Genomic DNA, 72,089 nt, shown 5'->3' on the forward strand with positions numbered 1-72,089 from the left:
GTACTCCATGAAGACATTCGCTTGCATGTGTTCCAACTTTGTGTTCATTCTCGTTTGTATTAGTTTTGGGGAACAACTTTGCGCCTGCTCAAATTAATATGGTTCCACAATTACAAGAATGATCCGTTTATCAGAGAACACCGGCAAAAGCGCTTGTCTCCGCATGCCTTTTCACCCTTTGTCTGCTAATCACGCTGTGCACATCCAAAATTTTCGCAAAGGCATACAACTCCTTCACAGCTCGGCACTCTGTTCCTGCTCGAAGAAAAAAGAAGAAAATAAAGGGGGAGGCTCTGCAAGAGGATATGGGAGAAAGCTTGCCATAACTGCAACAAGTGTAATACAGCCAAGGTAAATATGAGGGGCTGGGTATTGAAAGCCGAGTACCGCTCGTTGTTTTTGTTTTGCTGCTGTTGCTGCTACTGTGTAGTGGTCCAACAATGACGTGCCTCACATCGTGAATCATTCAGTTGAATCAGTACGTGCTCACATTAAAAAAAAGAGAACACTGCTGTGAATGAAGCGCCACCAATGTTTCAACGCGAAAGCAACCACTCGTGAAGCTTCAGGAACTAGGGAAGAGATGGCGACACGAGTCCACCCAGCAAGGTCAATACACCCGGCAACGAAGCTTCTATAGAAGCCCATACGTTCAAAACATGGCGGTTCATCGGCAATCCATGGGGCTTAGCGCCATCTGTATGTGGAGGGAGCACTTCTGGCGGAATAAAAAATAATGTGACGCCACATCCGTCAAAACCAGAAGTGACGTCATGTTGTTTTCGAAGGCGCGAAATTTGTTTCGTTGGCCTGCCTTTAGAGATATATACTCAATCGCACCGCCATTCGAGTTGATGGGCGTTTCGAGCTTTCAGCGCGGAAAGCGATTCAAGAAAAGGCCAGCCGTGCGGTTGTCAAAATCGCACCCCTGCAGAGAACATATTTTCTTTGGAGGCTGACGAAAGCTTTAGGTGTAGAGTGCTGGTCCTATCGTCGGACGCCAAGCCCGTCGGCCAGCCCAGGCACACGAAAACAAATAAACAATTATCTGGCGGTCGGAACTTACTATCTTTGACTGAACAGGTTAAGAAGCGATGAAGCTGCCCACGTCTTTATATTCAGACAAACGTTGACAAGCAAAAAAGCACAACGCGTAAGGGGGGCGTATTTCAAGAGGTGAACTTTACGAGAGCGCCTTTCTTGCACATTTCAAGAGCTGCACTGCATTGCGAGCGATGGCGGCGTCAACGCCCCCTGTAACGATGGTCGCTGAAAAGAAAATTATAAATGATTATAATAAATAATAAAGTTAAATAAACCTGTATTTTCTTAACTCGTCACGAATATATAAAATTGACAATATACTTCATTTTCGTTTAATTAAAGAACGCTTTTTTCTTTCCAAATGTTTGTTCTCTTCAAACATAGTCACGCCTCAATCGCTGCTCCCATAACCACCTTTGCTGATGTCGGTGACAATTTGTACTGAACCGCTGTTCGCCCGAAGCTTCGCGACCTACTTGGATCGACCTTGCACCCAGTCTCACGGTTCCCGCGAGTCTCTTTGCTTGTTCTCGAACAAGACGCCGCATGAGCCAGGGATTTAATGAGGATTAAATTTGGACTTACGTCCCGAAACACCGAAGATTTGCGTTCCCAAGAGCATCTATGCATTCAATTTGTCTTAAGTACTCTCACCTTTAAAATTAGCAGTTCCTCTGTCATAACAAACAAAAACGTTCGCGACGTTTCACTTTGTGAACGCGGGTGCCGCGCAAATATATGGGTGCTATAGCACACACGACGCTTTCGGCACTCGGTGCACTGGGACACCTACTCTTTTCGCGTCACAGATTGTACTCAAGACAGGGCTCGAGAGAAGACATATGCAGCAGCCGCCTGAATAGAACGCCCCATTGCAAGCATTCGCTTACCGTCTGAATTACGTAGCGTGGTATCAACGCGTACAGGCAAACATAAACACATTCACTCGATGACCACGGACACTCACTGCCAAAACGCTGGCGTGAGGAATCGCGGCAGCAGCAGCGCATGCAGTGACCTTCGTGCTGTCTGTACCTTCAACGAAAACTGAGCGGTGAGAACAGAGCCCACGCAACGCTACGAGCCGTCAGCGCACCTATAGACTGCTGCCCCAAAGGAGATCGCTTTCAAGGTATACCACGCGTGACCGCCCGCGGCCCAAGTACACTACCCTGCACCTTACCCTTTCCTGGTGCCATGGACGCGAAGTAACACGGCGCGCTTCTTCCCCTTGCGCACGCGAGATTGAGCCGCCATCGTCGGCTCACCGTCGCACGCTTTCACTCGCACACACAGCGTACCGGACGCGAGTACGATGTTATCATCAGACGAACCTGGTACGTATGCATCGCGAAGAAAACGTGTAGCAACAGCCAGAGGAAATCAACCCAGAGCGCCTGCGCCTGCCTTCCTCCTCCGTGACGCTTCACCTCGTTTCACCATCCCCACATCGCTCAAGGTTACATATATTCCTCTAGTTCGCAGTTGCCTCCGTCTTGCGATGCTCTTCAACTCCAGGCACCTTCCTCCTTCGCTTGCGTCGCGGCTTCAGACAGACTCCGCCGATTTCACGAGATGATTAAACACGCTTGCGCGTAAAAACCTAGCGAGTATTCTGGATAAAAAGACGAATTGAATTTATGGTTTTTACATACCAACAACACAATTTCAATGTGAGGCATGCCGTACTGGACGACTCCGGAATAATTTTGACCAACAGGGGACCTTTAATGTGCCCCCAAAGCACGGGACACGGGTGTTCTTGCATTTCGCCCCCATCGAAATGCGGCCACCGCAGCCGGGATACGATTCGGCGACCGCGCATTTAGCAGCACAATATCATATTCGCTAAGCCACCAACCACGACAGGCGATAAGAAGACGTGGACGCAGAGCCCACTAAATACGGCACGCTAAATAATACCTGCCAAGTCGCCTGTCGCAATGGATGTTTCGCCAACAACCCAATGGATTCATCTATAACAATGGTTACAAAGCCCCTAAAGGCGAAGCATCCCTTGCAATAGCAAATTATTAGACAGCCATATGAAGTAAGAATAGTGATGTTGTCAGCCATTCAAATTTTTAGACATTCGCTTAGTAATTAAATTAACAAGCATGGTGTCAGGTGTGCACAGGTAAACATGAACATATATCTGTCGATAACCGCGGACACTCGCTGTAAAAACGCTGGCATGAGGAAGCGCAGCAGCAGCAGCGAGCGCATTGACCTTCGTGCTGTCGGTTGCTTCAACGCGAACTAAGTGGCGACAACACAGCGCACCCGAAGCTATCAGTCCTCGGCGAACCTAGACTCTGCCTCCTCAGCAGATCGCTGTCAAGAAAGGGCAAGCGCGGCCTACCTCAGCCGCGCCATTGCAGCTATCGCCCGAGTTGATCGCCCTCCTCTCCCTTCCTCCTCTTCCTCCACTTCCGCCTTCGGTGTCACTCGCCCGATGGATGACGGCGCACTACCTGTCCACTTTCTTGTCTTGTACGCGTGATATCGAGGGATCGAGCCACCATCCCCACATAACCCTCGCATGCTTTCACTAGCGCACACAGCATACGGCACGGCCTCGATGTTATCGCACTTTCACTTTACCCGGAACATCACGGCGACGTTGACGCCGATGCCAGAAATGCGTCTAGAATGTCCATATATCTTTATAGCAATAATAAGCCTTGACTACGACTTTTTACAATACCTAGTATTCATTCTCAAATTTTATTATCTCAAGAAATCAAGCTATTTGACGAATCATAAATGAACATAGTGTGATGGGCTATTTAGGTTCAAACAAGTTGTCACAAGGTTCGAACAAAGCAACGAAGGCCTTTCCAAGGTATTTCGGCTCACCATGAAGGATTTCGTATGTAAATCGGAGGATTCGCGAGCTTTAATATGGCGTCCTTAGTTTGACGTCCTCGAGGTCATGGTTACAGCCTCATCTGTGTACATCACACAGCTGAGCTACTAGAACATCGTGTCTCGTGTGGCATAATATTGTCAAGTAGCACCGCTCGAAGCCCGTATCCAAACCTGCCCTATATACCGGTACACCGTTCCATGCCAGCTCCTTACTCCTGGGCAGGCACTGAGGCCTGCTTGCTGTGCGCCGAGCGTCTGTGCCTGTTCGCGCTGCCACTCTGGGTAAACCGTCGTCCGCACACGTCGCAGACGTGGGGCTTGAGTCCCGAGTGCGTCCCCAGGTGTCGCAGCAGGACGCACCGCTGGTTGAATCCCCGTAGGCACTCGGGACACACGTAGGGCTTCGCGTCTCGCGTGTGCAATCTCCGGTGGGAGGCCAGCGAGGAGGAGCTGCGATAGCGCTTGTCGCAGACTTCACACGCGTGCTGCTTCTGTTCGCTGTGGGTGTCCATGTGGGTGGCCAGGGTGCACGGCTGCGCGAAGCCTTTCTGGCAGAGCTTGCACACGAACGGTCGCTCGCCCGTGTGCGTCCGCTCGTGAGAAGTCACTCGATGCCTGTGTACGTGTGGACGCAAAAAAAAAATCAACCGACTGAATTTACAAAGCTTTTTTTTCAGGAAGTACTTATTCTTGCCATCGAACTGCTGCTTTTGTACATACCAAGTCAAAGATTACCAATACCTGGCGCCTAATGATGCGAACACTTCTAGTGTGGAAGCCTTGTCTCGAATACCGTTCGATGCCTTATTCGAGAGCGCCGCTAAGGCAGAGGCAATGTATGCTGCAGTATAGCGAGGTTTTTTTGAATTGCAGCAACGGACCTCGCTCTGACATCTCCTGGTGCAGTGATTTGTGAAATTTAATTTTGTACTAAAATGTCAGTTTATTTAGCTGGTGTACTGCCTTTTGCCTCCTGTCACTGAATTTCAAGTAAAGGGCTAAAATATATCTGTTCGTCCGTCTGTCTGTCGGTCGGTCTGTCTGTCGATCTGTGCTTTCGTCTGTCTATCGGTCTGTCTGTCTTAGACTGCGTCGCTGAAAGCGGTAGCGCAAATACACGAATTTCGGAGGCCACAATAGGCCGTACTGAAATGAACGTGTACCTCCTTGGTATACGCCAAAAAGACATTCTTGAAGAGATGGTGGGTTTTCGCTAAAGGAAGCTTCCACTGTCACCGTAAATTACTTGACAGCTGAAACAATCACCGAAGCCTACTGACGGCATATGTCGGCAAAATAAGCGGATGCTCACCCACACTAACTCACTACTCAGTTCAGAGGCATTGTACTAACTAACTCGTGTCGGTACTCACTAAAATTGGCACACGCATTCGCTCATATTCCCAAACACTTACACGTCTCATAGTCGCTTCCATTCACGCCGACGAAGCTCTCGCACTCATCCTCAGTAACCGACCGTCACACTCACCTACTCACAAAATCTCTGTCACTGACTTTCAATTGTGCTCGGGTTATACCCGCTCACTCCCGATCATACATACATTCGCACATTTCGCCACTTGCTAAAGCTAAATCTCATCCCCCTCGAAAAAAGTGAGAAGGGGATATGAGTCAGTGCACTCGTGAGCGAGCATGCCAACCTCTGGCTAACGGGGGGAGAGCATTCTCAAGGTACCATGTTCAGCAGCTTTGTTTATCAGGCCCACTGGTTCTGTAATTTCAGAGCACCAAGTAAACTGTATGTCTGTTGCCAAGTTCATTCCTTCTTTTTCTAGAAGTGTGTTCATCTGCCCCCCAAAAATATGGGGCGGCGGTGAGGCTCACCGGTCATTGCTGGAGTAGGAGCAGAAGGAACACTGATGCTTGCCCGGAACTCTTTCCCGGTGCCTACTGCGTCGATGCCTCACCAGGTAATCGAGGGACGAGAAGCATTCACCGCACTCGTCGCAGAACAGAATCAGACGCGCCTCAGTCGTCAAGCCGTGGGTTTCTGTAATAAACACGACATAAGAATAGCATAAATTCTCCGGTTGGTGGACAAATTAACACCTGAACGACATCACAACCCCGTTCTTCGCTGAAGACAAGCACTTTCTTTATAAGATCACGTAAGGCATGATTAAAAACAAACGCGCATCGAATGTAAACATGCGCACAAGCAGAAGATAAAGAAGCGATCAACAAAGATGTAATCACCAATCAGCGCACCAATCATCTAAACAAACTCTGCTTGCACACGGCTGGTCAAATGAAAAACAAAATGGAAAAGGACTAACGATATTTGTACTTACGGGGATCAGTTGAAGACGATTCGCGGTCCATGCGTTCTCAATGGGCTCACATAGAGCAAATATTCGGAATATCGGAATGCACTCCTGCAAAAGAATCATATTTCATGTAAAACAGTAGATACTTGTAGAAGATAGAACCTAGAGTGAGGTACGGCCAGAAGAAGCGGTACTATTTAGAAATGTTCAAACGCGAAGAGGTCGACAAACGAACGCTTCATTCGAATTTACACGTCCGTCCCCACAAACACATAAGAGAATTGTTATTTTCACACATCACTCGCTGCTTCCCCAGATCCAAAATATCCGTTATGGTGGACTTGCGTTCACTGACCCTAGCCGATAAGATTCCAAGCAGCATCGGGAATATATGAGATACATAACTTTGCGGCCAGTGTTTATGTAGCCGCAAGTATGCCCAGTACAGCTATATCACGTTTCTTTTAACCTACATTGCTCTCGTGAAAGGAAAAGCACGGCTTATACATCAAAAATAAAGACAGCAGTTACCTTGAAATTTCTGCACGTTGGCGCCCTTGGCCAAAACGAAATGGGTGCAATGCTGTATTTACAAACTATCACTAAATCAACTACAAAGAAACTTCATATCCCTTATGTGTTGGAATGCGAAACTGTTATAGAGTCTTCTTGCTGAATTCTTTTTTGTTGCACGGTCCATGTCTGCGCAAGCTCTCGCCTGCGTTTTAACTGCGCCTCGGTAAGGCCAAATGAACAAGCTCAAAGCGTTAAATTAAAATTAAATTATGGAGTTTTACGTACCAAAACCAATTTCTGATTATGAGGAACACCATAGTAGAGGACTCCGGAAATTTAGACTACCTGGGTTACCATAACGTGCACCTAAAACGTAAGTACCCGGGTGTTTTCGCATTTCGCCCCATCGAAATACGGCCACCCAAGCCGGGATTCGATCCCACGACCTCGAGCTCAGCAGCCTAACACCATAGCCACAACAAGCTCAACGCGTCTCAACACGCTCGTTTGCCATAGAGGAGCTCATATTTCGAAGGCCTGTTCAGTGGTCTTGAAGTCGACGTTGATGCTTTTGATTTCTCACACTCATTTTATACAGTCATGACGTGGCGTACCCTCGTACCCATTCGCTGCGCCACCACGTGCCCAACGACGCAGGCTCTTGGCCAAACGTTCAGTAAGCCAGATGGCGACGCCGTGATGTGCGCAACGACGCAGACACTATAGGCGTACATTTAGCCAATCAGAAGCATGCAACCGCCGCAGCTTCTGGGAAGCGAGCTCCTCACGCACCCCCGTGGGCCGTGGCCCGGGTTCGATTCCCACCGAGGCCGAAATTTACCGAATATTCTTTTCGAAGGCGCTGGTTTAATTTGTTTACAGAAACCTATCTGAGAGATTTGACATCAATCCAAGTATTTCTTTACGTGTTCTTACGCTTTGCCGTCGGCCATTTTTGGTGCCGTCATTCGGTCACGCCGCCGATTACAACGTCGGGTTTTCCGCGTGATTTTCGCATGAAAAGCTAGTTCCAATAGCGAGAGTCTGGAGGTGCACACAAGAGAGAACGAGTACAAAGCACGAGAGATCATATTCTATCTGTTTCATTTGTTTTAAGCTACTATGTTGTTTCCCTTGTTTCCTATGCAGTACCCGCAAGCTAACTTGCTTCTGATAAGTACAGCCTCGGTCCCGGTTACAGCTCACCATGGTAAGGCAAAATCGTTTTTCATATTATGCGATGCCCATAATGCTCCAAACGAAAATATGGTTTGCAGGTTCATGTGGCTTTTCTTAACCTCTAGCACTCGGCTGAATCCCTAGACTGGCCCTCGAATGCGCGAGTCTTGGTTCAGCTGCAGAGCGTTACATCGCTCTAGGCGGGGGAAGCGGTTGCACACTGCAAGAGTTCTCTTACGTTCGTCAGCTGACCAGTTGTCGCCACCTTCAGCACGCGGTGTCGTCTTCCTGCTTCCAGACCACGTCGACGCTAGCTTCTGCGGCGATAAGCAGCAGCTGGGGTGAGTTGGCGATCTTCCTCCTCGCCAAAAGACGTATGGGTTATGCCCACTATGAGACAACTGGCAGTGATAGTTGGGTGGATAGCCCGGATTGACAGAAGTAAATAAATAGTTAGGCTTAAGGTTTATATCGTGCTTAACAAAGGACAAACGACAAAAATACCAATCTGGAAGAAATCCCGAAAGAGTGATTATTCGTTTACTTCTTTCTGTCATGTTGTGTACAATGCTATTCTCCCTGTGTCAGTTTCAATTTTGTGTACTGCGAGAAGGAAGCGTGCGTTCGCTTTCTGGTGCTCCAGGATCGTTTTGGATCCCATTTCTAACTACTTTGGTGTCTGGAGATAACGGGTCAGTATATCAAGGCTTGATCTCGAATCATGTTCTTGCCTTTGAAGCCTTGGCTGTTCATCTATTTGTTCTCCCTTTTAATAATAATACTTGGGGTTTTACGTGCCAAAACCACTTCCTGATTATGAGGCACGCCGTAGTGGAAGACTCCGGAAATTTTGACCACCTGGGGTTCTTTAACGTGAACCTAAATCTAAGCACATGGGTGTTTTCGCATTTCGCCCCCATCGAAATGCGGCCGCCGTGGCCGGGATTCGATCCCGCGACCTCGTGCTCAGCAGCCCAACACCATAGCCACTGAGCAACCACGGCGGGTGTTCTCCCTTTTCGTGGTTATGCTACAAATGTATGAATAAACAAATTACTGGCGCTTCTCCTTTGCTATTGCGACAGCGTAGCGAACCCGCCAAGTTGAAACTATATCGGCAACTCTTCAAGCATACACATGAACGTTAGCTTTACAGTTATTACATTAAGTCGCCAACACCTCCCTCACATAAAAGTCTACCAAGCGAGCCCCAGCCTTCACCGGAGATCGTTTTTCGTTTTCAGCATGATAGCAAGCACGCAAGCATGCACGCACACCCAGACAGACCTAGAGAGAGAGAGAGAGAGAATCCTGAAAATTATAATAGGAGTTTTCTTAACCAAACAGCAATGCTAGGATAGGAAATGCTGCTTGCATGTGCTTCGACACTTTGGCGGACACAGTTTCGGTGAACGAGTCGACAAATAGGTAAAATTTGAAAGAACTACGAATTTTTATGTAATATTTGTCAATTATGGCACGTGTTTATGCAAGAACGCTCATCTGCCGCGCATTGCCTTCACGTTTAACAACCTGAGGTGGTAAGTTATTCCGGAATACCCCACTACGGCGTGCCTCATATTCAGGTAGTCATTATGACGCGTAAAACCCCAGATGAAAAAGGGCACGTTATAAGCTGGACGGTGATCATACTTGATGGCAACTCTATTTCATTTTACATTTTAAGGCTTTGATGTTCTAATATATTCATTATCATGTGCACTGCCCATTGTGCTAATTGTGGTCAACAAAACTAGGAAACTCCCATGCGACGAAAGTGATTGCTGGGGAAAGCGCAAAGCCAGTCTTGTTCTCGTCACTAGAGAGCAGTGAGCTCCACCAGATTTATGGGCTAGCACATGACACGGAATAAGCTGCCCCACATGCGAGCCATGAAGTCATCTTGGCGCCATTGACCCCCTCGCTGTGAATGCGAAATGGTGTATTGAGCGTCAAATTATAAGACTAATATCTCGGAGCACACACGCTTTAAATATGTCTGACTAAAATAGAGATGTCTACCTGCACCATCGTCTTCAATGTTGGAAAATAATATATGCACCGTAATCATGAAATCAAAAAAATAAAATTTCACCTGAACAGAGGATATGCGGGCCATTAAGCACGCTGAACAGCTAGACGCATGCGCTCTTCGCGCCAGTGATCATTCGCTATGTGTTGCGGTGCAGCGTGCCTGAGTCGGCGCCGCCCGCGCATGTCAGCGGACTCGTTGCGGCTGCACAACTTCCGCATGTGATTCCATAGGGTTTATAAGCGCTTTTACAGCAAGAAAAATCCATTATATTTAGCGCGCTGTCGACGCAATACTACGACAGTATGGGAGCTTCGCAAATAGGCCGACGATGCTGTTACGCAACCGCTACCAGACCACTTTAGCGATTGGCATGAATGCGTCAATGTCGCAGTATTTCGCATTTACCAAAGTGTCCAAGTGTAAACTGCTATCCACAACTTAACAAAATGTTAACAAACCGAAGCAGAAAAGCACTTCTTGTTTACAAAGGGTTAGCTCCGCTGATGCTGAACGTTGGGCTTCCGATAAACAATGTGAGACAGTTCATTTTTAGTGATAGCCTCAGCGCCAGAAATCGCAACAGCATAGTACATAAGACAACGCCTACTTTATACCTACAAAGTGAAGCTGCACGCAAAATAAAGAAACAAATGAGAATCAGAAAAAAAAAGTTTTAATACATGCGACTGTGCAGATTCTTTCCTTTGAAGAGAAATATAAGCGAGAATTTTCATATAAGCGTTGGTCTTACGGGCATATAAAAAGCTGAAATTAAATCTCGATATATGTGTTGCATGTGCTGGCCATTCTTGGCTTTTGTTCCGGTATGGCAGTGAGCTACAAGTGAAGCTGTTCTGGCGTACATATATGTTTAGTATAGAGTTAGCGTTTAGAGGCACTTCCTCGCACAGTGCCAGGACCAGCATCCCTGGGCGGGGTTTCTTCAGGGCAAATCGCAATTCCAGATGGCTGGTATACGCCTTCAAGCCTCAAACTTTCATCTCGTAGTCGCAGCGCTCTCACCTGACGTCGTTCACGAAGTAGCATATCTGTTGTAACGCCCCACTATCCACCACTGCCTATGACGATCTCAAAGCAGCCCTGCTAAAGCGCACAGGAGCTTCACTGCGTTCTCGTGTCCAGTGACTTTTGTCCGCTGAAGAGCTCGGTGACCAACGCCCTATTCAACTTCACCAAATGAGGCAGCCGCTTGGAGACAGCGCCAGGTCCATCCACGACACGCTGTTGGGAGAATTGTTTTTGCAACCACTCCCGGATAACGTGCAGATGGTCCTGGTGATGGCTTCTACCAAGGGTATTACGAGACTTGCCGCGTTGGCCGACAAAGTCATGCAAGTAGCCACCCCAACCATCGCAGCCACGACATCGTCTTTGTGTGACAATAGGACAGCCCTGCACGCACTTCCTTGCTCTTCAGCAACGCAATCACTACTCGAATCCTTGAGTGAGCGCCTGGAACGCATCAGCTGTGCCGCGGAACTTCTTCACACATCATCTCATTGCCCAAGAAGCATTAGTGCCAGCAAATCAAGACGCACCAGTTACCGCCATGAAAGTTCACCCAGAATGCCTGGCGTTTGCTGCTACGACCTCCGTTGTGGGAAAGACACTCGTCGCTCTCGGCGTTCCTGAGCTTGGCAGGGAAGCCGGCCGGCCGACCTCTAACGACGGCGAGTAGTACGGCCCCAACACACAAGCCATCTTTTCTTGGTGACACACAGAAATACGGAACGACAGTTCTTAGTCGACACAGGAGCTCACGTAAGCATTCTTCCCGCCCAACGCTCCGACTGAAAAGTGACACCTGTGTCGTTTTTGGAAGCTGTCGACGGCACCGGGATTCCAGTTTTATTGCGATAGCAATTATATGAACACCTCAGGTACATTTCTGCCGTCGACGTCGCCGTGAGATTCCGCATGAGCGAAAGCGTGTAAGGGTGAGCCGGCGAACGCGGTTTGATCTCACGTGCCCTCTCCTGTCGTGCGCGAGGCAGGGGGGTCAGGCGATGGAAGAGGGGCGTTTCTCTCCGGCGGCTCCCAGGGTGCCTCGGTGTCCTCCTCGCCCGCCGATCCATGCAGAGTGGAGACAAAGGCGGCATCTACTAAGGCGTTGGCCACGCAAATTGCGTACGCCGTAGTAGACGCCTTTGGCTAACGTCGTAGGGACGTCTTACCGCTGCACGCGTATTTGAAAGCGATCAGCGAGGTGGCCAGTGTGCGCCCGCGCGGGCCTCATCTTCAAAGCGATCTGCCATGTTTGCAGAGTGCGCGTACTGCTGGTAGCTTCAGATACGCTCTGCCTTCGATGTTTTGTTCGCGTTTAAACGAGAGATGCATGAAGGTCAATTCACCTTGCTGCTGCCGCGATTCCTCGGTCCAGAATTTGGCAGCGATTTTTCCCACTCATCGAGCGAGATGTGTTCATGTTTCTGAGTGCGCGCTTGACACCGTGGTGGGCAATTTAGTTGAAACATGTTGGCGGGCTAGTTGGTTTATATCCACAATATAATTGGTTAGCGTGACGGAACTAGGTCGTAGAAAGAAGCACACACACAAAGAGAGCGCTGTCCCTGTGTGTCTGTTTCTTTCTACGTCCGCGGTGAGTCACTCTTACACATTCTATCACTGTTCATTTAGTTAGTAAGCGAATGTGTACAAGTTTATGCGGCCGATAAAACTAATGTCCTTACTTCGTACAGCTAACCACCTTTTGTGCTGAACTGCGAATTTTTGTCCTTAACTCTACGACATGCCAAACCTAGTCCTTCGACGAGCGTACCACTGGATTTTCCAGGTTGCAGATGTTGTCCGGCTGCAGCCGCTGACAGAATTCATTTTTCTGCGGGTATAAGTTGGGTACCGAATTTCTCATGTTAGCTTGTCATTTTTAGCGTCAAGGAAGAGGCACGGCTACAGAAACAGCCAGCTAGGGGCTCTAGACCGAACCCCGAACAAAAGATACGAAACCCACAGTGACAGTCTAGGGTGTCATGAACAGTGCCGAGAGAACGCGAGCAAATAACAGGTATTTCGCGCCCTTTTCATGCTCATTAAAACTGTACTTTTCACGTAGGTCGCGACATTTACTATTGGAAGAGTGACTGTACTGTGCTATGCTCCTACATATGGAAAATAACAAAAATAAAATCATTCTTAACATCTTATTTGGGGTTGATTCAAAGATTACACGGTTTTTACAATACTATGACGCCGACATCATAGTTATTCACTTTAAATAGAACTGAATTAACAGTACCTACGTAGAGAATACGAATCGGTAAATCTTACACCTTATTATCACTGCAACTTGGTGCATTGCAGTCATGTCAGCTATAAAAGATGTTGCATCCCCAGGTATTTTTGTTAAGCTATCCCCGTAACGAGTGATTTTCGCTTTGGGCGGTGCTTCTATTGTGTTTTAACCTATCACGTGCCCATATCAGCTTTGAACCAATAAATATATGTTAAGCCTTTCATGTTTGACGTCATATTATATATTTCCCAAGTTTTTTATGACTTTACAAATGCATGGTTAACAGCTTCAGCAGATGCAGTAAAAAGAAAACAATCTCTTGGAATACTTGTGGATTGTGGAACAAAGGCAACAGCGCCACCACAAGTAATAAGGAGAATCGATGAACTCGCCGCTAACAGAGCATAGAAAACAAGTTGCTGTGGGCGCTCCATACAAGAATAAATGAGTGTCATCTGTTCTGCACGTATTCACAAAAATAATCACAATAGATCAATTGCCAGTATATACTTATATATATATATATATATAAAGTGCGTATGGTGTGTGTGTGCGTGCCTCGTGGCTGGGCAGCCTCAACGGTAGACGTTGAACTTCTATGCAAAGATGATGGTTTTATTTCTATTTGCTTCTGCAGCGTCCCTTCTTGCAGACCTGAAAAATAAATAAGGTGGTAAGCAGAAATGTCCAGGTTAATAAGACCGTGGAATTACTGAAAAAATATTGTAGGGCCGGGAGTGAATATTACCGGGAGTGAATGAAGTAAAACGGCGTTCGTTGAACATAGACAATGCAACAATGTATCTTGCAACACGTTACACCAGCATATGTCCTGAAGTTAAATTAAAATCATGGGGTTTTACGTGCCAAAACTACTTTCTGATTATGAGGCACACCGTAGTGGAGGACTCCGGAAATTTCGACCGCCTGGCGTTCTTTAACATGCACCTAAATGCACCATAGCCACTGAGCAACCACGGCGGGTATGTCCCGAAGTGAAATCACTGTAATGGGACCTGTCGTACTCAGTACGTAAAACAAAATTGTGTGTTTTGCGTTGCAAAACCACAATCTGATCATGGGGCACGCCGTAGTGAGAAACTCTTGATTGAATTTCGACCACCTGGGATTGTTTACCTTAAACTGAATACATGTTTCACGGGCGTTATGGATCTCAGCCCCTCTGTAATGTCGTCGCTGCGGCCGGGATTGGATCCCGCGCCCTCTGAATTATCAGCGCAACGCCAAAACAACTCCACCACCACAGCGGGCAGTAAATAAAAGAAAGTATGCAGCGGGCCATAAACACTAGGTTGAATGAAAGCAAAAAAAACTTCAGCCATAATAAAACAATAGGTATACAAGACGGGAAAAAATTCCAGTAAATGGCAGCACAGAACATTTTCTCAAGTAACAACAAAAATATAAGCGATCAGATGTCGTGCTGTTTATGAACGGATAGGCAAACCATCAGCATGCCGGTTATTCAGAATATAAGAATCGCAGTTGTGCCGGCATAGAAGCTTAACCCCACCTGTTCACGTAATTCTATGCAGCCAACGAAACATTCCCTAGCACACCGCCGCCTTGATTTGCTCCCTGATAGATAAATTGGGGTTAACATACGTACCGTCATAATGATTATTGAAACTGAGTAACACCATGATTGCTTACAGGAGCAGGAAAATCAGATATGGGCACCAGAATACAAAAAAAAATAGAAACAGGAAAAAACGCAAAACGACTCCTAACACGTAAAAATATTTTTTCTCTGGAAAGAAATCTTTAGAGAAAAACAAGAATAATCGTTGTGTTTTGTTTACGCTGCATAGTATGCCGATGTTCACATGTGCGGACTAGAGCCAGGCGCGCGCAGTGGTAAAAGTGTCCTGCGGCACCGTAGTTTTCGCAATGCCGCCACACATGGTTGTTCCCTGATGCACAAGTGGCCTGACGCCAGTCATTCAACAGAAAAGTCGTACAAAAGCACTCATCTACGCGCCACCTAACCATCCTGGCACAAGGCCACCATTTCAGCTTTGTGCACACACCTCTGGGCTGCGTTTCAAACAAAGGATGGGAACACTACGAAGGCGAGAGAGACTCTCTCACTGTTGAAATCGGCGACCAAGGAGGAGTACTTCACTTACAAAGGAAAGGTAGTGGACGCACAAATTAGAAGTAAAATTAGGCCTGGCCTTTCTAGTTCACGAAACCTGACGCATTTATTACATGGATTGCGTCGGAGGGCAATACCTATTTAACACCACACGAGCGAACTGACACGTTTCTACGCCCAATAGTCACATAGCGCCACTTTCGCTGCGACACAGAAACATAGTACGCCGCATTCTAGAAGTATAAATATCCACAAGTATTGTGTGTTTGACGTAAACTTCTGACCGAGGGTAGTAGTTGGTATATATAGAATAGTTATGTTGTAGAAAACGCTGCACATCAAGCACAACTGTGCTTGAAAGCACGTGCAATGAGACCTCGAGACCACACTACTTTCGTAGCTTCTGCAGCGTTGTATAGTGTATATGAACGGGGTTAATGGAACAATAATAAATTCAGCACGACTTAAGGCTTCCACCACAGTGTAAAGTTCGCTTCCTGTGGAATACCTATATTCAATACTTATGAGCCACGTATTAGCCGTCCAACTAAAGAATCTTCATGTACAAGCCGCTCCTCTTAGCATCAGGACAGTGAGCGAATAACCACACGACAATGCAAGACGCACGGGTCTAGTTGCTGGGAATAACCGACCCTGTTTTATCTTTACATTAAATGTCCGTCGGTTTTATTCATCGAAGAGCTGTAACTGTTCTGCTTTCGTCAGAATAACCCTTAACAACAAATAAGCTCGAGCGGCAGGACGATTGTTACCTTAGAAGGGTCCGACTTGCTGCACGGTGTGCCATCCAGCGCAACAATGGCATAAACCCTCTGCAGAGCTGATGACCTTGAGCGAGCCGTGCAGATGACAATACATTTTGCGTAATGCTCATCCCTCTGCTGCATTGCAAATAAAAGTGTTTGTTGGTACTGAAAGAGTTCCATTTGCCAAAATAAAAAATAAACATGTTCAGACCCAACGCAAATTTCCGAATCTATGTGTAGTTGACCTTCCGTCAAACAGTTAAGTGCCATAAGTATGGCCATTTGATTGCTCTGTGACTAAAGAAATCTGACGTGCTCGCATGCGCTCTTGAGTGCATGCGAGCACTCTCACATTCCCTTCTATTTCGTAATTTCTCATCTATTTTTAAAGGTACCACCTCCTTCTTCGCCAGGGATCCATTGTGGGTGAGTGCCATACTAGAATATTCATCGTGATCATCCTTGTATTTTTGATTTCTTCTTAAGAGAAAGCTTTAGCTCGGGCCCAACTCCGAAGCGGTGTATTGAAATACATGTAAAACGCAAAAACGTTTTCCTGAGATAACTCCTGGACTGGTTTTAATAAAATTTGTTGCATTTCAGAGACAAGTTGAAATTCTAGGGACTGCTGGAAGCGGAATTTCGATTTAGTGCTTGAGTTCTTTTTAAAAAATTTTCAAATATTCGACCGTTTGAAAAATATAGAAGCACGAAGTTTACAAATTTATAGCTCTGCATCAAGATCAGATATTGTGGTTCTGTAAACGGTCTCCATTAGATCATTTAAAGAGGACAAATTACATCTGTCATTTTACATCTTACGTGAATTCGTTACGTCGTTCACAAGGTTTCTGCAAAAGCTGTAGTTGCATATTACTAAATTTCTGTATTTTCATGTTTAATAAATCCATTTTTGTCCCCCTTTAGATGTACTATTACATGCAATTCACAGAACCTTTTTATAATTTTCGGTGTTGAGTTGCAGAGTCGTAAACATGATAGTTTTGTTTTTTTGAAAGTTTTGATTTTTGACAATTTTTTATGAAAAATTGACGACCTAACGGAAAAATTCGAAACCAGCAGTCACTAGATTTTAAGATTTTCTTTTAAATGCAACAAATCTCGTCAAGTTTGCTGCCACGGTTGCAGAGAAAAACGAATTATTTTTTACATGTTTTTGGATAGGAGCACCCGAGCTTCCCTGTGCTCTTAAAGGGAGACTAAAGTGAAACACTAAATCAGTTTAGACTAGTGAAGCATTGTTTAAGAGCCCTGCAGGCCGTCATTTAAAAAAATAGTTTGATGATTAGATGAGAAAATGAAAGTCCAAGATTCAGTATTTGAATTTTGCGCCCGAACCCTAGCGCCGGTACGTCAGCGTGACGTCAGGGATTCCAAAGTATGTTTTCGCATTTGGGCCATGTTGGCTCAATAAAGGTTCCCGAAACTTGCCATGTTTATTATGTGGTTCCTTTAGGACACAATGTAGTCAATCTGTACCGTTATATGTAATTAGTCGGCCCTAGAAGATGCCATCGAAATCCAAGACGTCACAGCCCCGAGGTGCGGTAACTTAAGTAGGCGTCGCCACCCGTATTTTGTTCTTGCGCTTTTTTTGGCTTACCAAAAGTCTTATCGTTGTAAGAGTGGTGTTTTGGTGTTGTAGAACGGTAATTTACTGATGCAGAAGAAATCACTTTTCACTTTAGTGTCCAGTTAAGTATCTTGAGCATATCTCCCGCTTTCTGGCCAAGCTATATGCCCTAGTTTGTTGGCGCCATGGTATGAAAAATCATCAACATTGAAGCGGCGATGATCGCAAAGAGGCAGTTGGCGTTGGCACGATAAAAGCATACTTACGATCATCACCTAACAAAGATCGAGAGTTCCGGTCACTAATGCGTGTAATTTGTTTTTCACGACAAATCTCTTCCATATGATCCAAATGCTTCATTGTTTCAGGGTTGACTTTCAGCGATTTCACCGAATCTTTCCAACCTTTGTCTAATCATGAGCCCGTGAGTCAATGAGGCATGACAATGTTTTCAGACCAGTCAGGAAAAGCGGACTTGGATTGGCTCACCTTAATGTTAGACAAATACATTCCTTTATTCTTTTTTCAAGCCTTTTCTCACCCGTTAATTCAGGCGTTCTTGCTACTTTATGTCCGACAACATGATACTGAATGCAGTAATTTCGACAAATATTGCTTCATGTCCACATTTGCAAGGATTCAGACGTGAAATGTACCACTCAGCTTGCTTTCTGGCAAATAGGTTCTGAAATGAATACTTATTCGCCATCTCACGTAAAAATCTGTATTACGATCTAATGGATACGCCTTTCCTACCTACGTGATACCGCTAACTATACATCGGCTTACCTGGACATGGCATGATTCCGACGGTTTGTAAAACGCCTACTTCTCCAACCTTCAAAACACTATTCTACAAAGTGGACACTGAAACACTGCTCCTTCAAGACTGGTTAAATAGGAACGACACTTTTCTATCTGCGTCTAACTACCGTCACTGTGATATACCGGAAATTATACAACACTGCTTCATTAACTATAAGGACGCCGTGTATTCCTGGGGCGTTCTCCAAAGTACTTTTAATAAAAATCTTGATGTAAATGTTTACCCCATGCGATACCTTGTGCCGGCTAAATTGGCAGATGTGCCTTCTGACATGCGGCTACTTATGGGCTTGCACAGTTTACGAAACGCTCCAACGTTAGATTAGAATGCGAACCATTTGTGTCCTAGTAGTCACATTTCATTCAGATGATTTTACAGCTGAAAGTCTTTATTGATCAAAGAGATTTCCAAGCGAACCGGTACCCGTTGCCTTTTTGAAGAGTTTCCTTGTGTTTCCCGCTTAAAGAACTGTCTACAAAAATAATTGCACTGGAAACTGTCTCTACTGTGCTTGTAGACACGGCTGTGACTGTTTTCGGCACTATGTATATAGTTTACGCAAGTAGGTTGTGTATTTGTAATAAACAACATTAAAATCCGATTCTGGCCTGGTAATTCGAACTTCGGGCTTGTGTGCAGGGGGCACCTTATCCATTTTATATAATTATTAGTTGCACGGCAATACAGGCGCAGCACCTAGCCAATGTCACGAAAGTACAAGTACGGGAGGGTTTAAAAAAAGGATTTACTTTGTTATGTACGTGTGCAATACGTACTGCATTGGATGGTAGCTTTCTGCGAAGCGTACGCACAGATACAAAAATTGCGTAACATATAAAGTGACCGCTGACAGCACTTTCTCTACATGCAAATTTGCTTTTGTTCATGGTTGTGTGCGCGGCCCTGAACTCTGTTTTCGAGTTACAATGTGAACTCGCCAGACCAACGGCTTCTTGAGGCCACCGCACGTTGTTTCTCTACACTGTGGACAGGATGCAAATTCACTCCAGTAAGAGCTAAAAAAGCTATGGTTGGAGGTTTCTTTTTTTCGCTATGAACGCTTGAAGCACAGAACCACTAATTAACCTGATAACTAAATAAATTGTCTCGGCCAAACAGCTGTCTATACAAGGAGTCGAGGAAATTCTATTCATTCGGTTCTCACCATTTTTCTATGAAGGACATATCTATAAAAATTCCGGCTTGTATTCTGCGTGCGTCATTCCTAACTCCTTGTTGTAGGTGCAGGATGCTTCTGAAGTTAACGTAGAATGGGTTTGCTCTCCGCCGTTTCACATGTGTTGCAATATATCAGTCAGACGAGCTAGATTTAGCAATTTCCAACGAAGTTGCTGCAAGTGGGTTTGGAAAGTTATAAATCCTGAAGCTCGCTATTTTCTTAATTTATGAGGCGTCTTTAGATTTTTTCGGTTTATTTAACGGTATGCTCTAGCTGGTATCGATTGTTTATTGGCTATAGCGTTTTGAAACAGGAATATATAATTTCAAACGCCACAAACAGTGTATAAAGTGAGATTCACGTCGTCACATTTATTCTTAGGCCTCTCCGTAGAAAGTCCATGGTTTCACTTTTACTGCAAGACAGCCATGTCAGAGTGCGACAATGAGAGAGATAGGCCATATAATTTATTACTGCCAGAAGTAAAACGCCGCACGATTAACAGCTGAATGCAGACATTGGTTCTGCTTTATTCGGTCCCGTACCTGTACCCACTGCGACTCTAAATGAATATAAATGTTGCTTGCTGCTAGGAAAAACACATTTCCACAAACGGAAAGCTCCATATTAGCGTGTGTTCCTGGTGGCAGCGCTTTAAGGTGCTTCGCGTATATTGGATGATGCAAAGACAAGGTGCGGCCCTGTTCTACCGCAATAACGATGTGGCCATTCCAAGACAAGTCAACTACGCATGTAAGGGTGGACTAAAAGCAAATATCATGGAAAGTATCGATGATGAAATTTACTTTACCTCAGCCCGCAAGATATATTCTCCTCTCTGCAGGAGTGTTTGACACTTCCTCTTGTTTTCCTTTTCATATTTCGTTTCCGGCTTGGGTTTGACAACCTGATTTGTAGTCGGAGAGGGTGCAATGGCATTCTGTTGGAACAAACACGTGTCATGTGACCTGCGTGAGGAAAAGAAAGGGGCCTTCTGAATTTCCTGACATGTTTTTAGCAATAAGCCACTAGAACTAACGTTATACAAACGCTACTTTTGTAAATTCACTACGCTTTACGAGGTCTGAGACGGCAAGGTGCTCAAACACAGCTCTCGCAAATCCCGCCGACGATATCTTAGACCATTAGTCGCACCCCCTTATACTTAGTATCACTGTCATTTCAACGCACCTTTCTAGAAATTTTCCTTGCAGCTCTATATTTATGAATTGGTATCGCCCACGGACATTTTCTTTCACCTTGAGAAACTACAGCTGGCTTATCCAGCAACGTAGCGCGCAGTTTATATATATTCGCTTATTGTAGGCTTTCTCTATAATGGTAACGCCCGTGTGGCCTTTGTCAAGCCCCACACTTTTGACTGTTTGCCCGTGTTGCCGACATGTGTAACCATGATCTCAAATAAGTCGGTTGGTCGATCAGTCTGTCGGGTCGGTCGGTCGGGTCGGCCAGTCGGGTCGGCCGGTCTGTCTGTCTTCTGATGCGTAGCAATCGTTTTCTTTTTTAAATTTTGCAAAAAGAAAAGGTCGCGTCGATAGGGTCGGTCGGTCGGGTCCGGTCGGGTCGTGTGGGGTGAGACCTGTTGGTCGGTAGGTCAGTCTGTCTTCTGATGCGTAGCAATCGTTTTATTTACGTAATTTGGAAAAAGAAGCACCAACAAATATAAAAAACGCAACATCTAGGTGGTGTCGCTGTAAGCAACTCAGCTTTTTGAACTTGGAGCACCTGGTTACAGCTGTAAGGCACGGATTCTTTTGAGACATATCAATACGCTTGGAGACTACAATAACATTTATTTCTGCGTTTCTGGCACTTATCGCAAAGTCGGGTATTACAATATCGCTGAATGTTCTTTACGGGGCATGGCAAGGACCAGCAATTTGGGCCTGTTGGTATAACATGGTAATATATTTTTAATAGCGCGAGGACGTGGGAAGAAAAAAAACTACTAAATAAAGATCGCTCTGTCTTCCCTCGTTTTTTCTTCCCGCGTCCTTGCGCTATTAACAATATTTTATCTACAGTCGCTCACTGAAGTTAGAATCACGAAACGAAGATTGCTTACGTCACAAAGGTTGAGATGGATGCCTTGCTGCAGTCAGAGAATTCAAGCCGAATATCACCTGTGGCACTTGGGCTCATTATGAATCCAGCATTAGCCTTGCACGCTGACGAACTTTCATACCCGTCATGAGAAGAACCTAACCTGCTCCAGAAAACACATCCCTCTTGCGACAAAATAATAACAACATGCGTGCACGGCAAGCCCTCTTCTCTAACAAATACTGAAGCAACATTGCGTCAGTATATTTAAAGCAGGCATAAGGCCGGCAGATTTAAGGAGAATATAGATAGAAATGTGGCACGGAACAGGAGGCTTATATTGATTCGTAGGAGGCAGAGAACAGAAAACTGATGTTGATTCTGATACATAATATCTGCACTTCCTTTTTTTCACTTTCAACAGAATATTTAGTGCATAGAGTATAAAGCCCAATGTTGATTGTTCAGGTTGTTTAGTCAAAAACTAGAAGTTAACTTGCAAATAAAGTGACAGCTCCAAGTAAATCATAAACAAATATTCAATAAATCACTTTTTAGTGTTCACGAAGTTGTTATTTTTGGGCTGATCTTGGAATTGTGAAACGGAAATGGTGCAGTAGGGAAGTTGCGGGAAGTTCACAGAAATTCCCACAGCCGCACTTGTTGAAATATTCGTCCCCAGTTTGGACTAAATATACTTGGACATTCAAAGTTAAATCCCTGAAGATTATGAAGGGCTGGGGTCGGGGAGGTTGGTTGTGAACCGAAGGCACAAAAAACAAGCGCCAATCTTAACCAAAACGTTTCTTCTGTAGAAAGAATCTAAACACTTTGCTTTCCCTGCATCAAATGCTAATGGGCCACCATAACACAATATTAGGCCAAGGGAATGCGAACATAAGTCGTATAAAGTCATCGTGTAAGAAAGGATACAGAATCCCAAAAGAGAAAGCCTAACCGTCAGATTACTGAACACCAGGCCAGATCTAGTAGATTGCTAAAGCGGAGAGTCATATCTGGCTAATAATAATCAGTAGATGACAGCAAGATTAGACCACAGCCAACTAGAAAAAAATTTACGCAATTCTACAAGTTCTTTTGATGCTATTTATTGTTTTCTGGATGGCTATTTTTGGGCAGCCTCAAGAATGAATATCTTGAAAGGGGGCGATAGTCTAAAGATATCAGATAAGGAGCCATGATTTCCCTAGTATTTCCCATCAGTATTGCATTGTGCACGTGCACTGATGTAAAAAAATGATAAAAATTGTTTTATAATATACAGACGTTAACTTTGTGATTAATGATTGATGTAATCTCTTTCTCCACCTGAAACAAATTATCATGTGGGAGAGAGGTATATGATGTGTTCGTTGTGTTAGAGCAAGGAAATGAGAACAGGTGGAGTGAAATTGAAGAAAATGGAAAGTTAAAAGTAACACTAACTAGTGAAAGAGATGCACGTACGAATAAAATTCTTATGGGAGCTCTCGCGGTTCCGAATATGAGTTACATCGGAAATATCACTCATGACTTTTGATCGTAGTACTCACAGGTGCCCTACTTCGTGAACGGCGCTCATAACACCCGCATAGCTTTCCCCGTTGTCTGCAACAACCATGACACTTCGAGGAGTGCACACCGCCCCTGTAAATGAAGCACCTGCATATAAAGAAAGGAAAATCAGCAATGAATCAGGTGTGCTACCAAGAGTGGGTTTAATAGAGATAAATAATATTAACGAGATCAAAGCTCGCACAAAGGGAAAGCTGGGGAAGACCTCAAGCGCACCTTTGACTTAATGCGATAGCTATATATTTGTTTGACTAATTTTTTTGATGTTTATAGTTGGCAAAAAGCGTCAAGGAAGACGAGAGCTATATGATGCCATCATGTACTCCTCGGGCGTGCCGTATTTAGTCATGCTGCGCTTTCGCGCTATTTGTTCCAAGTGAGCCTGTGTCCAACGTGCAAGTAAGCCTAATATATATTTGCTTGAAACCAGTTTCTTTGTTGGCAAAACAATTCTTAACAAAGGTGGAGAAGTATTACAGCAAGCGGCAAGAAATGGAGTCATAGGACACCGCAATAATTTGCCGCTTTAGCTGGTCAAATGCAAACGTCTTGGTGTAGAATGTTTTATTGCTTTATTTCTTAATGATATTCCACAAATACATACGAAATGAAATGGGAAACGGTTTCAACAAGAACTATGTGAGATACAGTAGATAAAAACAATTGTTCATCTGCATAGTCTAGGTAACTGCCCAGCCCAAGACTGGCGTTTGGTGCCTGCTTATCGAATGTCAGTGTGTACTCTTGAGATGCATCACCATGACGATAAAAAATAGAAGCTTTCCTAAACAAGCTAAACAATTATCGCAGTGGCGAGAGAATGACCACCACGGGGGCTCAAAAGAGAACGGTGGTGTTAGCGGTTTTGTCAAGAAAACATCTGTTGCTTCTAACGATCGATGTTCTTGAGAACACCGCTGCCGAGCAGGAAGATAAAGTCAAATTTAAAGGGGCATACTAATATTCGAATTCGCCTAGCTCTTGCAGACATTTTTGTTAGTACTGGTATATTGTTTGGCAACCTGTTGAAGGTTAACAAGCACTTGCGTCAGAGCTATCTGATATTATGCAATGTTGAGTAGTATTACCTTTATTACTGACTAAAATTCGAGAATTGTGTTGTCCTATCTACGGTTTCTTACAGCGTGGCTTTTAAGTGAAGCTTTATGTTTACATCAGTCATCTTTGGCGTTCCCGGCCTGGATTTACCACCAACTAGGCACAAGTGTGAATTTTCCGCGCATGGACTAGAGAAAGATGGATTAGGACCAAATGGCAGGCTTTTCTTAAGGTTGTATAGCGACCATGCCCGTGGGGGAATATAAGCAGCGGCTTTTGGTGAGAGTGTATTGTTTGTGTGGTGGCGCACTTGATTCAAGTGTCGCAAATACGTCACAACACGTTTAACAGAAGCTGTCGCCGTATGAAAAATTACATTTCCAATCCGTATCCCCCAGCGTAGCACACCGATGTGTTACGCATCAGATCATAGCAAATTTTTTTTATTGCATGCCACGCATTTCCTTGCTAAAATCTAGCATCCTTTACTTCGAGGAAAAATGTAATTTTGACATCAATCTTGTATAACGCTCACGATTTTGTAGATAAAGCCTCACAGTCAGTCTGTAAGACGTGCTTTTCCGTCAAATCTACAATGTACTGTAAACTGTGAACGATAATTTTTATTGTTCCTGAGACATGTATATCCCTGTTACGAAAACTAATTCTAGTTCTTCAAGGCCTTTGCAGAATTAAGAGTATTATCATATCGTATGATACGCCTCCTTCATTGTCCGTCCTCTGAGAGAATTAATATGCAATAGAGTGTAATTCGTAAGTAATTTTTAACTATTTCCTTCATGTAGCAAACTCGAAAGCAAGATGGTGTCCCAATCCACAAAATCATGTTAAGCCGCTAGCTATATTGCGAAGGAAACACTTGGGCGACATAATTACATACATGCCTCCTTCAATCAGCGAAATATTACCCCGTAAGAGTTGTGTCCGTTTAAAAAATGATTTCATATTAGGTTTTACAGGCGTCTTTATACACCATTTAATATATCCAGACCCATAATACCACAGCACAAATATCTGCACATCATCGTCATCATCAGCCTGGTTACGCCCACTACAGGGCAAAGGCCTCTCCCATACTTCTCCAACTACCCCGGTCATGTACTAATTTTGGCCATGTTGTCCGTCCAAACTTCTTAATGTCATCCGCCCACCTGACTTTCTGCCGCCCCCTGCTACGCTTCCCTTCGATAACCCTTAATGACCATCGGTTATCTTCCCTCCTCATTACATGTCCTGCCCATGCCCATTTCTTTTTCTTGATTTCAACTCAGATGTCATAAACCCGCGTTTGTTTCCTCACCCAATCTGCTCTTTTCTTATCCCTCAACCTTACACCCATCATTCTTCTTTCCATAGTTCGTTGCGTCGTACTCAATTTAGGCAGAACCCTTTTCGTAAGCCTCCAGTTGCTGCCCCGTACGTGAGTACTGGTAAGGCACAGCTGCTATACACTTTCCCTTGAGGGATAATGGCAACCTGATGTTCAAGATCTGAGAATGCCTGTCAAACGCACCCCAGCCCATTCCTATTCTTTTCTGATTACTTCAGTCTCATGGTCCGGATCCGCGGTTACTACCTGCCTTAAGTAGAGGTATTCCCTTACCACTTCCAGTGCCTCGCTACCTATCGTAAGCTGCTCTTCTCTTCCGAGACTGTTAAACATTACTTCAGTTTTCTGCAGATTAATTTTTAGACCCACCCTTCTGTTTTTCCTCTCCAGGCCAATAAGCATGCATTGCAATTTCTCCTGAGTTAATAAGCAAGGCAATATCATCAGCGAATCGCAAGTTACTAAGGTATTCTCCATCAACTTTTATCCCCAATTCTTCCCACTCCAGGTCTCTGAATACCTCCTGTAAACACGCTGTGAATAGCATTGGAGAGATCCTATCTCGCTGTGTGACGCCTTTCTTTATTGGGATTTGGTTGCTTTCTTTATGGAGGACTGCAGTGGCTGTGGAGACGCTATAGATATCTTTCAGCATTTTTACATATGGCTCGTCTACACCCTGATTCCGTAATGCATCCATGACTGCTGAGGATTCGACTGAATCAAACTCTTTCTCGTAATCAATGAAAGCTATATATAAGGGTTGCTTATATTCCGCACATTTCTCTATCACCTGATTGATAGTGTGAATATGGTCTATTGTTGAGTAGCCTTTACGGAATCCAGGCTGGTCCTTTGGTTGACAGAAGTCTAAGGTGTTCCTGATTCTATTTGCGATTACCTTAGTAAATACTTTGTAGGCAATGGGCAGTAAGCTGATCGGCCTATTATTTTTCAAGTCTTTGGTGTCCCCTTTCTTATGGATTAGGATTATGTTAGCGTTCTTCAAAGATTCCGGTACGCTCGAGGTCATGAGGCATTGTGTATATAGGGTGGCCAGTTTCTGGAACAATGTTCCCACCATCCTTCAACAAATCTGCTGTTACCCGATCCTCCCCAGCTGCCTTCCCGCTTTGCATAGCTCCCAAAGCCTTTTTGCTTCTTCCGGCGTTACTTGTGGGATTTCAAATTGAATTGAGTTGAATATATCTTTATTTCCAACAGATTGGGGGAGACAGGGACGAAAAGCTGCAAGTGCAGCTTTTCTATTCCTCGAGTCTATTCCTCTAGTCTATTCCTTCTCACATTCTCGTCGTGGGTGCTACTGGTACTCTATAAATCTCTATAGAACTGCTTAGCCACTTGAACTATCTCATCCATATTAGTAATGATATTTCCGGCTTTGTCTCTTAACGCATACATCTGATTCTTGCCTATTCCTACTTTCTTCTTCACTGCTTTTAGGCTTCCTCCGTTCCTAAGAGCATGTTCAATTCTATCCATATATTAGTTCCTTATGTCAGCTGTCTTGCGCTTGCTGATTAACTTCGAAAGTTCAGCCAGTTCTATTCTAGCTGTAGGGTTAGAGGGTTTCATACATGGGCGTTTCTTGATCAGATCTTTCGTCTCCTGCGATAGCTTACTGGTATTCTGTCTAACGGAGTTACCACCGACTTCTATTGCACACTCCTTAATGATGCCCACAAGATTGTCGTTCATTGCTTCAACACTAAGGTCCTCTTCCTGAGTTAAAGCCGAATACCTGTTCTGTAGCTTGATCCGGGATTCCTCTATTTTCTCTCTTACCGCTAACTCATTGATCGGCTTCTTATGTACCATTATTCCTCTATTTTCCCTTTTACCGCTAAGTCATTGATCGGCTTCTTTTGTGCCAGCTTTTTTCCGTTCCCTCCTCAGGTCTAGGCTAATTCGAGTTCTTACCATCCTACGGTCACTGCAGCGCACCTTGCTGAGCACGTCCACATCTTGTGTGATGCCAGGGTTAGCGCAGAGTGTGAAGTCTATTTTATTTCTAGTCTCGCCATTCGGGCTCCTCCACGTGCACTTTCGGCTACCCCGCTTGCGGAAGAAGGTATTCATTATCAGCATATTATTTTGTTCCGCAAATTCCACTAATAACTCTTCCCTGCTATTCATAGTGCCTATGCCATATTCCCCCACTGCCTTGTCTCCAGCCTGCTTCTTGCCTACCTTGGCATTGAAGTCGCCCATCAGTGTAGTGTATTTTGTTTTAACTTTGCCCATCGCCGATTCCACGTCTTCATAGAAGCTTGCGACTTCCTGGTCATCATGACTGGATGACCAAGAAGTCGAAAAGTGACTGACGCCACCGCTGCAGCCTGCTGCACCCTGCACCCTGGTGAAGTACATATGTACTGAAATTATTTAAACTGGTATGTTTAGAGTTGACTGTGCGTCTTCTGTCGTTCGCCAGTTCTTTTCTTTCCGTTTGTTTCCTTTTGGAGAAGGAATTTTTAGATTGCCCGTTTTAGATTTATTTTGTCGCGCGACATCGTTTGGCAGACCTACCTGCTTCTGTACTTTTCTTAAAAACAAAAACTGCAAAGTTGAATACAGAAAAGGTAATTACTGCCTTTTATGGGTTGCACATGAGCGTTCTTGCAAAATTATTATGCGCTGTCTACGCAGCCCACCAAAATTTTATAAATTTCTTACGTGAGATATGGAGCTACTTGCTGCTACACTCGACACCTTGATTTAAAGCTGCTCGTGAGCACAAACTGGGTTTGTACTTGCGAGCTTCAATACGCACACACAGACACACACACGCACACACACACACACACACACACACACACATATATATATATATATATATATATATATATATATATATATATTGTAGGTGCTAGGTATTTTCTTGCAGATTAGAAATCACACTTCCTTGGCTAATCTTATTAGAACGCTGCATGTGAGAGAAACCTCGAAATCATACAATACCGTAAGACACCACCTCTTTTCCTTCCGGACGGACCTCCACCATGCCTCGCCTGAAAGTTGGAAAACACGGTAATATAATAATGTTAGAAATAATAATTTGGCCGAATGGTAATGCTCTACATATTTGTTACGCATGTCCTCTCCTAAAGGAGGCACACACTTTTACTATGTGAAGTTTGACTGTGGCGTAACAGGTACAGCACAAGATTAACCTGGGACTGTCCTAGGACATTTATGCTTGATCATTTACCACCAGCAGAGCAAGGGTAATCAAGATGAAGCTTGCCATCATTTGTGGTCATTGTCTTGTTCTGGAAGAAGAGAGAGTTATTTGTTTCTCACCCTATTAAGAAGGCGATGATGTCCACGCGCTGCAATTCACTTCTTGACATCACGTGTAGTACCAACTTTGTGAGCGTCTTCAAGCTGTCGACACGGTTATCCTTCGCCAACACCAGATATTGCTCCTCCCCCTGCAAATGTGTCACTGTCAAAAGGGTAACGTAGCCACATCTTGTCACCTACGGAAGTGTTGGCCTGAACATTTGTCACAACAATCTTGCCAGGGGGTTGAAGCGTCTGTAGGACCACGCTAACCTGCGAAGAATGACGACAAATATGTGGTCCGCATCAGTAAAGACGCCAGCTGAACAAATACCTCTTTCTATAGACTTTATAACCAAATTTAAAGTGCCAATTTTCCATCTTTATTTAACGTTGTGCACAAATACAGTAACAACGAACTTATATGACAGGTACAGTTATCGAAGCAAATCACAATTAATAACCATGCTTTCTTAGTATCAGCCAAAGAGCGCATATTCTAAGCAGTTGTCCGCACATTTCCTAATTAACATATTTCCAGACCAATTTACAGGCCTGCTATGATCAACAATCGCAGGAGTCATTATATTATCGTGCAAGTTTGCAGCATGCATTGCGTTAGAAAACCTATGGTCACACGCCGTTGCTATCAGACATTTACTGCAATTTGAAATGTAAGCATCTTAATGCTTACGCAGCTTAATCAACTTTTTGTCACAATTCCACTAAATACACCGATATCTTCAGTGACAAAAGTGCACGTGGTAAATAAACTAGACGTAATATCGCAGACGAAGAAAAATGACCGTATAAGCATTGTGAAATATTGAGGTGTGATGTGCCATCCCAGTAAAAGTAAATTACATAACGTAAACAACGAATGACATTGCTATTTGAGAAATAGACGGAAAAAAGGGATGTGAAGTGTTTGTGTTCGAGCCACGTACTTTCTGACGGCAGTATAACCCTAGGTATCGTGGCAGTAAATTAGCCTACCCGTTATGATATATAGCAACACTATCGGAGCCCGCTAACTTTTTAGCTAGCAGACGCTTTTCGTGACACTCAGGCGAAGATTTTCAACTGTTTTTTAAATTTTTTCGCTGGACCTAATGTTCTGCGTTGGCTTTCCACCAAATGAGCTGATTCACTGCACCCAAGCAAGGCTAAACGTTTATGCGATGGTACGCGCTTTTTTGAAGAAGTCATTGATGAGTTGTAGGGCTTATTATTTCTCTGTCGCATGTTCAGGGACATCAATGTCACATTAGTTTTAATAATATCTATTTGCCAGCTCTGAAAACTCTGCTTGGAAAGGCATCTTTTGCGGTTTGTTGGCACTGGTTTAAGCGGCAAATTAGAGCCACCAAGCACATCATTAGAAAAATCTACATAATTATCACAATTATGGAATATGTTTGCCTTTGAAACGCTAGGAAGATTTTACTTGTGGACAAGTTACCTTTTGCTTTTTTATTGTGCAGGGCTTCTGTTCCGAGGCATTCAAAGCAAAATTCGACTCACTCAGCTAACTACGTATTCAGAGATATAGATTTTGAAACAACGTCAATCATCCATTGTGTCATTATGGCTTAACTCATTGCAAGTAGAACATCGCCTGCAAGCTGGACGAAGCTGATAACCGCGGAGGTCTTGCTTTCGGTAGCTAAAACAAGTAACGACTGACCTTTTCCTTTCCCTCTCACAGGCTGTCGCGTAATCGCCAAGGTGGACGCTGTGTCGACATCCACGTCCTTCAATGAGAAGTTATCTGAACGGGTGTAATATTTGTATATGAAAATCTCGCAATGGACCTGCGGCATAACAATAAATGTGAGCTAGCGGTCTTCAAATCCGCTTGCCCTAACGTTTTCAACATACAATATATCACAATACTCCTCTGAGCCATATGGCTAATCAGAAAGCTTTTGTCATATGCGTTTGGTGACTCCAATGGGTCATTCAAATTATGTGAGCCAAAGCGCTGATACCACCCGGGGAAGCAAATTTTGCGTAGATGGCAAAGCGGTCTTGCAAAATTGTTTATTTTGATGACTCAATATAATTGCTTTAAAATTAGTTTAAGTTCTCATGCTTAAATTCGTTTGACAAGTATTTCATTACAAGTTTGACTGTACTCAGAACAACAGAAACAAATTTATCAAACTTCTGCTTCCAGAACATCTCGAAAGGATAATGCAGATTCTACGCAGAAGTCATGCAAACAGTAGAACTGATGTTTCACGTACATACCGATGCCATAAACGTAGTTGCATATTCATGGAAATCTTTGCCTTCGTTCTGCACCCTCTTAATCAGCTCACTCTCGAGAATGACGAATGTCTCAGCGACGAAGGCCGGAGACGATTCACTCTGTTCTGTTAAAGAGAATATTCCGCCTCGAATTTATTCGCTTGGAATCTTCGTGTAATACAAATATGCACAAGTTGAATAACACGCACCTTTTTGCGCAGGTTCATCGTCTGATTGTGGTTCTGTGTCAAGGAAAGACAGTGGTGGCAAGAAGGTGTTTATACGTGCGGCACACTTATGCCATTAAAACGGACGTCTGGGCGAGTTGGTAAGGCGTATTTGAAACAACAGCGCGGTATTCACGGGGACAAGAAGGGAGAAACGACACGGACGAGCGCTGTCCGTGTGGACGACCAGCGTTCATCCGTGTCGTTTCTCCCTTCTTGTCCCCGTGAATACCGCACTGTTGTTTCAAATACTTATGCCATCACGATATGGGGGTGGAAATTGTGTGCTGCCCTTAGGTATATACGAAACAGGCTGTTTCTATCTTTTGGTCCATAACTCAGCTATCAGAACATCAATCTAATATCACTAACGGTATAGTACGCCGGTGAACAAAACTTTAGAACAGCACACTATACAGTACACAACAGTACGTAACACGTGCCGAAATAAAAACAAAGTAAGCTATAGAGACGCAGCTGGAGAGAACCAAGCTAACGCTGTATGCCGTCGTTTGGAGCAAGTCAGACTATTTTTATTCCATTTTGCCTGAACACCGCACTTGTTTATAATAAATATTTACCTTCTGAAAATCCTAATAAAACAAGAATATTAAATAAAAGAATTCTCGATTATCATCAGGAATTCCCGATCCATCTTTCTGTTGTTGTATATGTGCAAATTAAAAGTTTTTTTTCGCAAGGCTGCAAGAAGCCAGGCAAAGCACGAGAAAAATCCAGTGCGATTAGTCGCGAGGCCTATATTCGCGTTTCGCTCGCTTTCAGAGCCAGTGAGACAAAATTGCCAGACATGAGCCAACCGAGAGCAAGTAACATTACCTTGGTTCTTACAATCTACGCAGCACACATATATTTTTTTTTACTTTTTGGCACAAGTTACTTGGTACACTACGTATATCATCGAATGCTCAGCAAAAACGAAGGTATGCTGAATACCTATACCTCAGGATACCTACAGGCCAAATAAAACTGTCTAGCTGGCTTGTAGCTATACGTCCCAAGCATCATCATCATTATCATCAGCAGCAGCCTGGTTACGCCCACTGCAGGGCAAAGGCCTCTCGCATGTTTCTCCAACTACCCCGGTCATGTACTAATTGTAGCCATGTTGTCCCTGCAAACTTCTCAATCTCATCTGCCCACATAACTTTCTGTCGTCCCCTGCGACGCTTCCTTTCCATTGGAATCCAGTTCGTAACCCTTAATGACCATCGGTTATCTTCCCTTCTCATAACATGTCCTGCCCATGCCCCCCCCCCCATTTCTTGTTCTTGATTTCAACTAAGATGTCATTAACTCGCGTTTGTTCCCTCACCCAATCTGCTCTTTTCTTATTCCTCAACGTCACACCCATCATCCTTCTTTCCATAGCTCGTTGCGTCGTCCTCTATTTCAGCAGAACCCTTTTCGTAAGCATCCAGGCAGCTCCTCCTCCAGGCAACTCCTGGCAACGTCCCAAGCAACTACTTTAAAAGAAGAAGCACGTTATTGCTGATTTTTCTGACAAATTGGAAAAAGGTGGCATTGCAGAATTGATACATGTAATATAGTTCCTAATTAAGAACGGCCCGAATGGCATAATGAAATACCCTATGCGTGAACGAGAAAGGTCATATTCTTTTCATTCACTTCCGCCTGTTAGGCTGGCATCTTTGTTGCGGTTGGGACTCAGAAACGGAACACGACTGTATGTGTCAGCGAACTTAGCAGGACATATTGATCGGGAAATAATAAGAAAGAAGCTTTCGACCCAAGCGCTGATCCCGGGCGCAGTTTCGTTATCTCATATCATGCGTCATTCCTGAAATGGCATTTCTGAGTAACGAAACATTTCGAACCATAATGCATTACGTAGTAGTGTTAAGCTTCATCCTTCTATATGATAGGCCGTAAAATGTTTGTTCTACAACGACAATATTGTTTACTTTGTGTGTATTAAAGGTTCCTGATAATTTCTTCGCTTGATTGAAATATGTAACATAAGAAATGCAATCTTACGCAGCGCGCTTATCGTATTTGCCATAAGTAGGTTTTTGAAATATATTTTGTGATATATTACTAAGTGTATCAAACCCTTCTGCTTCTGGCACGTCACTAAGGTCCTTTTGTGACGGAAATTTGGATGTACGAGGGCACATCAAAATTTTTTGCCCTTATTTTTATTAGCCAGAATAAGGTACATACAGGCAATTGCAAGTATACATACTTTTCATCATACCTTCTAATATCTTTCTGCATATTCCTCATACTTGGGGCCCTATAAAGTAAAAATATTCCAATATGTTTTTATTCCAAACTCCGGACGTCAAATATGCGTAACCGCCGACGCAAGCATCGGGCGGTCACGCGCAGGGTTGTCTGAACAGACCGATCAAACGCTCTCCTCGTTCACAGGAGGTCACCTTTGTTTACATTAAGGGCGAATAACATTGCCTACACTGAGCGGCTTGTCTTATCTAATTGGCTCACAACAGGCGAGGAGCACACTCAACTGGAGAGGGATTCGATGGGGCCGAGCCACTGCACTGAAAATCGATAACTGCATAAAGAGAGTGGTGCCGGCGTCTGCGATTGGTCCGCTTTCCCTTACTTAGGTTGCGGTGGCTGGTCGACAATCGTGGCGGTATGCAAGGAAAGCTTAACAATGGCGCTGAAACGAATCCTAAGCAAAGGAGAGTTGGCAGAACGAGGTCGTAAACGTGCCGAAAGGGCTCAAACATGGCACACCGCCATACATAAAGTTTTACTACACGCAAATAAACCCATCCTCTCCGGCGTGTGTGAGTAACCACTGCCTGAGCGATCGGCGGCAGCCATCTTTTATTCCTTTCGGAGCAGGGCAGCCTGCGGCTATTCAGAAGAAAATTCAGTTTTGTTCGGCATATTAATGCATCTTTAACGCGTACACGTCACTTTGACGCGGTGAGTTTTTTGCGGTTTTGTGACGTCGCGTGACAGGCAGGTGAAGAGGGTGCAGCCCGAAAACTTTTGACCTATAGCCGAGGGCTGATGGCGAAAAGGCGTCGAATCAGAAATAACTTTCTTTCTTTTGGTTGGTGAAATCATGCATAATCAGTGCGCACACGTCATATCAGATGGGGAGTTATCGTGGGTTTCGTGACGTCGCTTGGCAGACAGGTGAAGGGGGGGTGGTCCAAAAATTTTTTCACCAATCGCGGGGGGTGATTGCAGAATAGGAATATAAAAGTTTGGAATAGTTTTACCTTATAGCGCCCCTGTTCACGCATTTGTCCCATCGCAGCACTAAATTTGAGATGCCCCTTTGGTATAATTCATCCGGCAGTCTGTGGAACGACCGTCTGAACACTGTCTTGGCTTCATAGTTGCACGTAATCGCTGTCGTGCCGGGAACTTCTTGAGCAAAGTGAAGCGTACAAAACACTTGGGGTGAGGTCCCGACTGTGTGGTGAGTGGCTCAGACTTTCCTAGTGAAACGGCCGGACCTTGTCGGCGGTTGTGATTGCCACATCTGACCACGCATTGTCGTGGAGGATAATTGCGTTGTCCAGATGGAATATCCCTCGGCGTTTCCCTCGATGGCAGCCAGCAGACGTGACAGTGTGGAACAATAACTGTGAGCGCTGATGGTTGCGCCTTGCAGCATGAAATTGAGCAGGAGCGGTTCTCAGTGATCCCAGAAGACCATTAACATAACTTTCCCAACCGATGGCACTGAAAGGAATGTTTTTATCACAGGCAAACCCGCACATTTCCCCACCATGCCTTATTCCTTCAACTCCACTGTGAAATGCAGAATCCCCTGTTCATTGACAGCAACAATGCGCTACATGATACTTTCAGCCGCCTCAGCATACCGTTGCACATAATTCAGTGAAGCAGTCATTCGCTTGTCTTTCATCATGTCGTCCAGCTTCATAAGCATCTACCAACATAAAACTTCCGGTACCTTAAGGACCTGTTGACAAGGTCATAAACACTCCCATACGAAATTCCAAGCTCCCGGGACATGTCCTTGAGGTGCGCACGCTGCTCCGCTTTCACCAGTGCATCCACGCGAGAAATATTGTCGTCAGTAACCAATGCACGCCGCCTCCCCGAACACTCATTTTCATGGAAGCCTTCATGGCCTTTTGAAAAATCACACCACCATCACCTCGCACTTCTCAAAACGAGATACTTTTACCCATACGTGGACTGCATTTCCCTGTGAATTTAGATAGGCGTTTGTCCCTTGCTCCATAGAAAACGAATCACACTTCGTTGCTCGTACGCCGTGGACGTGACAAGCACAACCGTCATCGGCAAGAATTGACAGCAGCGCTGTGCCGCGGAGCTACCCGCAGATAAGGTCGGGCCGGTCCAAGAAAGCCCATCGCTGGGAATCTACATGTTTGACATCGCATCTACAGCCGCAATTTGGTTAATCCATACGGGCAAATACTTTCTGATTTGCCCTCCTAAATTTATTGCTCACGTGACCTCGGAGACGCCTACGGGTGGTTTTAAGGCAGTTGAGGGTTTTAATGTCAACAATAGAGTGGGAGAAGCACTGTAAAGTGCGAACGCTGGTTCAACAACGAGCCCATGTTCGTGTGTTTTTCTTTTGCTTCTGTATCATCGTTATCCAGCACTATTGTCACGTGAACAGCTTTCTAGCATTTTATTATTTCAGGTCACGTAACGCTACATCCGCTTTTTCTTCCTAAACACGTTTTTTTCGTGCAAACTAGTATAGATGACTATTGTAATAATTTGGGGTATCAATTTCGTTTCAATTTCAGTTTATTATTAATTGTACCGAATCATGTTGTGATACCTTTCACAAGACGTAAAATAAAGCACTTTTCAAGAAATTGAATTCATTGAGATTACGAAAGTGGAGCAGCAAATCAAACAGCCAGATAATAGTATATTGCCACCAGTTCCCGCATTGCCGTAGTCCAACACCAAAACTCCGTTATGTTGTAATTATTAGTAATTTGCTCAATTGATCTTGTGTTTGGCTCTGGAATGCAAAAGGTAACTCATAAAATGAGGGATAAAGGCGTTGTTTGGGAGTTAAAGTGTTGAGTGCTTACAGAAGTGAGGCCGCAGCAAAGTCAAGCACAGGCGCGAGTAATGAGGCACTTAGAGAGGGATGCTGCTTCCTGATAAGAAGTTACCTACAGTTTACAAATACATAAAATTGCGGGCAAGACTGACGCGCAATGCCATTTATTTGTCAAATTATATTATCAGGTTTGCAGCTGCTCTTTGTTTTGAACAAGCTGAATAACGTGAGTGAAATTGAGAACGCCTACTATATGCGATGACCAGAAACAAGAAACATAGCATAATGACTCGTGTAAGGGCCGCACCCGGGTGAGTGCAGCACCGCCACCTTGAGAGCCCAAAACTTGGAGAACAAATTCGAAAGCGAAAGCAATCCCGTTCGCTGTCCGACTGCCGCGCCCGCACAGCTGCGCATTTTCGCGCGCTTTGTATTTCAGCGTGCCGCTACTAGATGTCGAGAGCCAGGGTGTGTACAATATCTGGGGCAAGTACAAGTCGCTTGCTGCGCCGGCACCATTTCGGCAACAAAGGTTCGGTCCCGTGTAGAGCCCGCACCTAGCCAAAATTGTAAAAAACTGTTTCGTCCAAATCACTTCAACTACATAAACGCCTGTAATACCAGTATATAATCTCCGCTTTTTCTCAGCTTTAGGGGGAATGTGCCACTTTGGTCTTCAGGAGTACTACCCCAAACTTTTTCAAGACATAAAGCGCCCTTGGACCTCTACTGCTCATTGGATATGTGCCTGGGAATAATTTTCTTCGCTGTTCACCATACAAAAGCTGCCACTCAGGCTACCAAGTTACTCGAGTACCAGTTCGTCGCTGACTATTTCTTATAGTTTACTAATATGAGCCCGCTGTTTTTACGCTCACAGCTGACAGCAAAAAAAAAAAGAAAGTAAGGTAAAATGCCTTGATCGCGTGCAGCCCGTAATCTACAGGTCTTACGCAGATTCCATCTTCGGTAGTCAATCGTATTATTGTTTATTTGTTTCATGTATGTATTAATTACTGCGGTCTGAAGACTAGGCGGGAGGGGCATAACATACATAATTGAGAAGATAAATTAAAATGAAATAAAATTCACAACGAATTCAAACAATTCAAGATATATATATATATATATATATATATATATGAGCCACGTTCTTAGCTTCTGTAAACCTCGGGACAAAATTACGCTGTTTTCTGATTAAACTAAATAACAGACTAAATAGCATGTTTTAAATAGCGTGTTGTCATTGCATGTCCTTGGAAGCTTATTAGTATTGTTAACAACAACTAGACAAGCTGCTCCTTCTGATCCCCCAAAAAGTTTTGTTCGAAGGCTGTAGCAGTGTGAGTGTTAGCGGCTAGTAATAGAAATCTACACCATGAAAACTCGAGCGTTTGTTGGCTCGAAACGCGAAGCAGAGCGGCGTCGAGTGGTGTCGATGTGCTACGAGGAACACATTGAACATTTAGCACATAAACGAGAAGTGCAGATGCGTCGACGCGATGCAGTGATGCGCTTTGCCGTTGCCACGCGGCTGGTTTTCGAACAATGCATCTGTTGTTGTTCGCTCTCAACGATGCCGCTCTCAAAAGCAGCGGTCGTTGGTCTTTCAACGGGGTCTTTCATCCCTCGCGTGTCTTATGTTCCGACAGAAATCATCATACTACATAGATAGCGTTCTCGACTTGAACTTCGGGTGATACTTCAATATTGCCTTCACTTTTCCCATACAACAAAATAAGAGAAAGGACGACACACTAAAAGCTAGAAAAGTGAAGCTGTTGTGCATCTGAGGCCCAACTTAAGCAAGTACATGGCTGAGAAACAAAAAAAACGCCATGCTGGTTCAGGAATTGCATGCGGATGATTACATACCGTGCACAATATTGCAAGATAACGAAGGCCGCAGGATAGGTCTGGTCATTAATGGTAATCCTTGCTGTGAAGCTTCCAGTTGGTCATGAATGATAATTCTTGCTGTGGAACTTCCAGTTGGCGTTATTTGGGATGCTTTAGCTGTCCCGAATGGAGATCCTTTCCATGCAGTTTTCACTTTCTTCAGCAGCACGGCGAAGGGTCCACTCATGGCAGAATAGTCTACCGCTGTGTCTGCTAAAGCGGTGACTGCGTTGCCGTCGAGAAGCACGCCGCCATCACTAGTCATTTGTCGTGCATTGCAGTTATGTCTCGGCATGAGATCACGGGTACCTCACGTTGTCTCAGTGATGTTACTTCGCGTCGTGGTGGTGGTGGTGAATTGTAGCAACAGGCGGGTCGAGCCTGGCGATCAAGGCCGGCAATCGCTCCGCCCAAGCGTCTAGCACAATACCGCTGAAGGGTTTCACCCATCCATCAACCAGTTCACCCGTCCATCAAGCCAGTCTCTCTTAAGATTTCGATGAGGAGACGTGAAGTTTCTTTGCGAGCTATAACTGATCCCTCGGGAAATATAAGGTGTTGCAGGCGGGCATGCTGAAGGTCCTTGTTTTGCAGACTCTTCAGGACGTCGCGTCGTCAGGGTCTGTCTCGGCAGCGTTTTCCTTGCGTCGAGTGTTCAGGATAGCGGCGTATTGTCGCCACGTCATCAAGATGGTTCCTGCAGCAACGTTGTCAGTGGCGGATGATATTCGGCCTTTCGACAAACAAGCGCGCCTCGATCAATTACTGCTGATAGTCTTCCGAATAAGGGGTAAGAGACCAGCCACGCGCTTGGACAATGTATACAGCCAGTGCTGCGACAGATGGTAGGGTCGTGGCGACGGCGAACGGGATGGTCGTCGAGCGCTTCAATCAGTTGCCGCCATGTTGCACATGACGTGTCGTCATCGTTTTCCTTTTCGCAGGCAAGGCCTGTTCAAGCTGAATCCTCGTAGTCTCATCTGACGGTGCCGGCAACAGCGGTAGATGTGGCCAGCTTTGCATATATGATAGGAAAGCGGGCGGTGGTCTGGGGCGTGCCAAACGTAAGTCTTTCGTCGGAAATTTTGTGGCCGTGCCATCTGCGTCGGCGTCTGGCGATGAAATTGCGGCAGTACCGTGCTTTGGCGCGAGCTCGGTGGATAAACTAAACGAGAGGCGACGGCGCCGTAAATCAGCGATTTCGGCTGGAGTTGCGGGGCTTCAAGAACTCAGAGAGACTGATGGATCTCTTCGTGGACGACGTCTGCGAATGAAACAACCTGAGACTGCGACGAAGGGAGAAACTCCTGCAGATCCTCTCGCACGGCCTCTCTGACAATCTCGTGCAAGCATTCGACGCCGAGAGCTTCAATGTATGCGTAGTTTGTCGTCAGCGTACGATGACTGTATTCCCTCGACCCCATCACCAGTGTCTTCTAGATGTTGCTGGCCTTAGTGCGAATCTCTTCAACGGTCTTTGGCAGGCTTTCTACAATTCGGGCGAAATTTCTGTGATGTGTGTCCCGCTGTGAAAACTGACCCTCTTTTCCTGTGACAGCTTGGGTGTCGGCGTGGCAAAAGAGGTGGATCCTTTCCGCCGTAAAATTGCGATGTTCCCGTTAGCAAGCAGCACGCGAGCTTCCTGTAGAACTCGAGCTCGTTTTCTTGAAACGACGCTGATGAACGTCTTCAGTAAGATGCGAAAATAATCCTAGTTTATTAGAGTGAGTTTCGGATTTCGAACCATGTCTTCGCCGCATCTTCCAATCAAAAATATGCGCGACGAAGTTTGTCTTCACAGTTGCAGTTGTTGGTTGAAAGTCTTTCGTACGTTTGCAGCCAGGTTACGGGGCCATCTGACGAAGCTCCATGGAAACAAGGTGGCTTCCTCGATTCCCAAAGCAGAACGGCTGCTGACGATGGTGGGTGCGTCATGGTAGCTCCCAACAGGGTCTTGGTATTCTTGGTCATCTGGGGTAGAAGTCCGTACTGCGCGGCATGTTCTGAAGCCTGAGGCTACCTAAATGGTCCGAGGCAGCACACCTCTACCTCCACGGCACAATCCCCTCCGCCAGAGTTCACGCTGTCGTGATGACGTAAAATAACACAGCGTCAGAAGCCTCACTGCAAAACGTGAACTCTTTTTGGCAAACTTATGTCCAGCCAAACAAGCCGCACTCTAAGCTCAACAATAATGGCAGACACAGTTGGTGATCGTCTAATGCTATCTTCGGCTGGTCATTTCTGAGCACTCTGGAGCGCTCTCGCGAGCGGCGTTGTCTTCGGCTGGTTGAAAGAGGGTGCGCGCCCTGCGTTCCGCTGGTTCTTCTCGATTGCTCTCCTCTATCTTGGAGCGCTCTGAGGCGCTCCTAGCCCTGTCGTCGGGGCAGTCATCGAGATTGAAACGTCATCGCAGCGGCGCGTCGCTGCTGTTGGCGACGGCCCACCGTAACCTTGGCAACCTAGGCCACTGCATGCTGGCGTCTCGACGAACGTTCGTCCCGCCGGCACGTCCGCCGGTTTTTCCGGCAGCGCCGGGAGCTTTGGACAGGCGAAACATCGGACGTTATAAGTAGTCACGTGGCTTCGCATCAGCAATTTCCTCCTCCGAGAGCGAGTCGCACGTTCGGCTTGCGCGCTTGTCCCCTACCTTTGAGCTCGGGAAACGACCGATCTACCCGACTCTGCTTCGGGGCATACAGGCGACCAGTCGAAGATACCATAAATATGATCTTGAGGTCAAGCGTCTCGACCTTTACACGTGACTCGTCGACGTTTCTATTGCTATCTTGGGTGCGTGCGTGTCTTCCAGAAAATAGTACGCAGTTCGTGTAGCGCGCAGAATCTGATTACAAAAGGCTCGGTCACAACAGACAAAGAATATAGCCAACGATAACGTTCGAGATGCTTCAGATATAGAAACCACGTCTTGCGCTGAGCGATGACTTCTAATAATTGTTAGCCAGGGAAACGTAGTCACTCGTTAAAGATAAACAAAGACGCCGGTCAATATGCTGCTTGAGTACAACAATACAGGAGGCAGTAGGGGGCCACAGTGTAGCTCCCAGCACTCTTTTTTAGATGTACAGCTTGATTTTGAAACAAGTTGATATTCAGCGACCAGCTATCCTTGTTTTGTTTCTTTATGCTACAAGTATATAAATAAAGGTATGTATCACACGAAGGATTTTATATTAAGTGGCAATTTTATGTGCCAGACAATCGCAACCCGCACGGGCACCTGCAGCCGTCACTAGAACTGAGTGTAACTAGTAGCGGCTTCATGCCATCTTTCTAACAAAAGTGTTCCGCAATGCTGGAAGCTCAAACGAATTACTGCTCCCAGCGTTATTAGGAAACGCTAAATTCGCGATTCATAAGGAAGACATCGCGTTACCACAGCTTTCTTAGCGCTTTCAAGGAAAATATCAGCCCCTGTGTGAAGACTCTGCTAAGAAAATTGAAGGGCAAGCAGTAAAATGGTAGCATATTTACCAACGTTGAAGAAACAGATGAAAAGAACTATTGCAACTAGGTTGACTTTTGTGCATCCTGGCACCCATGGAAAGCCCATTTGTCTGTGGCACCACTTGGAAATTATCGAGACAGAAAAGCACACAGACGCATTTGCTTTCTTCAGAACAATGGGGGTATACTTCATTTGAAACATGAACTTACAAGATTGGATGTGCATACAGGCTTCCTTGTATAAGCCGCCATCTGCGTACATCATGGTTAAACAATACAACGCAGTAATAATAGGCGCCGTTTCAGGGGTATTTCCGATATTGATTATTGTCACAGACGTCAGCATATAATATGCCGCAGACTCTTCTGAAATGCCAGGACAAGGCTACGCGTGCGTCTTATTGTTTAGAACACATAGGGGAAACGCAACAATATTTTGCTTTGAAATAATTGGCTTTAAACTCACAATTTGTATACTACAGAAGCAATCTAGGCAAAGCTTCGCGTCTCGCAATTGTGTAATTTTCCATATTAGCCAGCTTCGAGCAGCACTAAAAAGGCGATAGCGACTATTACGTCAGTCTGAGCGCCGCGTCCGAGAACTTACAGAGCATCGTGGGTTACTTGGGATGACAATTAGGGTGCGATTTTGTACGCTTTCCAAAATACAACGGAGGTGGTCCGTTCCACCGAGCCGCACACGATTCGTCAATTTGAACCGTGACGAACGCCATGACGTCAATTGTGACGTGTTATCTGCTGTCAATCATTCCATGTCGCCTGCTATCGGACAAACGCAACGGAACGTGCCGCCTCCGTTCGATGTTGGAACGCGTGCAAGATTGCTCCCTTAATGTCGGAGATCATGCCACGACCCACATCTTTAGGATCACGCTTCAGTTCGAGAGAGTGGCAATAATGGATACCTTTCATTCTGTGTTTGGTGTAAAGGCATCTACTTTGGTGAGCTTTTCGCGATACATCCACTCGTATATAACACGTAAAATAATGCACGGAGGCTGCTTCTGTATCTGGCACAATATCTCAAGTTAGGCGTATTAACGGCTCAAACTTTCGTTGCTATTGCACGTTAAAGGACGTCTTTTCTATTATTGACCCTAAAATTAACAATATTGAAATAGCAGATGGCTCAGGTATGCGGATTTAGAAGTACAAGCACTATAGATTTGAGGTTATTGTGTGACACGTATACTTCGCAGAACTCCGTCAAAGTTTCCACTGGCATTAAAGCAGCGTCATTAAATGACATTTGAAGACATGAGTCTCTCCGTTTTTTTTATTTGAAGCTTCCTTTGGCCACTTTCCTCTATAACGTAGGGGCATCAGCTGCAACCGTGGTGCCTCGCACGATAATGACCTTCGCATTGACGTCCGTGGAGCAAGGTAAGTGCACGCGCATCAGTATGGGAGTGGAGGAGAGTGACAACAGAGCACAGACTGAGGAGAGCTACGCGTGTGTGGCGTAATTAAGGTGATCAGTAACGCACACTGTCGAGGCGGCGAGCACGCACGGTGCGCAGCGATTGCGGCGACGAAGCCTTGGGAAGAAACACGGCGTAGAAACTGGTGTTGGCGAAGGGCAACCACTGAAGTCGTTGTGTATTTGGTCTGTTCATGGCACGTTAACTTCGTTACCAAAATCAGAGCAAGGGTTTCACTCGCGTTCATTTAGGCCGAAGCAAGCAAGAAAATGAACAACGTTGTTGGGCTTGTGACATTCAGCGGAGTTATCAAGGTGACGGTTTGCTGGCCCAAAAACCCGATGCTAAATGACGATTCTTGGCGGCAATAAAGAAAAGCGCGATCGGTACTAGCCCGCATGGTGGAAAGAAAGCGTAGGAGATGCGTCAGCCAGTCCGGCTGAGTTGGAGGGAGTGTTGCCGAAGTCACCTGGTGTTTATCGCAAGAGACCACTGGGACTGGTGTTGCAAACATCCTCGTTGCCGTAGCAACAGTGTTTGTGAAGTTCGACTTCAAAAAATTGAGATAAGCTTTTTCACCGCACATCTTTCTCGAAGCCCAAGCAGTTCGCGATGATGATGATGATATGTGGTGTTTAATGGCGCAAGGGCCAGATGTGGCCAAAGAGCGCCATGACAAGTGGTGATGTTGGCGATGTATTATGGAGATGTGACTTGGCTGTAAAGTTGCCTAAAAATAGTTGCTGTAAAGTGCATAAAATCTACGTGATATAAAATTATGGCGATGACTAATGACGAATACTATGAACATTAAAATCCATCGTAAAAGAATGACATAGAATTGAAAGTATATGAGATGGTTAAAATAGCTGGAGCACTGTTGCCTCGCCGGAGCCCTTGAAACACAAGGGCCTAGAGGCACGTGCTATACGAAAGAACTATCACAGCGCCATCCTCTGAAGAGAGGAGGCGCTACGAACATGTGGGGCTAACAACATGCAATACAACATCTTTCAGATAACTTAAAAGTGCATTGGTGTCAAATAGCGGTTCTGGGCCGAGTAACATTAATGGGTGAAGGGGAATGTGCTGCCGATATGCTAAGGGAAAATGTCTCTTTCTCTCAGATTCGGCTTCCCGACACTCCAGGAGGACGTGGAGTACGGTCAGCCTCTCCCCGCATCTACCACAGGCTGGAGGCTCACTTCCGGTTAGTAGAAAATTATGTGTGCCAAACGTGTGTCCTATTCTGAGACGACAGAATAGGACATCTGTTCGGCGCGATTTTGTAGTAGAGGGCCAGAATCCTAACTGTGGTTTTATCAGGTGGAGCTTATTATCTGTTTCCGCGTCCCAGATGCGTTGCCAGTGATCGCGCAGCCTCCTTCGCAAGAAAGGCCTCAGATCTGTGACAGGCACCGCAGAGGTAGGGTTAACAGCTTGCAATGTGATTGACGTGGCCATCTCGTCTGCCAGAACGTTACCTTCAATTCCCCTATGGCCAGGGACCCAGCATATTATGATATTCTGGTTAGATGAGTACGCTTTGCACAAGACCGAATATAATTCATTAAATACGGGATTTTTATGTTTGCTGAGTGACATTAAGGCCTTCACGACGCTGAGAGAGTCTGTATAGATCGCTGCTTTTGGAAGTTTCGATTTTCTTATGTGCTTTACAGCAGATAGTAGTGCGTAGGCCTCGGCCGTAAAGATACTTGTTTCCGGATGCAGTACATCGGATTCCGAAAACGATGGGCCGACGGCTGCATAGGATACCCCGGCATTTGATTTCGAAGCGTCTGTGTAGAACTCTGCGCAGGAGTGCTTGTGCTGGAGTTCTAGGAAATGCATTCGGATTTCAGCCTCAGGAGCGTGCTTTGTAATTTTTATAAAGGATATGTCACATTGTATCACCTGCCATTCCCAAGGAGGTAAGAGCTTGGTTAGGTGCATTAAGCGATGCTCGAGGAGCGGGACATGCATTTCATCGCTAAGCTGCTTCACACGCAGCGGGAAAGGCTGTCTTATGGAGGGACGATTGCTGAAAAGTGTAGCGCACGTCATATCGGTAACGTTATAAAAACATGGATGTTCAGGATTGGAGCGTACTTTAAGGAAATATGTAAAGCTAATGTATGATCTCTGTAGGTGGAGAGACCATTCATTTGATTCCACATATAGACTTTGTATGGGACTCGTTCTGAAAGCGCCAGTGGCCAGTCGGATTCCCAGATGGTGGACTGGGTCTAGCATCTTTAGCGCGCTCGGGGCGGCAGAATTATACACAACGGCACCATAATCCAATCGAGACCGAATTAGGCTCTTGTATAGGTTCATTAAACACTTCCTATCACTACCCCATGTAGTCTGGGATAGAAGTTTCAATAAGTTCATTGTTTTCAGACACTTTTCTTTAAGATGTTTAATGTGTGGGACGAAATTAAGTTTATTGTCGAGTATAACACCTAGAAATTTGTGCTCTTTGTTTACAGGTATCTGATGTCCACACATTTCCAAGCAAGGATCCGGGACCAGGCCTCTCTTCCTTGTGAACAGCACACAAGAACTCTTTTGAGGATTGATTTTAAAACCATTTTTCTCTGCCCACCCTGACACCTTGTTCAAACCATGCTGTACCAGTCTCTCGCATACTGCGAGGTTACAGGATTTGAAGCCTATTTGAATGTCATCCACATAGACGGAATACAAAATGGCCGGGGGTAAGGAAGCACGAAGCGTTGTCATCTTAACAATAAAAAGTGTGCAACTGAGCACGCCTCCCTGGGGTACACCAGTTTCTTGTGTAAAAGGACGTGACAGCACATTGCCAACTTTCACCCGGAAGGTACGATTGGACAAGTAGCTTTTTATTACGTTGAGCATATTATCATGAATGCCCATTTCCGATAAGTCTCGCAAGATGCCGTATCGCCACGTTGTGTCATACGCCTTTTCCATATCGAGAAATATCGAGAGGAAGAACTGTTTATGTATAAATGCGTCCCGGATATTTGTTTCAACACGTACAAGATGGTCGGTTGTGGAGCGCCCTTCTCGGAAGCCACACTGATAGGGATCAAGCATTTTGTTCTGTTCAAGGAAATGGATCAGTCGCCGATTTATCATTTTTTCAAATACCTTACACATGCAACTTGTGAGGGCTATCGGGCGGTAGCTTGCCACTGATGAAGGATCTTTGCCTTGTTTTAGAACAGGGATCACAATGGCTTCTTTCCATGCGGTCGGAAGGTACCCTGAGCCCCAGATAGTGTTGAAAAGTGTAAGTAGTGTCACTTGCGTGTCATTGTGTAAGTTTTTCAGCATTTCGTACATGATTCTATCAGATCCTGGTGCAGAGCTATTGCATGCACTCAAGGCAGCTCTCAATTCAGCAATACTGAAAGGACGGTTGTAAGGCTCATTCTGTCGGCTTTTTCTTGTTAAAGGCTTACGTTCTTCTATTTCTTTATATATGAGAAAAGATTGCGAATAATTGTTTGAACTTGACACGCTCTGAAAGTGCTCCGCAAGTGAGTCTGCCTGATCTTGCAGTGTATCGCCTTGTGTATTTACCAGGGGGAGTGAATATGTTTGTCGCCCTCTAATTCTATTTACCCTGTTCCAGACTTTGGCCTCGTCTGTAAACGAGTTAATGCTCGATAAATAATTCTGCCAGCTTTCTCTTCTGGCCAGTCGGCGGGTTCTCCTTCCTTGGGATTTTACTTGCTTAAAGTTGACTAGATTCTCTACAGTGGGAGAAGCGCGCAGCAACCCCCACGCTTTGTTTTGTTTCTTACGAGCGATCCTGCAGTCTTCGTTCCACCACGGGACCCGCCGTTTACATGCCAAGCCATGTGCTTCTGATATGCATTTAGATGCCATGTCTATAATGAAGGCTGTGAGATACTGCACAGCAGCATCAATTCCTAAACAAGACATGTCATTCCATGAGATATTAGTTAAGTTTCGGAACTTCTCCCAGTCGGCTGTATCGATCTTCCACCTAGGAGCCTGTGGTAGACATTCTTTTTCTTTATGTGTTTTTAGCAGTATGGGGAAGTGGTCGCTTCCGTAAGGATTCTTGGTGACCTCCCATTCGAGTTCAGACAGCATACAAGGGGAAACTAGGCTGAGGTCAATTGAAGAAAATGTTCTGTTTGCGAGAGAATAATATGTGGGTGTCTTCTTATTCAGCAGACACGCACCGGACGAAAAAAGGAACTGTTCAACGAGGCGACCTCGCGCATCGATACGAGAGTCTCCCCACAGGCTGCTGTGCGCATTGAAATCCCCAAGCACAACGTAAGGTTCTGGCAATTCGTCTATGAAGGACTGAAATTCATGTTTAGTTAATTTGTAATGGGGGGGTATGTAGAGCGAGCAGACAGTGATAAGTTTGTTGAGGAGAACAGCACGAACCGCCACTGCCTCAAGGGGCGTTTGTAGCTGCAAACGTTGACACGCTATGCCTTTCTGAATAACAATGGCAACACCGCCCGATGATGCGAGAGCATCATCGCGATCTCTGCGAAACGTAACATACTGTAGCAGGAAATGTGTGTGTTTAGATTTTAAGTGTGTTTCCTGTAGACACAGCACTTTTGGATTGTGTTTGTGGATGAGTTCCTGCAGGTCATCAAGGTTTCTAAGAAGGCCTCTGACGTTCCATTGAATTATTTGTGTATCCATATTGGAGGTCAATAAGTGCTGTGTGTACAGAAACAGAAGTAGTAATTATGGAAATTACAGAGATTAAATTACAGAGCCCTTACGAGGCCCTGTAGCGGGAGTTCTGCCCTTTCTGGAGCGTTCGAGGGAGCCTCGCCGCTCCTTAGGCGCTTGATGCGCCTTCAGGATAGGTGTAGTGTCCATTGCCTCTTGGGAGGCGCCGGACACGTGCTCTTGCGAGCGAGAAGTCACCAGGGAGAGTCCCGCCTTGGAGGGCAAGACCCCTGCGCCCACCAGCCCGGAGGTCGATGGGGCTCCCTGGGGGATTTGGCTGCGCCGGCTGTTGCCAGCGCTGGATGGGACCTGGGAGGTTGAGGAAGCCTCGGCTGCGCCCACCTTCGGGGTCGATGGGCCCTTCTCCTCGGTTGGCGGAGCAGCGCTAGCTGCAACCGCCGCGGGGGCAGACGGCGTAACTGGCGACTCACTGACTGTGGGTCGGACAGCCGCCGGAAGCCTTTGTGTCGCTGCCCCCTGACGCGTCACATCGGCAAAGCTTTTCTTGGGCAGGTATGAAACCCGCCTGCGTGCCTCTTTGAAAGATATGTTTTCTTTAACCTTGATTGTAACTATTTCTTTTTCTTTTTTCCATGATGGACAGGACCGCGAGTACGCGGCATGTTCCCCATCACAGTTCACGCAGTGGGGAGAGTTCTCACAAGTTTCAGATGTGTGTTCGTGGGCACTGCATTTCGCACAGGTTTGGCGGCCTCGGCAGCTCTGCGAGCTGTGGCCGAAACGTTGGCACTTGAAGCATCTCAGGGGGTTTGGCACATATGGCCTAACACGAAGCTTGATGTACCCGGCCTCTACAGACTCGGGCAGATTACTTGAGCCGAAAGTCAATATAAGGTGTTTTGTGTTGATTTCTTTGCTGTCACGCCTGATCTTAATTCTTTTAACATTGATAACATTCTGATCACTGAAGCCCTCCAAGAGTTCGTCCTCAGTGAGCTCCAGCAAGTCATCGTCCGAGACAACACCGCGGCTTGTGTTCATGGTACGGTGCGGGGTTACTGTTACTTGGGTCTCTCCAAATGACACAAGTTTCGGCAGCTTCTCATACTGCTTCTGGTTTTGGAGCTCCAAAAGGAGATCACCACTTGGCATTCTCGACACCTTATATCCTGTGCCAAAAACTTCGGTCAACGACTTGGAAACAAGGAACGGTGAAATGGATCGAACTAGTTTGTCTGGCTTTTCTGAGTGAATCACGTGGAATCGCGGAAAGTTGTGGACTTGTCGTCCGAAAAATTGGAAGAGATCTTCGGTGCGCCCTCGTTTCTGAGGGCGATCAGGAAGTTTGGGAAAAGAAGTTTCCATGAAATATATAAAAATTCGGCAACAGCGCCGACCACCCACCACGGAGCCCAACAAGGGGACGCGGCAGAGCTTGCATGCAAGTCTGCACGACGCCAGTCGTACGCCGTCACTATAACCGAATATGGTGTACCCAAGGTTGGATAGCCACACAGGGTTAACCCTTGCCGCCAGGAGAAAAGAAGTAATAAGAAGAGAGAAGGAGACAGGAAAGGTCAAAAAGTGGGAGATAAAGACGAAGATTCGAAGAGGGAGAGACAGGAAAAGGCGACTGCCGATGTCCTCCAGGTGGGTCAGTCTGGAGGTGCCGTCTATGTGAAGCCGAGGCCGAAGAGGTGTGTTGCCTCCGCCGGGGGGCCTTAAAGGTCCTAACACCCAGCATCGGCTCAACCCCCAGGATCCCCTTTTCCCCAGACACGGCTAAGCCGCGCACGGCTACACGCGGGAGGGTCCAACCCTCGTGTGCTCGGGTACGTGGTGTCGCAACACACCAAACGCCTGCTGACGCAGACGCCCCTGCGGGGGAGCAGTTCGCGAGACAAGCTTCGTTTGAAGTGTGGCGTGTGAGTTTGAAAGTGGTGTTTCGGGTCTGGGAGTGTGAGTACCAGCCAGAAACCCACAATATCGGTGCGAGTCTTCGGTGTCTGCTTCAACATGCCACGGGAAAACACAGGAGCGCGTCTGTTTCAGTAAAACTGTTGAAATTTCGGAGTTACAGTGGCTATCCGCAACTCAAGTTTAAAGCTCTGACCAACTTGCTCTGCCGAGCTTATTAGAGGCACAAAGGGAAATGCGCCCCAAGGTGGCTGCACTCCCGGCTTCAAAAATGTGACGTCAGGGCCTCCTCTAGCTGGTTTCTTTCCACGATGTTACTCGGTGAAGCGAGAAGCCCACAAAAAGCTATAAGAAGCCGCGAGACACGAACCGGGCGGCAGCCTGTCGAAGTAACACGTCTTGCTTTCGGTGATCTACGGGAACACTGAGCTGCACTAGCTAGGATGTTGGCCCAGCGTGTGTGAGGAAGTCTGCTTCCGATATGAAATTTCACCTTGTGCTATGGTGCACGCTACCCAAGGCAGTTTCCTGGGCAGGCGTGAGAAGCTTGGCAATGCGACTGTCCTGTAGGGCGTCATTGAATCAGCATCGCCCTACAGTAATTACGACATCGCGTTGAATCCACAGATTGCTTAACATTATCAAGCCATTCGTTCGCGCCATAGCAGCCGCTGATGAGTTTTGGTCAAGGGCTGTTTTATGTTCACGATTCGAGCAAGCATTTAGTTCAGGTTATTGACGCTTTCCTCCCTTTTAAAAGCTGAGGATATCATTTTACACCGATATTGTAATTCTAGAATATTTAGCAATGCGTTGACGCTTACGTTCCTTATTAGGCACCACGCATAATCTTACGTGCATCTTTGGGCCACCATGAATGCAGTTCCTAAAGGCAGAAGTGTTTCTTATTGTTAAGCTCTGCATTAGAATATTAAATATAAGGTAGAGAGTAACTAGGAAATGTCATACATCCAGTACCTGAAAGCAGTGCGACGGAACGCTAATGCACTTATTTCCCATTTGCCACTATATCGCCATTTTCTTCCCCCTTTCCTTCCTTTCTTCAGATTTCTAGTTTCCGTATTTCCATCGGCGCCTTCCAAACGTAAGAAAGCAGGTGTAGTGATCCTTTTTGTAGCCAATTTGCTACTTGCGCTCTTTTCTGTGAGTCTGTATGCTTTGAATATATGCTGTATATATCTCAGGCGAGAAACTATTCATGAGATGCATTTACAACGCGGACCTAAGCGTAACTACGATGACAACCAACTAGGAATTGGCAATACTATGTTCTTCTGATTGGCCTCATTTTAGCGACGTTGAAGTAGGCTTCCTTTCCCCTCCGTTCTGCACAAATATATTTCAGGGAACGGGCATGGAAGGGGTAGGTTTCTCTAAAAGTTCCTCAGAATGACGAACAAGACTTTGACCGATGGAATAGATGCCATAATAAAGGTTACTTCCCCATTTTCTAGATCACAGCTTCTCCTACGTACACGAGCATTTGCTCGCGAGTCATCTATACAATCATGCATTGGTTGGCGCGTGCTCACTGACATGCTGATTATAACACATACGCCGACGTTTTGGAGATAGCGAAAAAACGCAGCACTTATTAATTCCGAACGAGCGCATGTGTTCTGTTATATGAGATTCTAGATAATATGTTGTATGCAGTGGTAAAATATTTAGCTAGCATGCTCATGACAGCGCTGTGTGCACATTGGGAAAGTATTATCAGTAGGACAACAAAAACGTATCAGTACCCTTTTAGAGCGGGAAAGCAGATAATTTATTTCAAGTGAGCTTAACCGTGTGTTTGCAGTGCTTTAATTGTAATCAAATATGTAATACGAATTGCAGGTGAATAAAGTACATACGCTGGTTTAGTACAACAAAGTCAGACAGTACAGTGCAACATTATTGTACCCAACACTGTTTTTGCACTGGACTACCTGCCTGATTTTGAAACAAGATGTTCACCGGACTTGTGTGGTTTCTTTATGCTGCAAGCATGCATACCACAGAAATAAGGGTAAATAGGAACGGCTCGATGACATCGTTCTAGAAAAAATGTTCTTACTCTGAAGTATGTGAGCAGGGCAAAAGTCACATTATGACTGCTTTCCTGCTGCTTTAAAAAAATATCGTCACCCGGTGTAAAAAATGCACCGCAACACTGCGATAGAAGCAGAAGAACGTAGGCATAGTAACCAACTCTGATGCAACTTATGAAAAGAGCCATCACATTTATGCGGATCTTTGTGCGCCCTTGCATCCGTAAAGAACACATTCCTTGCTTGTAGGACTACTCTGACCTTCAAAAGAGGAGCTAGAAGCGAACTCTCAGGTACTACTCAGCCACATTTGCTTCCTTCTTTTGTTGGGCATACTTTTAATTTGAAGCCCATAATTAGATGAGTGGATGTACCTTGAGGGCTGTTTGCATAAGCCATATGAACAGACAATTTAATTCAATTCAGGAAGCATGCGGCGCTGAAGCGAAAATTCCGGTATTGAACAATACGACAACCGTCAGCCGAGATAAGGTCGCAGCCTCGGCTCAAATGTCAGAACAAAGCTTCAGCTGCCTAATCTTCTCTTATAATGCGTATGCGAAATGTGACAAAGTTTCACTTCGGTCTCTTGATTTAAAGGGACCTCATACAGTCTTTAACGTAGTAAAAAAAAAACGCTGCCAGTCTTCTCTAGAAGCCGCTGCAAACACGTGAGGCAAATGTTACTGCACTGTATGCAGCAAGCAATCTACAATCTTCGTTCAAACACAGCGAGAATTTGCTTGCTCTCGCATTCAAGATGTCGTCATACAGCGTCATTGAAAGCTGCTGCCCTGCAACGCTATTGGCTGACTTCGTGTTTGCGAGTGCATTCTTAGTAGCCCATAACTGTTAATGGTGAGGCAAATAAATCATAAATACATATGTTAGCGGTGTAACAAAAACAGGAAAATCATTTTCTTCACAATGCCTGTAGTTGCGTATGCTGCGTGTGGCATCCGCGATGGCAGCGCTGCGCGGCGTAGCGTTGTTCACCCCGGCTGCTGCTGGTTACCGCGGTGAGCTCTTTCACCACCACGGCGCTCAAGATTTGGCTGTGACTTCGTCCTTTTGGATTCTCCGTTGTATTGGCGACTCCAACTATATACTGGCCTCCTATCGGCCACGCCGAGAAACAGTTTATTCAGGTTGAAGCTTGAAGCGAAAGAGGGCCTCCCATCATGGAATGCGCTGAATGCCTCGCAGTTCTCAAATCGTCGTCTCCGGCCGCGCACAAGTCAGAAAATGAAAAAAAAGGAAACCGATGTCGAAAGACTTGCAGCGCACCATGATGCGTAACATGGCGGGGGAAGAATCAATGTATGATTTCACCTTTCCGCGAAAGAGTCAGGCGACGTGCATCAGAGAGTGACTCGGATAAGAAACATCGCATTTGGAAATGGTGACGAGTGATATTGTACCGCTTTGTTCGAAACGGAACCTGGAACTCGTAGCCAGCTTTGCTTAGTTGTACAGTGTTGACAGCACAACGCATTCTGGAGTTGTTGATAGTTTCCAACGCGCTAGTGGAGCCGAAAGCACAGAGAAAGCCGGGCATCGGTGGACATCCCGTATAGTACGTATAGTTCAAGGTTACGAGAAAATTTTTCCGCATGACATTTGTGAGACTGCGTCCTTTGATAGTGCTGGCATTGTATGATTACTTAAAAAATTGTTTCAAAGCACTTTTAAAGGGCCGTTTTTATACTGTTCGCAACATAACGTACGCAAATTTTGCAGGAGTGGTATATGGCAAATTTTCTTGATAGCACCATTTAAACAGCACCAAAGCGTGTAACGGGTGCACAATGTGGGTAGCGAATATGATATCAGCGACCTAACATCACCTGCGCAAGCTTTCAGGGCCCCACGGGTGTCTGGTAGCGCCTAATCTCGAAGGTCATGTGAAGCACCACGTGGTCAGGTGCGCGTTTCACCTCCATCGAGGGGTAATGATGGCGTTTTATTTTAGTGGCTCTTTTCTGTTCGTTTACAGTACACAGAACATCTACATGTGCGAGCTCCTCGTGACACATCTACGCGTATTCCATTTCAACATATTCCACGAAGGGTGCACTATATGTAGGCGAACTTAAGTCAAAGCCTTTATGTGCTTCGAGCAGTCGTTACACTTGGTCTAAATACATTTCGCTTAGTTTGCTGACTCTAAAAGTACAATACCTTTCTCGCTGTCTCGTAACTTTTCAAGCGCGCTTGCAGTACGAGCATTATAAATTTCCGGTTGTTGCTTCAGTCATGTACTTCCGAAACCGCTGTTAAATGTCTTAGTTGGCGTCGCTGGCGCACGTAAAGCAGCGCGATTAGTTGTCATTTCTTTGTGTGGAGTGTCCGTTATTTTTGCTCTCTATTTTACTTTTCAGTTATGGCTCTTCTCGCTCTTCCCTTTGAATTCAAGTGACGGGGAGCGCTGGTAACGTGCTTCCTTCCAGAATAACGACCTTCGCGCGACACTTGTGGAGCGGCGTCATGCGTGCACATGAGTGTAGGATTGGATGAGTGTGGCGTCAGAACACAGACGGAGGGGCTCGGCGCTGTTGTCGCGGAAGTGGTGCGAAGAAAAAACGTATGCCATCGGAGCAGCGAGCAGGAGCAGATCAAAAAATTGGATGACGCTTAAGCTTCGCCTTCAAGAGTGGAACGCGACAGCGTTCCCGTCGACCCGCCAAGGGGTGTAAGACAATGGGCTACGGCGCAGCGACTACGCGCCCCGCATGGGACGCGGTGAGCGTCGAGCAACGCAGCGTTCGGCGCGACAACGAAATGTGCGCCTGAGCAAGCGACGCACGCCTGAGCTTTAGGAACAGTGGTGGTGGTGGTGAAAAACATTTATGTGCTCTATTTACATATGGAGTTAGCGGTTCGTCAGATGGCTTCTTCCATCTTGATTTGCAGGGTTGGTGCCCCTAGTCCAGGGCCCCACTGAGGGTAGCTGCCGTGCGAGCACGCCTTATTAGCCCTTGCTGGACTTTCAGGATGTCGCTGGAAAGCATCCTCTCCCACTGTTCCGCACTCGGGTTTTAACAGCTCGTTTCTAAGGCAACACCGCGTTCACTAGAGGCACTTTTGTACCGATTTGAAGCATAGAACCTGAAGCATAGAACTCGTGGCTCAGTGGTACGAAAAGAAAATCGTGGCTCAGTGGTAACGTCTCCGTCTCACACTCCGAAGACCCTGGTACGATTCCCACCCAGCCCATCTTGGAAGTTGCTTTTTATTTATGAAGTGCCTGCCGTGATTTATCGCTCACGGCCAACGCCGCGGACGCCGACGACACCGGCTTTTCTGCGACACGAGCTCCTTAACGCTATCGCGTTAAAACGGGGAAGGAAGTGAACTGAAACATTCTTGCGGCGCAGTAGGCATTGAGTATGGCGCTCAGTGTTAGCGCATGCTGACCCGAGAACGCGGAGCCACGTGCCGACGCATGACGGCAGTAAAAAACAAACGAAGCGAGTGAGCGGCATTACTGGGAGAAAGGAGAGGCCGCGAGACACCGTGAGAAATGACGGGCACGCCAAATGTTAACTTGCCGGAGCAACGTGTCGTGTGTGTGTGGGCCGACTCGTAGCTTGAGAAGAACATTCTGGACGAGTTTGGGTGTGTGTGCATCACACACGACAAGCTCTGCTTTCTAGGTGACGTGTCATCTGTCACCTAGTGTCGCCTGTTTACATAGTGCGAGGCTGAAGCAGACGGGACCAGCTTTGTGCTGTAATCAACGTGTAAAGGGTCATTTAATCGGCATTGCTTACCGTTCTTTCAGAGACTGCGGGGTATGCAACGATAAGTTAACACAGTCGATTCAATTACTGTCTGGATAACAGCGTTTCATGATGTTGTGGAGGACTGTTTTGTGCCTACATCAGGCGGTATCATTCACTTTATGCTATTAATACTTCCGAAACAGTAAAATCGTAGCTTTAATTTAAAACCCGCTGTATCCTTCTGTTCCTTTTAAACAATACATTGACTATTTTACTTAGATATGAAAGCGATGCCTCCTTTTACGTGCACCTTTGTGCGTTCAAGAATGTATTTTTTGCAACACAATGTTTTACAGGAAAGCCATAGTGTTGGTAGAAATGCACAAATTTGTTATGTGGTTTTTGCAGGCTTTTCCGGAATAACTCGATCACTCAGGTCGCCTATATATTGAGGAAATAAAGGAGTTACTACGGCTGATATGCTGGCCAATATTTAATGGCGCGAGTTGACGAGACAATAAATTAAATCGCAAAACCTTCGTAGTCATTTTCAGTCATTCCTCGTCACCTGCAGCATTCCAAAGAGCGATGACACGGCGCTCGCAGGCCTTAAACGGCGGACGTTTCTCGTCCAGTTGGATGACGTCGTCGCCATTTCCGCAAACTTTGACGATCCCCTCAGGTGACTAGGACAAGTGTTAGAAGCAATCAAATCATCCAAACTCACTCTGAAGCCGGGAAAGTGCCGCTTCGCGCACGAGGAGCTCATGTTCGCGTACGATGAGCTCATCAACAAGTCCGGAATGCGTGATGTGCCGCGGCGGACAGCTGCCATATGGATATTGCCGCTGCCCATCTGCAATAAAAGCGGTGCGGCAATTCTTTGGCCTCTGTGACGACCATAGGCACTTTGTCATGCACCCTTATCGCACCGCCGAGCCACTTACTCATCTCACAAAAATAAACGTCGAGTTCAAGTGACACAAGCTGCAAGACGGAGCATCGCAAGAGCTGAAGCGATGTCTGTAGTTACCAGTGTACTCGGACACTTCTACAAAGACACCGTTACCAAGATCCGAACAAGTAGCGTAGACCACAGTGTCGTCCCTAACCCACAGGAAACACGGATTTTAAAGTGTCATATTTTAGGTTAGCCGGTCGCAGTTGAAAGTGGAAACCAATTATCCTACGGCGGAAAAGAAATGCCTTGCCATAATTTGAGCTACCGTGAAATGTCGTCCTTACCCACAGGCAGTCCTTTCGTAGCCGTAAGCGACCGTGACGCTTTGTGTTGCATAGCCACTTTAATGGACCGCAGGCCTGATCAAGACGCTTGCCGGCATGTCTACAATATACGTCGACGTCGAACACAAGACATGGAATACCGACGTTTCGTACGTGGCCGTCGCTTGCAACACTGCAGTGCAAGGGACAATGCTGATGGCGCCGTTCAAGCTGGTCTTCCAAGGAGCCCGCCGACTAGAATTGGCGCTATGGTGGCGCACGTGGCCGACGAATAATATTATTTCGACCTCTTTGCTTATCACTAGTGCACCGAAGAAGTCCGACAGCACGCCCACCTGCGCATCACGAATCAACAAAGGACGGACAGCCGACACTAGTATCTTGACGACGCTACGCGAAATATAAGGCAAACGATTTCCTTTGGGCTCCAGTCCGGATACGCAGACGAGGTCTTGTGTCGCTTTTTCGGACCCTACAAGATAAACCGAAGAATTGGCGCACTAGACTATCAGGTTGTGAATCACGGCCTTACACAAGCACAGCGGTGCCACTCATGACCTGAAATAGTCCATGTTGAGGGCCTTAACCCGTTATACCAGCGCTAAAAAAATTTGGAACGTTGTTTCTTCGTTACTTAGTTAACTGTTTTTACTACGTGTACTTTAGTTATTCGCTTTCACGTTATATTTGCAGTATCGGGATGATACCAAGGATGCTTTTGAAGACGGGGCACATAGGAACGCACACTTCTTTATCTTTATTCGGTGACCGCATTTCACAGCATAACGAATACTCAGAGGTATCGCTCTGCGCTAGACGTGCCTTTGTGTATCTGAAGTTTCTCGAATATTATCACTGGTACTACGTGTTGATGCTTTTACCAAGCCTTGTGTAATCAGATTGCATGTGCGACGAGAATTATAGCATGCATTCTAGAACTTACGCGAACACCAGCCATTACGTGGATGCTCAAAGGAATCACGCATAAATTGCCGATGCATCTGACCAACAGATAAAATTTCGATGATCGACGAGCGCGCTCGCCGTAATCAGTGTGCTGAGTGTTACGATTTTGTTAGGGTAGGTTCGTCCAATAAACAGTTAGTTTTATGCTTCGCATTTTGTCAGTGTGGTTCTCCGCCGTCACTGCAACATTACAATGTAATCAGCTCATTGTCATGTGTGAAGACAGCATCCACGCATAAAAGAGATCAGCTAGGGTTCCACGGTTAAAATATTTGAGCATATCAGGCACTACATGAGAAAGTATGCAAAACAGATGAAGAATTGGTACAATTGGCCAGATCAAACTTGTGACCGCCAGCCCTGAGATTCGAAATGATAACAAAATAGCTCTGAGGGTGTGGCAGTTGAGTATGTATTTCGGAGACCACAAATGGCAACAGTGTATCGGACGAAAAGAATGCTCCGTGAATGGATTTGTCGTAGTTGATTACAACATCTGAATGACTTTAGCGCTAGAGGAGTGGCAAAGACAGCATATTTTTATGCCAAATGACTAGCTAATAAAACATATAGCTGAATCCAATATACGGCTTTAGAGTCTTATATTTCATAATGTGCATGTTCGTATAGTTATGCTTGACTGCTTTAGGTGTGGTTCTTACTGCCCGCGATACTAGAGGCCACGTTGCCCACAGTTAATTAAAAATGCCGAAATCCCCGGGTCAGGAATTTTTCCTTTCTTTCGTTGGTGCAATTGTTTGTTGTAATCTTTCATGTTGCAGAAAGAATACTTTAACCAATAATCAGAGCGTGCGTAATTTTTTATTCGTTTTTCAAAATTCCTAAAGCTTTTGTATTACATTTCCCAGCATATTTTCAAGCTTGCCAATCAAAATCATCATCAGCCTGTTTTATGTCCTCTGCAGGACGAAGGCCTATGCCTCTCCCTGCGATCTCCAATTACCCCTGTGCTGCGCCAACCAATTCCAACTAGTGCCCGCGAATTTCCTAATTTCATCGCTCCACCTAGTCTTTTGTCGTCCTCAACTGCGTTTTCCTTCTCTTGGTACCCATTCTGTAACCCTAATGGCGGAACGGTTATCTAAACGGCGCATTACATGACCTGCCCAGCTCCATTTTTTTTCTCTTGATGTCAATTATGATATTGTCTATACCCATTCGCTCTGTAATCCCAACCGCTCTCTTAACGTTATGCCTAGCAATCTTCGTTCCATCGCTCTTTGCGTGGTCCTTAACTTGTTTCAAGCTTCTTCGTCAGTCTTCATGTCTCTGCCCTATATGTCAGCACTGGTAAAATGCACTGATTGTACACCTTCCTTTTCAATGATGAAAGTAAGCTTCCAATGCGGCGCGGGCAATGTTTGCCGTATTCGATCGAAACCATTTTTATTCTTCTGTGAATTTCCTTCTCACGATCAGGGTCCCCTGTGATTAATTGACTTAGGTAAACGTACTCCTTCACAGACTATTGAGGCCGACTGGCGATCCTGAACTCTTGTTAATTTGCCCGGTTATTTATCATTATCTTAGCCTTCTGCATATTAATCTTCAACCCCGCTCTTACACTCTCTCTGTTACGGTCGTCAATCATTTGTTGTTACTCGTATGCATTGTTGCTTAATAGAACAATGACATCGGATAACCGAAGGTTGCTGAGATATTCGCCGTAGATGTTTACTCCTAAGCCTGCCCAGTTTAATAGCTTGAATACTTCTTGCTTGAATAGCTGAATCACAGCCATAAAAACGAAAACGCATATATTAGATGCAATGCCTGCATGTTACAATACAGAAAGACTGAGAGCGTTACGTGCTCCATAGCGTAGTAAAAAAATGTGTCGTATAATTCACACAATTTTTTTCAGATCACGAGTTTCAATATATTTTTCTCCATTTTATATGCATCGTCCTTTCATGCAGATCTGAAAAAGAGGGAAGCGACAAGAAAGAATCACCAGGCTGAAAATAAAGCATGGCCGAGTAAACAAAAAACGAAGTTACACATATCCAACGCACATTACAAATTCGCGTCGTCATCTTACATTCGTCATCATGGCGTCTTGCTCATGGGTGATTTTGGGCAAGCCGCTGGCATAGCAAAGTGAGTCATTAATGGAGACAGGGCATGCGGAATGTAGCCAAAGCAATGGAAGCATCAGAAGATCACTACGTATAAAAAACGCAAATTCAGCAATACGATGTATCACTACTTTGATTGAATGCTAATCATGTTACCATCGGCAATCAGCAGGAGCTGAGTTCTGCCGCAATTTATCAAGTATCGTTTCTTCACGTATTGTCGTCACATATTAGCTAAGAGTGATCGATCCTTTCGTATTTCACTTTTTACTTTTAGTTAACTACCTATCGGTATAGCTAAATGTTCTTGGCTCGTGTAACAGTGCCTAGCTCTAACATTTCACACATATTTACTATCCGTTCTTTTTCAAAAAATAAGCCTACCTCGTGAAGACGGCCTCTTAACGAAACTTTCCTAATTTCTGATTTCACCCGCAAAAAAGAAAGAGCAGAAGAACGTCATCACGCCATTTTTACTACTAATTCCCACTGTTTCCTCATTTCCATTGCAGTTACGTGGCCAAAGCTTTCCTCTTTTCTGCCTCTTTATCTTACTCGTTCACGGGGAATACCACGCAACAGAAACGGTGGCGAGAAAATTAAGTGGTTTTTAAGACGAATCTCTTGGAATTCCTGGTTCCCTACAGAGGCTGCCCGTGTTTGGTCACTCCTTTTACTTTGTGCAGACTATGTTTTTAGTACAAAGAATTCGAGAAGATGTCCACAGAAGTAACTCAATTAACATCACTATAGAGTATAAGTGTGTCCAGGCAGACATCGAAGAAAGAATAAACAAAACCAATCCGTTGACTAATTAAACAAATTACATTGATCACTGTCCTAGTTATAAGCTTCACTGAACATGTTTATACTAAAAGTTGAGGTGAATCTTCAATAAGGTCTAGTTCCGCGCTTAAACACTTGAAAACGCCCATGTAAACTGAAACGATTTGCCTGCAGTATTTGTTGCCTTTACCTGAAGAAGTAGGGAAGCACGGCTCGCGGTGTAACGCCTCTGTAATATAGCAGGGCAGTGTAACACAAATGCTGCCATCGCACTTCACTCTTACCGCGTTCTTCTTCTTACTGGCGCTGTGCACAACTCCCGATACGATTCATAGGTATTTTCGCAGCTAGAATCTGTACGGGCTGCTTCATTTGTCCATATAGCCCAGCTTGATTTTTCGCCAACCTTCGCCACCAGGGTTTCAATTGAGAGCTTCGCTTCATGCTCTTGCCTGCGTCATCGGGCAAACTCAACAAATAATCCCATGCCAGTTAAATCTGCGCCAGTTATTTCAATTAAGCCATGGTTTCAATATGTTGAAAAACGGAACTATACATCTATGTCATTTTTTAACTTTCCTTAACCTGAACAAATTATCCTAAGCTTGTAACTAAGAAGTTAACCAATGTAAATATGTTTATTGAATCGATTGTTTCAGTGTTCCTTGCAAATGGTGTCCGCCGAGGCAAATAATTAAAGTGTAGTGACGCAATTGAAGTAACATATTTAGGCTTTTGTTTCTGAAGTGTTAGGCGTGAAGAAAAACTTTGTATATGGTTTGGCGTACTATTGTCAACATAAAGCATGCCGGTAGTTCATTTAGGCTGATATGCCGAAGTTTCAATAAAGCCTCGCGTTCTGTATCGCGATGCGTACACAAAAGACACAGCGCATAGTGTTGGTCTCATCACTTTAGTGGAATTGTGCAGGCGTCCACCAGGGACTAGATTCTTATGGTGCCTGTAACGAGTGGATGTGTCTTACAAGAACTTGAGAGTGTTTAATCTTGGTAGCGACAGTTTTTTTTAGCTTTGGAGTCCAGACGAGGCCTTCTTGTAAATCCACATATCCCTAGCAATGTATACAATGGCTTAATACGTCCGGTATTTATCATCGTTGCACCTAATATTACATCAGACGAAATTTTCACGAGGATTTTAAAGTTGCGGCAGCCATTCATCCCTGAAATTATTCAACCCCACGCCACACGGGCCTCCCTGTCATAACATTGCGAAGATGCGTTCTAGAGCAGCCTTAAAAGCCAGTGCATTCGCGGGAGTGCAAGACGAGAACCTTCCACTCCTGTGCATGAATATGGCAACATACGGGACAAACATGCTGATTAGCCCAAACTAGCATGTCATCTGAAATATGAATCTTGCACTGTGATCTGTGTCAAGGATAAGGGCAATAGGAGAAGAGCCAGTTTGCTAAATTGTGAACCTAATGAGTATATTTCAACAAACTCCATTCCTGTGGAAGGCGGATTGGATTGAGCAAAAATGAAAATACCTCTCTCTGGAAATAGGAGCAGCAGTCAAAAGCCAAAAGCGTTACCTTAGAAGCGTCCGACTTGTCACACGGTGTTCCATTTGGTGCAACCACGGCAAAAACAACCTCCTCGTTTGATGTGTTTGAGCGAGCGGTGCAGAGAATATTACACCTCGTGTTGTTTCTATCCATTTGCTGTGATAAAATGTGAAGAATGAGTTCTTTGTGAAAAAGTTTGGTTAACGAAAATACTGCTTACGTTTACCAAAGGCCTCCCCGCGTCCTAGTTTTCTATATCTCTACACAAAAGTATCTTTGTTATTCTAATGTTAATAAAGATATTGAGGACAGGTAATGTAAACTTCGTGTCTAACGGCTTTTATTGCTGCGAGCCTTCGCTATTATTCCACTAAAATAACAATGAATAAACGCTACAACTAGTTCCCAAACTGATGCGCAAGATCTGGGTAGTTTATTATTAAAAATACATTTCTTCAAGTGACTGCCACTATATGGTAGCGCTACCTCCAAAGCCTGTATTTCAAGTGATCCCCCCAAAATTTTGTTCGTCCTTCCGTTTAAAGCAAGCTTCTGCTTCTCATTTTAAAAGAAAACTACAGGTAATTATTGCCAGAATATATATTTTTTTTCAAACAAGCATTGCCTTCCTTATATAAAATATTTATTTCTGCGCACTAACTGTTGCGACCATGTAGCTAAAAATTATATTTTATAGCTACAGACTGCAACGGAATCGGTATGATCGTACGCTGGTGGTAAAAGTTCAGGTCAAAGAGAGATTTTGGGCCGCTCAAACGTGGTACTTGCACGTATCGCTCATGGAACCAATGTCATAGATTGTAAGTATAGGCAAGAGCTTACATTGTTAGTCTTACGCATAAGCGTAGGTAGCTCGTCTGTAAAATCGGCGAGATTATGTTTGAAGCCGCGAGGGAAGCGAACGCTGGAAGAGAAAGTCGCCTGAAGGTGGAGAGGAGAATCACATCGTTCGTGTCCCTTCCGTTTGTGTTTCGACGCCGCGGTGGTCGAACTGCATGTTCGCGGCATCCATACGCTTGCGCTTAACTCGTGTTCGTAAAGTCAGAAGCCACTGGAACTTTTTCCGTTCTGGCATAATTCTAAACCAGATCCTTACTTCACCACAAGTTGTGTTTCTAGGATCTAGGTTATTTACCGGCAAGCTAGCTTGATGCAAAATGAGTCAATTGTTTCTTCAGTCTAATAGAAAACAAATATTCCTAACTTTGCAGGGAAACTTTAGCCGGGAGATCCTTTGTAAACGCACTTGAAGGAGCAAACCATCTTTTGGGGCATCTACTTCAGGAATTCCGATTATAGTTGCGCAATTTGAAGAAGAAATTATTATCTACTCATTGTAGCAAGCAGACTTTTTAGGCTCTCAGCTTATATTGAAGATTGTTGCATAGGGAAAAAACGAAATTCCAAATTTTTTTCCTCTACAACTCAGTAATAAATCCAAATCATGCAAACTGCTCCTACAAGGACATTTATAACAGACAAGAGTTATTTACTAGACACCGCTTTCAAATATAGCATCTATTTTTGAACTGATCTTTTTTAAAAATGTTGTAGGCATCGTAACACTGATTTAACAAGCAGAAATTGAGGCTGCCTGGTACTCTTCGTTGGAAGTAAGACAGTACACGATACTTTTATTCCAAAGTCGCCAAGTAACCATTTGAACGTGTACTGTGCATGTCAATGGCAAATGCTAAAAACCACAGTCACGACTGATACACAAGAAATGTCCCTACCTGAGCACTCAAGAGACGCTGGTTGCTTAGTAGGAACTTTTGACATTTCCTGCTTGACTTCCTTTCAAATATTTTAGCGTGATCGGTGGGGGCATCCTCCGTATTGGGGGAAACCTCAGGGGTATTCGTAGTGGCTATGGGAACATTTTCCTCGAACAGGCACATAGCATAGACCCTGTGTGAGCGCAATAAAGAAAACACTTCTGTATTTTTTTAGCAACAGGTACACAGTAAAAAAGCACCATATTGCTACGCAACAGTATGACAAAGAGGAGAGCAGTGTGAAGACGACGACGACGATTAGAAGCTAGCGCGGGCTGTTGCCTCTTGGCCAAGCGCAGCGTATTGCCTTGTAAATATACTTGTAAATAGCTTTTCGTCGGTGTCTTCCTACGTAACATATCTGGTGGAGGTGGACGTTCCCTGTACCTCGTCACGGAGCTTCGCAGTGGACGGTACGTCGAGCCTTCCTTCATAGCTCCCGGCGGCGACAACTCGACTCCGCCGGCTCTGACACCTGCTGCCACTTCGACGACCTACATCCCTCTCCCCGCTCCCCGTTATTCTGGCGTAGTCTCGGGCAAAGATGGGGAAGATCTCGAGGACTGGATCAGCCTGTACGAACACCTCAGCCACAATGACTGGTGGGACCCTACTTTCATGCTCGCCAATGCAGTCTTTTACATCGGTGGCACACCTCGAGTTTGGTTTTGGACGAACGAAGATGAGCTCACCAGTTGGGATTCGCTTAAGCAAAAGCTCCGAGACTTCTTCAGCAACCCCTACGACCACCAACTTGCTGCGCACAAGGCGCTTTACGGCCGTATGCAGACGTCAACAGAGCCCTACATCACGTACATTCAGGACGTCTTGGCTCTGTGCCGCAAAGTTAACTCACACATGACTTAGTTCGACAAGGTCTCCAACATCCTCAAAGGCATTGCCGATGACGCCTTCAACTTGCTTGTTTTTAACAGCGTGACGACGGTGCATGCAGTCATAAAAGAGCGCCGCCACCGGGAACTCGCTAAAAGCCGACGTATCGACCAGCAGTTTGCCCATCTGCCCAACACCCTAGCAAAATCTTCCTGTGCCGACGCTCCTTGTCCCAACAACACTGGCGAAGTGACCAGAATCGTCCGACGGGAGATCTAGGCCGTCTATTCGCCTGCCTTCGACTCCAGCCCCTCGAATGCACCTGCAGTCACGGTTTCCCTGATCCAGGCAGTTGTCCGCCAGGGGTTCGCAAACATGGGTCTTCGCACCATCTGCTCGGCCCATCGCCCGGATACCTAGCCGGCTTCTTCGATTCCGCCCCGTCCCTCATTTTCTTACCCACCACGTTTCCGCAACCCATATGAATGGCGCACTGTAGACGACAAGCCCGTTTGTTTTCCTTGCCATCGAATCGGGCACATTTCTCGGCACTGTCGCAGTCGGTGGAGTTCCCCGACCCGGTCTACTTATACTGCCTAGTCTCGCCCCACAGGTGGCCCTTCTCGTCCCTATGCCGCACGCTCCGATAATGCCGCCACTGATTCTCCTGCGCTGAACCGCCCCTATTCTCGTTCGCCTTCGCCGCAACGACGACAATCTCGCTCTCCCCAGCCCCGTCGCTCCTTTTCGCCGACTCCCTTCGGACGCCGCTCCCATCCGCCAAACTAGATGATGCAGCGCCTCGAGGTTACGCTGCATTTGTCCCTACGCAAGGGAGGAAGGCTTTGTGCAAGGGCGGAAGGCGGGGAGAGTTCGTACCGACTTGGCTGCGCTAGGAGGGGGGTATGGGAGCAGGCCAGCGCGCGTCTACGCTTGTCCTGCAGCTGCGGCTGATGATGGCGGAGCTAAGTGTGGTCCCGCCCATCTTACGCTGGAGGTAAGCTGCGCTGGGTTCCAAGGCTAGCCGAAATTATATAGCTGATGGCTTCAAGTGGAGTGTGTTTTCACGTTCCTTTCTTGCGCTGAAGCGAGAGGCAGCACGAAGGATAATCCTCTGGCCGCTGCTGCCACTTTTCATTGTGCCAACGTTGTTACAGTGAGTGTCGCCGGTCATGGAGTGAGAAGTATTCATGTTTGCCGATGCACGCGTGACACCGTGATTGTTCATTTACTTTGTAAGCGAATGTTTGCAGCACTTTATACAGCTAATAAAATTACTAACCTTGTTGAGCGTAGCTGTATAATTAATTTGTATCGCAATTATTGCTTCGTATTTCGCGCAAAACTGCGACTCATTATGCACAGTGCTCCATGGGCATTTCTATAAGTTCTCGTCTTAGCACTCATTTCACTTCCCAGCACTTGCTTGATAATATTGCTTGCATTTCGCCGGCGTTTCCCCGGGTTGTACTACCGCAGCAATGAGCATAAATTATTCATCTGATGTTAACAGACGCTGGGTCTTTCGTTATCATGAAGTGGCATGATTGTTTAGAAACGTTATAGCATTGATTCCTAGCGCCCATATGCCGGCTTCTGGCTTTGAACGTGAAAGATCGCATGATAGTATGGTAAAGGTAGACGTAGTGTTGTTTGCACGCAAAGCTTTGAGGTCGTGTGATGATGATTGATTGATTGGAGTGCCTTTTGAAACGAACCGATGACAAATTGTCACATATACTGCTTGAGTTGATTTGGTACGCTGTACATGATTTTCATTCCACGATTTTTGTTTACAACTCCTTAATTTCTTTTTTTTCGTGTTTCTCATAACTTCTCTATCTTCCTTCTACCGCTAACTAGGCCTGTAACGGATCTGGTCGTATCCATCAATTGCTTTATTTTTTTTAACCGGTACTAAAAACGTCTCTTGCTGATCGCGATTACTGACCGGTTCATGCTTCCGTCCCCTCTAAATGCAAACGTATCGGGAAGGTGTACGTTATCTACGGGTCACTTCGTCCGCACGAAGCATTCCTCTCTTGGTGCAAGCGGTGCATGGCGCTCATACGTAAATTCATCCTGCTGTGAATTTACCATTAGATATGCCACATTGCTTACTTGACAAAGTTGGAGATGGCTTCCATGCTACACGGTGAGAATCGTGGTCGGATTTCGCCTTGGGCATTAGGACTCATAATGTATCCGTTATTAGGTGAGCATTCTTTTGAAGTCTCACTCCCGTCGTGCGGCGAACCTAACCTGTTGTGGACACACATGACAGAGAGAGAATCTTTTGTGCAAACTTGCAAAAAATAATATATGAGAATAATAAAATCGACCGCTCGACATCTTAGGGCGTGGATCATTCTCCTATAGCTCTAAAGCAGAAGCACATATAAGAAAATTGCCATTCTCCCGTAATCGGGAGTAGATGTAAGCATGAAATGGCAACCGGCAAAGCAGATTGGTTTTAGATGATACAAGCCACAAGCTTAAAATAAGCGTAGTGCATGTTCGCAACAGCACACCCCACCACACCGCAACGCGCCACACCGTGCACTGGTCAATCTGGACGCTGACCAGCTAGAAGAAAACTGGCTGCAGGCGGCACGAGAGGCAGCGAAAGATACGAGAAAGACAGAGCGCACTGCCCAGCTAGAAGAACGAAATCGCCTGAAGCCGACGCCACGCAGCATGGCGCTATCTCTCGACGCGACGCAAAACCCGCACCGCGGAGCTTTTAGACCGCTGGCGTTCAAAAGAGCGCAGGCAACACTGTCTCAGCGCCAAAAGACGACAATGACGTGTATGGTGCCCTGCATCGGCCTTTTGAACGTCACTATTGGAAATAACACATAGAACTTTAGCTTATTAGAAGCTTCAGATTGAGTGATATTTTGAGCAAACATTGGGAAGAACTCGAAAGCAATAGTTTTGTAACTTTTCGGGCAGTAACTAAGGTATGCAATGTGGTCCTGTACAAAGGTTTGGTGACAAGAGACTGCATTTTCTTGAATTTTGGCTGGTTGCCCGGTGATCTCGTTTTGTCCTCGCAACTTGCCCGGATAAACGCTCCGGCTTTTGCCTCAAGGTTACTTAAATGTCTCTGACAACATTTCATCCATTTCATCCATTTCATGTTTAATAAATCATAGAACAGAAGGAAAGCATTATTTGCGAAGCTTCAGAAGCGTGCAGCAATCGTAAAATATGGCTAGCACGCAGCAGAAGCTGGAAGTCTAAGTGAACGGATGAGCATGGGTTTTAAGCAAACTTATATAAATTATGTCAATAAATATCTAACGCTTTCATTTAGGAAACTGCGCTTTAAGAACAATCCCAGTTCAAACGAACTCGTGTCAGTTCCCCAGTGCCGCCAGATTCGACCCGATTCCTGAAACCCATATGCCAGAGATATTTTATTCCGCTAGCTTAGTGATTGTGACCGGAAATTATGAGCTGCCGATTTTCCGGTAACATTTCAACACTCCCACAGGAGAAGTAGAGGTATTGAAATTCATTATATATATATATATATATATATATATATATATATATATATATATATATATATATATATATGTGTGTGTGTGTGTGTGTGTGTGTGTGTGTGTGTGTGTGTGTGTGTGTGTGTGTGTGTGTGTGCATGTTGAGAAACCATGGTGGCCGCGTAGTCATTAATGAACGGCTGGCAACTTTAACATTTTGGCTCAGTTTCGAGATAGAGTTGGGGATTTATGTTTAGCGCAGACTAGTATATGCCCTGGTACTATATAGCCGATTTTTGAACTCAGAATAGCTCAGAGGTCCTTGAAGTGCTTCGGGAACTGGTCTGATCAATTACACATACACACAGTTTGTGGTTTTGTGTTTTTTTAATTGATCTGATCTGTTCCAAAAGCACCTCAGAGACCCATCAACTATATTGAGGTAAAATGTTTGCTTTAGAGTGCCAGCGCATCTACCAGTCTGTACTAAACATAAACCCACAGGTTTATATCAAAATTGTCCGAACAGTTATAGCTAACAGCCATTTTATTAATGACCATAGGCCGCGATGTTTTATTGCTCTTTTGCCTCTACCGTCACGACAGGCGCTCTTTCCTACGCACCGTGTACCCTCGCTAAGTGCATGCAGCGCAGCAAAACCAACGAGTCACTTGAACACAACATAAGAAAGGATTCTCCACAGTGCACCTGTGCTCGTCCCCCCCCCCCTTTGTTCAACGCTCATTTCATGAATGTTTCACGGCAAAATCAGTGGTGTATAAATGAGTGAAGCGCACTTTTTTCTAAACACACACAGCCGGCTTTTGTAGCATTGGTGCTATCATTCGTCACCGGCCCACTGATCGACGGCTTCTAGCCTGTGAGCATCACACAAAAAACCATCTTGGCATCTCGACGGGCGAAGAGACCCCTAGCCAGGTATGAAGCACGCAATGTTTTCTTTTCGAGGCTTCCTCCTCAAAGTAAGACCTGTAAGCTCGAGCAGGACAATTGGCGCAGCATTCTGTACACGATACGTGTGTTTATAAAACGCGTTCGAAATGGCAAATTTGCTGTTGCGGAAATGTCTCACTTGGATGACAGAAAGTCAGCTGAGAAACATAAGTGACATGCTTTTCTAAAGGTACTTACAAATGTCCTATTTCGTGACCAGCACTTATTACCCCTGAAAGCCTTTTCCCGTTGTCGGCCACCACGACGGCATTTTGTAGAGTGCAAGCTCCTCTTGGAAACGCAGCGCCTGTTCTTGTCAGAGGTAGAAAAATAATATTACTAATGCGCGGTGCCAAGAAAGAATTTGGCTAGCGTAAACGCTAGAGGAAATTACGAAGCTCACTAGCACCATGGATTAAAAAGCCATTCTTATAGGCCCTTCTTGCTGAGCTTGACATTAGTAATATCATCTTTAACGCCACAAAACTTGTAAAGCCTAAGTCAGATACATTTTCTCGGTATAAAAGACAGCGTTATTGCATTTAAACATGCAGAACCATGGAGTTATTGAAACGTGATTTATAGAATGCTGATAGAAAACATATCGTAAGAAACCAACAAACAAAGACACGAAGCACATGTAATGACAAATACATGACTCATAAAAATCGGGCCCCTTGGTTAACCACGTTTCTTCTCGAGAAAAATGTAGGATAAGGACTACTGGCGTGCAGGCAGCAAGGCCATTTATTGCGGTAAATCCTCTCATTTGCATAGTGTGACTGTTCTCCGAGAGAATGTGATAAATATATACGTTTGTTCCACGTCTCGCACTAACGTTTTACAGTGGAGAAGTAGCCAGACATCCCTAACAGTGATTCCTAAGTATACAAGACAAACTCTGACAAACGTATTTATTGCAAAATATCCAGTGATTTTATACCATGTTTCGAACTACCAGCGAAGCCCTAGCAGTAACGCAGAACAATTCTCGAAGAAATATATCAAGAGTCATTGCTGATGAAGCTTTATAAGAGTCGGTGTAGGACGTTGACACTACTTACTCAGCATAATATCCGAAAACATCCCATTGGTGTTAACATAAAAGACAATATAGTGGAACGAACTGATATTGGGTGGCATTTATTCCGCTTTAGTTGGACACAAGGGGTATTCAAAGAATCAAAGTTAGTTGCATTTATCTGCCTTTTTGAGAAAGCATAATTTACAACACCGCTTTTTATCTGCTATTTGTGTATCGTGAACCTTAATCTCGCATGTGCGAACGAGAACGACTACCCTCCCTCGGCTAATAATTAGCAAAGCCTAGAGGTTACGCAGCCACTTTCGAATCAGTGTCTACTTTTTTTGGTGTCGATCTTTACATTGTACTATACATCTTTATTGAATAGCTCATACGGGCTAAGTTTGGCATTCTCACGAGCTTCAGTATAAAAATAAATCACCGCCGAAGGACTCCATAGAAATGTTAAGCAGCGAAGCTGCAACTGGGCTAATCCCCATGAAGCTGGGTTGATGCCGATGGTTCACCAAATGACGGCTCGGTAGGCTACCGGATCCTCGCTACGCAGATGCTGTTTGCGTTGGGCTGCACGGGTCAGTTCCTGCGCACCGGGCCGCAGCATGGGCACAGCGCAGACTATCTCGTTACCGGTTCTGCTCGCGGCGTTGCTAAGCAAAAACTGCCTGCTCTTCAGGAGTACGTATGACGCGTGTGCTACCCATTTCGGATCCGGAGAGAAACTGCTGCGCGCGTGCTCGGTTGCGACGGACAGCGACGACGTCACTACTGGCGCAGCCAATCGCGCACCTCTTTTTCTCTTTTTTTGCGCATGCGCATAGGGTTGCGGCGGAAGAGTTTTCAACGTGCAGACGATAGACGGATGGACGGATGAACGGACGAATCGGCTAAATATATTTAGCTTCACTTTAATAACATGCGCTCCGACTTGATATTTTTGTGATTAGAGTGAATACTATATCATTAAAAAACGCGTCAGTTTTACCTGAAAGGCGTTGCACCGATTGTGATAGCAATTTATTGTACAACTACAAAAAATTAGGAAAGTAGTTTATCGGCCATGTAACCTTGTAAACTTTAGTTGGCTAACTAAATTAACAAGCATGGTATCACGTGCGCACAAGTTAACGTCCACATGTGTCACTCGATGATCGCCAACCCGCGCTATCAAAATATTGGCGTCCAGAAGAGCGGCAGAAGCAGGAAAGGAATTGCTATTTCATAAAATTTTATAGAAAATGCCCGCGACGCATCACATAACTCCCTTGGTGTGCTACTCTTCGCCCAAAAGCTTAGAATTTTGGGATGTAATTCAGGCACTGAATAAGCTGTCGAAGCTTCGTGTTTGAATTTCGTCCGGAAATTTTAACCTTTCGTGCGAAAAGAAGCACGCCAGGTGAGTTCTTCATTGCAACAACGTGGACGTTATCTATGAAATTCCGCTGAACTGTGGCAAAGCGCACATAGGCCAAACCGGCTGCTGCTTTAACGTGCGCTTACTGGAAGATGTGCCATCAATTAACAATAGTGTGGGTTTACACCTGCCATTTCATTGAGCTTCGTGCAGAT

General features: G+C 45.3%; 1 protein-coding gene across 1 annotated transcript; it reads right to left on the reverse strand.

Annotated features, from left to right (window-relative positions):
• Nucleotides 1–13,807: 13,807 nt before the first annotated feature.
• On the reverse strand, nucleotides 13,808–42,284 carry LOC142564379 (venom metalloproteinase antarease-like TserMP_B). The gene is made up of 12 exons (XM_075675366.1): nucleotides 42,156–42,284; nucleotides 41,973–42,066; nucleotides 31,511–31,543; nucleotides 31,302–31,426; nucleotides 29,250–29,321; nucleotides 29,067–29,197; nucleotides 28,725–28,774; nucleotides 23,311–23,419; nucleotides 21,780–21,920; nucleotides 20,505–20,661; nucleotides 16,100–16,228; nucleotides 13,808–13,861 (listed from the first exon to the last, which is right to left on the reverse strand). The coding sequence occupies exons 1-12, from the start codon at nucleotides 42,195–42,197 to the stop codon at nucleotides 13,829–13,831; spliced, it is 1,116 nt and encodes a 371-aa protein (XP_075531481.1). The 5' UTR covers nucleotides 42,198–42,284; the 3' UTR covers nucleotides 13,808–13,828.
• Nucleotides 42,285–72,089: the final 29,805 nt, after the last annotated feature.

This window comes from Dermacentor variabilis, chromosome 11 (assembly GCF_050947875.1).
Source record: "Dermacentor variabilis isolate Ectoservices chromosome 11, ASM5094787v1, whole genome shotgun sequence".
Classification (NCBI taxonomy): Eukaryota; Metazoa; Arthropoda; class Arachnida; order Ixodida; family Ixodidae; genus Dermacentor; species Dermacentor variabilis.

Bases quoted from the DNA above. Each gene is read 5' to 3' on its own strand.
- LOC142564379 (XM_075675366.1), bottom strand. From the start codon at position 42,197: ATGGCGGCTTATACAAGGAAGCCTGTATGCACATCCAATCTT. The intron at 23,420-28,724 runs GTATTGTATGAT...CTTTATATGCAG, and splicing joins AAAAGAGGTGGTGTCTTACG to GTGCTTCATTTACAGGGGCG. The intron at 20,662-21,779 runs GTAAGCAATCTT...TTCCTCACGCAG, and splicing joins TCCATCTCAACCTTTGTGAC to GTCACATGACACGTGTTTGT.